Here is a 71919-nt window from a genome sequence, read left to right as displayed (position 1 = left end):
CCTAAGACGTCCTGTTACCTACTGCTGTGCCGCAGCTGATGTGTCTCCAGGAAGGGGCCGCTGGCCCCGCCACACCGTGCGTCGCTTAGCCGGGTTATCGGCCGCGGTGTAGTGGGCAGCGACGCGACAGCGGCCCCTGGGGAAAAGGTGAGTGTCCCAAGGCTTGTCCTGTGGAGTTAAAGGGGCAGGAGAGACATTGGCCTGCCGATGCTGCCAAGTCCTTTTGGGGGAGGAAACTTCTGATTAAGTGTCCTCTGAGTGGCGGCTGATGGGGGGCTCGCTAGTAACAGCCCCAAACCCGCCAGCACATCACGTCCCACCGGCGGACAGGACTAGAGGGTGAAGCAACAGGCTGAAGCCGTCCTGTCCTTCTTCATCCTCCCATTTTAAAACTCGTGAACTGCGGCAGGATGATGGGCGGCACCTGCACCTTGCAGATCCTCAGAGGTGGGGTCGGTGGCCAAGGGGTGGGAAAAAACCGAAATAAGCGCTCCTGTACCAGGGAGGCCCCCAAATGGCTTTCCCTTGACCCCGAGTGTGAGCGAGGCCTCTCGGTTCTTATAACTTGGGTCCAGCCTGCAGTGTGCGAGCCTTTTGGCATGACCTGGGGAGCGGCACTAGGCAAGAAACAGAGACGTGCGACAGGCTTTCCTGACCCCGTGGCAAGAACGCCATGAGCTAACATGCAAAAATTTCTTGCAAAAATTGCCAGAAAGAGAAACAGGCAGAACTTGAAGAGTGGACGCACCATTGGGCAAATTGAGAACGAGGCCTGCGCGGTGGGAGGAAGAGGCCCCAAAATCCCAAAGAATGGCTTGTGGCCCGTTTCAGGGTTAACGCCCATCGGCAGGTGGCCCAGAGGCCCAGGCCCGCTCCACAGAGGGACGGTCGGGACAGGAGGAGGAATTCGAGAGAGAGGTGTTGGGACCTCCCGGGACGATAGCTGGAATTGGGGGGTGTTCGGTAAGACTCCCTGTGGGCAGAAAGTGGCCGTGGGGAGAGCCACCCCCATTATTTGTGGGGCCAGGGCCGGCCCCGGCATCCGTTTTCCTGAGGGTTGCCATGGAGTTTCTTTGCTAAAAGGCATTTTAAATTTGCATTTACTGGCCCAGTGATTACCTGGTAGGCAGCAAGGACGCAGACGCAGGGGCTGGTGCAAGTTAGAGGGGCCCAGGGACCAAGAGCCGCGCGCTGCTGCAGCGTCTACATTATTGGGACGCTCTCGCCAAAAATGACCAGGGTGATGACACTGAAAACAAACAGGCGCAGAAGAGGGCGCAGAGGCTGTTTTGAAATCTGCGGCCGCGAGAGCTGAGGGGCCAGTGTCTGCGCACAGCCGGGTACAATCCGTTACACTGGCTATTCTTCTATGTGGCCAGATAGTGTTGTAGAATTTGAGAGAGGTTCAATTATTTGCGTATAGAAAGGCCAGGAGTCAGGAATGATTTTGAGAAGGAAAAATGGTTTATTGACGGCCGGCCAGACTCGGGAGCTTTCTGTTTCAATCCCGAGCCCCGAACAAGATTTTTGAGTCCCTTTTATACAGAGAGGAAAGGCCAAATGGTCCTTTTGTTTCAGTGCTCAATAGGCTTGAATTAGCATATATCTTCCACATCCTAGATAAGCTTTTAGCATGGACTTCATACACTCTAGATAAGCTCTTAGCACATTTGGTTTGCATTTCCCCTGAATATTTAAAGTTTATAGACTTTGCATTGTTAAAGTGTTTCCTGGGACTGGAGTCGTTGCCATGGTCACCAAAGGCAGGACTGCAGGCTCTTACCGTCCCACACCCACAAGTCAGGACAGAGAGCTTAGGTTAAGGTTATCTCTGAAGAGACGAAGAGCCTCCCACCCATAGCCCACATCAGTAGCTTCTTCACAGGCGGCATCGGCATTTTCCAACGCCAGCTGCTTTACAAGCATATTTCCAGCCTTGGGGTCAGCGACCAGCCTGCCCACAACTTTAAATAGACAAGCAACGACATCTGCAGAGGGCTCCTCTGGACCCCGTATAACGTTTGGTAATTCCAAAGTTTTTTCTCCTTGAGAGAGGAGCTGCCTCCACGCGTGTAGAGCGCAAATACTAATTTGCTGGTAGGCTTGTGGGCCGTACAGAATTTGCTGGTGAGTAGGGTCATAAGCTCCAGGGCCAGTGGCATGTCCACGGTAAGAGCAATATTATGAGTACGATTTCACTCCGCTTGGGCACTGTTCACTTCAAACCAGTCACTCTTCATAACAAATAGTGGCCCCCCGTCAAGCAAGCTTTAGCCAAAACCATCCAATCTTTGGGACAAAGAGGATCTTGACCTACTGATTCTACTAAAGATAAGGTGAACGGGGCAGTGGGCCCATCTGCGCTACAAGCAGATTTCAATTCTTTTAACAATTTAAAAGGAATGGGTTCGTGCAGACGTACATATTGGCCAGGATTATTGGGATCAGGGCATTCTATGACAGGAAAAAGAGTAAATTTAGGAACATCTTAGCCCTGCATTCGGGCACCTGGAGACTGGCCTGTAAAGGAGACAGAACCGGAGGGGCACAGCTACGGGAGACGCTGGCGGAGGCGAACCCGCGACGGGGAGGCTCTGTTGACCACGGCGGCTTTCTGCAACACTGGTTGATCCTCCAAAGACAATGTGACCGCTGCCAAGGGACGGCGGCAGGGGAGACTCACCGTTGTCTTCCTCGCCCTTCTTATTGCTGCCTGGGTCTCCCGGAGGAGCAGAAGGCTGTTTTAACAGAGTTTCATCACCATGCGTCGTGGGGGCCAGAGGAGCCCAAGCAGGAACAGCAGCGCCTCTTTCACTTTCAGGTACCGGATCTAGTGAAAGGCAGATTAAGGCCCACAGAGTAAAAGGATCTCCTGGAATAGTCCTCGGGCCTTCAGGGGTCTAGCGGTCTCTCATCTCTGACCCACCACTTGCCAAGTATCCTCATCTACAGAACCTTCCTCCAGAAACCAAGGACAAAATCTAAAAGCTGTTCTAGCTGTTGGGGGCTACCTAGAAGCTCGGTCAGACGACGATGCCTTCAACATCTGGACACACAAATCTCGGGGAGAAGCAGTGCGATCCCCACGTTCTACGCCTGATGGACGGCCCCGTGCTTACCTCTAGCTCACGCCATGGCCGGTGCATCCATCCCCCTTACCTCCAGCACACGCCGTGGCCGCCCCATCGATCCCCCTTACCTCCAGCACACGCAGTGGCCGGTGCATCCATCCCCCTTACCTCCAGCACACACCGTGGCCGGTGCATCCATCCCCCTTACCTCCAGCACACGCCGTGGCCGCCGCACCGAACCCCCTTACCTCCAGCACACGCCGTGGCCGCCTCATTGATCCCCCTTACCTCCAGCACACGCCGTGGCCGCCGCACCGATCCCCCTTACCTCCAGCACACGCCGTGGCCGCCTCATTGATCCCCCTTACCTCCAGCACACGCCGTGGCCGCCGCATCCATCCTCCTTACCTCCGGCACACGCCGTGGCCACCGCACCGATCCCCCTTACCAGTTGCGCTGCAGTCGGGATAGGACCTCAACACCTGTTGCATCCGGACTCCTTGAAATTCGCCCGTGCCTTGGGTCCCTGTTAGGGCACCACCTGCACCACCGGCGCGGTGCAGACGTAGCCAAGCAGGGTCTGCGCAGTCCCGAGGACGGGGAGGTGAGAGGGTGAAGAAATGAAAGACACAAAATAGCGGGACCAGGTGGGCTGGGAGGAGACTGCAGGCCGATGCAGCTGCCTCAGGCACCAGCTTGACCAGGACGTATTTTATACCTTAAGTGACATCAGCGCCTTCAGCAGTTCTCACGGAAGCTGTTTCTAGGCCACTACAAATACAGTAGTTACTCGTCCTTTCAAAGCCCTCTGAGAACTGTTCTCCTGGAATTCTCACCCACACTCAGAGTATTCTGTTCAGCACCTCGCCTTGTCCAGGGGTGCCTCCTCCTTTATCTATATTCTTCCTGTGAACTTTGGAGCCTGCTTTGCAGGGTTCCTCACATCAATCAGTGGTTACTTAATATATGTTCATATGGGCATGATAAAATTTTTAAAGTAATTTGCCCTTTAAAAAAATTAGAGTCAAGTGGTTTAAGTGGCATGTTTTCTATTTAATTGCTTTCCTAGTTAAGAACTGGGAATATAATATGTTGTTTTCTTCTTAAGTGGTTGATATGGGTTGAAATTTCATGTGATTTCAAAAGTAGTTATAAAATTTAAAGTGCAGGGAAACGGACTTTGGCCCAGTGGTTAGGGCGTCCGTCTACCACATGGGAGGTCCGCGGTTCAAGCCCCGGGCCTCCTTGACCCGTGTGGAGCTGGCCATGCGCAGTGCTCATGCGCGCAAGGAGAGCTATGCCGCGCAGGGGTGTCCCCCGCGTGAGGGAGCCCCACGCGCAAGGAGTGCGCCCGTGAGGAAAGCCGCCCAGCGTGAAAAGAAAGAGCAGCCTGCCCAGGAATGGCGCCGCCCACACTTCCCGCCGCTGACGACAACAGAAGCGGACAAAGAAACAAGACGCAGCAAATAGACACCGAGAACAGACAACCATGGGAGGGGGGGGAATTAAATAAATAAATAAATCTTTAAAAAAAAAAAAAATTTAAAGTGCAAACCATAGCCTATTGATGATTGTCCGGCTAGCAATATCAAAATTCAGAGCATTGACAGATTATGATAAATTCTAAAATAGATGCAGCGGTGAATTAATTGAACAAATATTCTTTGCTAGCTGCTAGCAGAGACTTTTAAGTTGAAGATTTTTCCCATGCTGCCATCTTTTGGCTGAGCAATAGCAGATCTTAAGAAGAAGGAAAGGAAACACTTAATCAATACATATCTCATGCCAGGCAATGGCTCAGGGGATTTCGTATGTATTATTTTATTTACTACGAAAAAATGTAATTTCATAACATCCCTCCATATCATCTTCCTCTGTTTTATAAGGGAGAACACTGAAAGTAAAAGGCACTGTTGGTGCCTTTCCAAAACCAGACTTTGTTCATCATCTAGACAAATCTTTCGGTGAGGCTGGCCCCTCCCCAGATGGACCAGGCGGCAAGCTTAGCTGGCCTGAGCAATCTCCCTTCCTGGAGGCCAGTCTGAGCAGGAGCATGTGGGGAAATTCTAGCCAATGAAGTCTGCTGGGGAATTTGGGGGAAGTTTATTCCTTGCCCTTAAAAAGAGAGCCAAGCAGAGACAGAGCCCTTTCCTTGCCTCTGAACATTGTCATCCGTTCGTGACCAAGAAACTGTGGGCCCCGAAGCCGACAGGGCAATGTGCTGAGAACCGCACAGCCAGACAACAGAAAGAACCTAGTTCCTTTGTTGTAGAAGTTGAGAGAGGTTTAATTATTTGTGTATAGAAAAGTCAGGACTCAGGAATAATTTTGGGAAGGAAAAAGGATTTATTCACAACCGGCTGGGCTTGGAGCTTCTCATTTAAAACCTGAGCCCCAAACAAGATTTTTGAGTTCTTTTTATATAAAAGAAGGGCCAAATGGTTCTTTGATTCAGTGCTCAATAAACTTGAATTAGCATATATCTTCCACATCCTAGGTAAGCTTTTAGCAAGGACTTCATACATTCTAGGTAAGCTTTTAGCACATTTGGTTTGCATTTCCCCTGAATATTTAAAGTTTATAGAGTTTGCATTGCTAAACTGTTTCTCCGGGACTGGATTGTTGTCATGGTCACCAAGGCAAGGCTGCAGTTCTCACTGTCCCACACGCACCGCTCAGGGCACATGCCGCTCAGGTTATCTCCGAAGAGATGAACAGCCCCCACCCACAGCCTCCATCACCTTGATGATGTCACTGGGCATCGGCTGTAAGCCCAGGCTTCTTTTTAAGTGAGATCTTAAGTGTCATAATTACTCAGTTCATTTTTATTTAGGTTTTCTGTTACTTGTAACCAAAAGCATCTTAACAGATTCACTGAGGCTTAGAGAAATTAAGTAATTTGCAAGCCTAAGGATTTGAATTTAGTGCATCAGCTCACGACCAGCCTATTTCTTTCTTACATACAGAAAAGAAGCAGAAACTTTGAGTGAAAAAAGTTTAAAAAGTAAGCTCTTACCTGGCCAATGGCTGGTTTAAATTCCTAAGGAAAGAAATGTGTAATTCTTTTTTTATTTTACTTATTTATTTATTGGAATGTATAATTCTTGATTGAATCTTAAAGCAAAAAGAAAAGGAGAAAATCTGTCCAGGACGTTGTTGGGCTGTTGGGGAGGTTGGATGACGGCATCTGTTAGGTAATAGGGCAGCTACCGCGTAGCTACTGTGAGACACAGAGCGTCTCCCACCTGGCTGAGGATACACCTCACGCTGCCCTCCTCCTCACACATCCCTTCCCACAACACCCTGGACACTTGCCGAGCTTGGGCTGCTCTAACTTTAAGCACAGCCTGCCCTGAGCAATCTTGTTTTGAGAAAAGAGCACATACCAAGATGTTTTTCCAATGTGTGTGTGCCAGCCCCTGGCTCGTAGCCACTTTTATTCCTTGACCACACGCTATGCTTTTGAACCGATCCCCTGCCATTTAGTGCCTCTCTCTCCAGATTCTCAACTGGCTCCATTGCAGGGAAGTTTGGGACAGACCCCGCTGGGTTCTCCCCCACGTCTTCTTTTAGGGCAAGTCCTGCGCTGGTTCAGGGGACACCGCTCTTACTGTGCAAATTCTGTTTTCTGACTGAGATCATTTTATTCGGGTGTGTAGGGGCATGCCTTTGCCCTTGGCAGCCAAAGTAAAAAGTCTAGTTTTTTAAAAAAGGTTAGAGAAAGGATCTACAACCATAAGTTTCTCACAGAGTTGCTCTAAGAGGGGAGGAAGAAAAGATCTTTATTCTTCTTGGAAATTGGGAAAATTCATTTTTAACTGATCCTTACAACAGACGGATGGGTAAATAGATAAGTAGGTAGGAAGGTATGTGTGTGGGTTGGTGACTAGATTAGACAATTGGTTGACACAAACATGGCAAGAAAGTTAATGACTAAATCAATGGCAGGGGGATGTGCTTTGTACTATTCTTGCAACTTTTCTAAAGGTTTGAAATTTTTCAAAATAAAAAGTTGAGAAATATCAAAATATAACTTTCAAATACTTAAAAACGTAACTCTCACATAAATATAATGTGAGAAAGTGTCAAAGGTGAATCTAGATCAAAGGTTTATTTGACTCATTTTAAAGGGGGACCAGCTGGATGGAAAGACTGGTTCAAAGGAGGATTTGAGAGACCTGGTATAGTAGTCAGCCAAAGGGGTGCTGAAGCAAAATACCAGAAATGGGTTGGTTTTTATAAAGGGTATTTATTTGGGGTAGGAGCTTGCGGATATCAGGCCATAAAGCATAAGTTCCTTCCCTCACCAAAGTCTATTTGGGGCAAGATGGCTGCCGACGTCTGCGACGGCTCAGGCTTCCTGGGTTTCTCTCTTCCAGGGTCTTGCTTCTCTCTGGGTTCAGGGTTCCTCTCTCCCTGGGGCTTGCTTCTCTTTCCTCTGTGAGCTTACTTCCCGGGGCTCCAGCTTAAGGCTTCAGCATCAAACTCCAACATCAAAACTCCAATATCAAAAACCCCCAACTCTGCCGTGCCTTTTATCAATGCCCTAACAACGTGGCCCAATCAAAGCCCTAATTATAACTTAGGCACACCCAGGTACAGACCAGATTACAAACACAATCCAATATCTATTTTTGGAATTCATAACCATATCAAACTGCTACACCTGGTATATGTATTTACTGTTAAATAGAAAAAATGCTGTACTATGACTGCTAAATTACATACAAAACTGGCTCAATTAAAGCTAAAACTGTAATTTTTGGTAATATCTCTTTTACTGGACAGAAATAAATTACATTTATCATGGCAAGTATCACTGATAAACTACCGACCTTTCACGCGTTAACGTCTGACTTCACGGAGGCTGCTCCACTGTGCACTGCGGGGGGTGCAGTCGGAGGCCCCTGGGACTCGCCAGGGCCCCTTCGAGGGCTCTGCAAGGTCAAAATTATTTTTTTTTTAAAGATTTATTTATTTATTTAATTCCCCCCCGCCCCCGGGTTGTCTGTTCTCTTTGTCTATTTGCTGCGTCTTGTTTCTTTGTCCGCTCCTGTTGTCGTCAGCGGCACGGGAAGTGTGGGCGGCACCATTCCTGGGCAGGCTGCACTTTCTTTCGCGCTGGGCGGCTCTCCTTATGGGGTGCACTCCTTGCGCATGGGGCTCCCCTACGCGGGGACACCCCTGCATGGCACAGCACTCCTTGCACACATCAGCACTGCGTGTAGGCCAGCTCCACATGGGTCAAGGAGGCCCGGGGGGGGGGAGGGGGGGAATTAAATAAATAAATAAAATCTTAAAAAAAAAAAAAAAAAAAGGAGGCCCGGGGTTTGAACCAGGGACCTCTCATGTGGTAGACAGACGCCCTAACCACTGGGCCAAGTCCGTTTCCCCAAAATTATTTTTATAATAACACTGAGACAGCATCTTCCCTTTTCATTCTCATTCTCTCGTGAGTGCCCAGGGGAGTTTTCCAGAGCGCCAGGTGATACTGCAGTAGACAAGTAAAGAAGCAGATGCGAGAATTCCGCCGTCTTCTGTTGAGCCAGGCATAAAAGAGATGTGAGAAAATGTAAAACAATGTAGAATGCTGCTCACTAATTTTTTTTGAAAATAGATCATTTTCAGAAAAAGATAGTACTTATGTTAACATGAAATGAGTTTTTTTTGTCATTTTTACTGAGCTAATAAATAAACATTTTACATTTTCTTTTCTTGAGTATTTTCTAATATATTAAATGTTGATTCTATAACCTACCTAAACAAAAACCTTTGAGGTCCTCAAAAATTTTTTGAATGTACAAAAATCTCAAGACCAAAAAGTTTGAGAAGCATTGCCATAAAAAATGAGATAATCCTTGGCAGAGCTTCTTCCGGTATGACTTTGATTCTTCTGCATTATTTCAAAGTTGTAGATAGTTTTTCTTAAGTGAGAGAAATTGTTAAGTAAAACAGAATACATTTAATTTATTTCCACTGTTAAAAATAATAAAATATCTGATTGAATTCTGTATATCACATGTGGCTTTCTCTGACTTATGCTCATAAAGTAGGAGGTCAGTCTACGGTAAAGCCCCTGGAACTCCCGCAGTTCTCAGATTCCAGAATAACCACTAATGGTGCTTTTGCTTATCTCCTTGCAGTCTTACTTCTGTGCACATCACATGTACAGTTTTGTTGCTGTTGGCACATTCTTCAATGTCGGTGGGCTGATCTGCTCTTTAGTGGCTATAATGAAATCCAGTTTTATGGATGTGCCATACGTTTGTTTGCTTTTTCATTTAAATCTATAGGCTTGTCTGCTTTTTCTTTTTTAAATCCTCTCTCGTTCAGGGACAGGCAGCCTCTACTTTTTCTGCATTACGACAAGGACATGATGAACACGTGTGTGTGGAGAGAGCACACGTGCCCACGTATGCACACCACACGGGCACCCACACACAGATTCGGTGGGCCGGGCTGACCTGTGCCCCCGAAACGACACGTTGACCTCTCACTCCCCAGCACCTCAGTTCGGGGCCTTATTTGAAAGGGGGTGTCTCCATGGAGTTAGGCACATTCTAACGCGGTCGTGGTGGAGGCAGGCAGCCTTCACCCCGCAGGACTGGTGACCGTGGAGCAGAGATGTGGGCACAGAGGGACGGGAGGAGAACGCGACGAGACACGGAGCAGAGAAGGCCCAGGACGGCACCCGCAGGGGCCGGGGGCGCGGGGTGTGCGCCTCGGGTGGGCCCGCCAGCCGCTGCCCAGCCACCTGCTCGCGGTGCCATCCCAGACGTCCCGGGCTTTTGGCTCCAGCTTTAAATGCCAGGAAATTTGAAGACGAAAACTCAGAGTGCACGAGAAGGTGCCGGGTGCTTCCCAGCCCTTTTCTCTGGAAAGCCCCTGCACCCGTGCCTTCCGGGGGCCAGCAAGCGACAACCTCCTCCTCCCTGCGCAGCCAGGAGCCCTGTCTCCCCCGGCAGCAGCGGGGGCTCCGGGGGCGGCGCTGCCTCCGAGAGGACTTTGGAAACTGGGGGTCTCTGAGCTGTCCAGCGTGGAGAACTGGACTGGGCACCACCGTCAGGGCAGGGTGCTGGGTGCTGACCACGCACCGCCTCGCCCCCAGCCCACGCCACACCCGTCCCTCCACCTGCTCTAGCCACCTGAGCCTAAACTCCGCCTTGTCTGACACACACAAAACAGGCTTGCATAGTTTTACTAGACGCTGAACTTCCCAGGAATGCAGCCCCTGTGCAAGCCTAGGAAAGCTAACCAGCCTCCGCCCAGGATTTTCCTGTTCCTCACTGGTTTGGGAAAGCATCTCTCTGAAGGCAACTCTAGTCACGTGTTAAGTCGGTGCTGCCACTAGCTGCTCCTGCCTGCAGAGCACCTGCCACCGTCTCACGCCTCTCCACGGAGCAGAGGCGCAAGCGCCTCACCTTCAGCCTTCCGCACGCCCAAGCACTTACCACGAAATAGGTACAATTTGGTCACAAATTATTTGTACTCTTGTCTTGCATTTATGTGAGAATTGTATTGATTTTTTTAATTGTGAATTTTTAAATCAGATGTTTATTTTGGCCTGTAAATCTTGACATTATTTTTAAAAGTTGATGATGGTACTGTCTGTCTTCCCAAGTCATCACCTGCATTTTAGTACGTGAAAAATCTCAATGCTGTATTGATGTGTTTGAATTAGTCTGACTGAGCTAGAAAATGATAACTAGAAAGAAAAGGGTCAGATCACTTGCTTTTTCCAATTGTATTTATTTCTCAGATAAACTATTGTTTAGTAAAAAAGATGGAAGAAATACTGCAAAATGTAACTGGCCTTGGTTTCATTGGTTCAAACTAAAAGCATTACTAAACCATCTTAAGTGCAAACTAATCTTTGTAAATTATATTTTAGCATGGTCTGCCTCAAGTAGTAAAGTACTTTTCTGCATTTACGTGGATATATTTAGAGTCACTTTTTTTCTGGTTATATCACAGACAGAAGAGGCACATCCTGATTTGTAGAGGTATTTGACAAAGCACTCTGATGTAATTTCCTGGACTACTGCCTTCATATTTCATTGTGAATTGAAACTTCTGAGGTTGCAGTATATATGAATTGCATTCTCAAAAGGAGATGAAAAAGAAACTATATTTAATGAGTAAACTTTTTTGTTTTTTTGTTGTTGTTTTGTGTTTTTTTGTCTTTATTTATTTTTTAAAGTTACATTAAAAAAATATGAGGTTCCCATATACCCCCCCCTCACCCCACTCCTCCCATGACAACAACCTCCTCCATCATCATGGGACCTCACTGCACTGGGTGAACACATCTCTGAGCACCGCTGCACCACATGGTCAATGTCCACATTACAGTTTACACTCTCCCCCAGTCCACCCTGAGTAAACTGTTAAGATGTCTGCTACATTTTTTCAATTGTAATATACTTTACATCTCTAAAAATAAGCACGGCATCCTCTGTCTACCAATAGGTTGATTTTCAGCTTGCCATGATAAAGTCTGATCTAATCAGTTACTGCTACTGAAGCTTCATTTTCTTTCTTTTCTAGGAATTTAGAACCTTTTGTTCTAACAGTTTCATGTCCATAGCCATTTTTAGGAAGGAAGGAATAATTTGTTCTAATAGAAAACAAGCTTTAAGTTTCAAAACCTATCTCTGATGATATTTTTCTTTAATTTGCTGCTTATTCAACCACAGAGCTTTATGTTACAATGTCATTTGTGTGTTGTTAAATTATATCGCACTATGTGATAACTTTAAAATGATCTTTCAAAGAACTATGTATGTATCATATACTAGTTCCTACCCTAGAGTTTGTGTTTTTTAAATTATCCAGAAACAGCATTCATTTAAAATAAATCATATGAAGTTTTTTAAAAAGCAGGTATACAGTAAAAATGGTGTTACAAAATTTTTATTACTAAAAGGAGGCATGTGAGAAGACGTTTTACAATCCTGAGCTAAGCAGCAAAGCTTCCACTGCCTCTTGCAGAACCAAAAGGGCCAGTGAAGTGGTTTCCCTAAAACCAAAGAGATCCCAGAGCCAATTCAAATTTCCCCAACTACTAACACCCCTCATTTCCCCTCTCCCAGCCCCCCAGCTATCAAACGTCCCAGGACAGCCTTCTCAGGGCGCGGCCGGGAGCAAACCCCTTCATGTCACACAGCTGACTTCCTCCCTGAGAGCCACAGGCCCAGGGCGTCCACCACCATGTCTGGCACAAAGTATGTGCTCAATAAACGCTGCGGTAAATAGAATGTGAGCCAAGGGGCCGAACTAAAAATAGTGGTAATGAAAAAAAATAAACAAATAAAAATAAATAAATAAATAAATAGTGGGATGGGTACACTATGCATTAAGGGCTCTCAGTTATCTCTCAGAAAAATTCACCAAAAGTTGGAACTGAGGCAAAAAAGGGGAGTAGCACATCCTGCAGGGGCCAAGACCCCTGGAAGGTGGCTGGCAGCAGGGCCACACGTCCTCTGGCAGAGCAGAGTCATATTTTTAGGCTTCTGGCCTATAGGGCCTGCTGCCTGCTCAGCTCCGCCAGTGTGGGCAAAAGAAGACACAGGCAGAGAGTGGACGGGCGCACATGGCGGCGGGGCACCCTGAAACCCGACCCAGGAAAACGGGAGCTGGCCACAGGAATGTGAAGCTTATACCATTGTTTACTGCTGATTAAAAGTCCCATAAGCACAGAAGATTTATGTCTGGATCAGAAACAAATAACTTTGTCAGTGGAAGAAATAACTCCAAAGATTTGTGTCTAGTTGAGCATTATAACAGATTTACATCTAACCCTGTGGTCTTATCCAAAACTATCACTGCTTCTCAGATGCTCTTTGAATTAGAATATAAAATCTTACTGCTGGGAAGTGGACTTGGCCCAATGGATAGGGCATCCGTCTACCACATGGGAGGTCCCCAGTTCAAACCCCGGGCCTCCTTGACCCATGTGGAGCTGGCCCATGCACAGTGCTGATGCGCACAAGGAGTGCCATGCCATGCAGGGTGTCCCCCGCGTAGGGGAGTCCCACGTGCAAGGAGTGCGCCCCATAAGGACAGCCGCCCAGCGTGAAAGAAAGTACAGCCTGCCCAGGAATGGCACCGCACACAAAGAGAGTTGACTCAACAAGATGACGCAACAAAAGAAACACAGATAAAATCTTATGCTTCCCTCATTAACCAGTGGGTTAACTGCAATCTTTGACACATGTTCTTTTTATGTTTACCTGAGAATCATAGTTTTACCTTTTTGAAAAGTATACTTTAACGTAACTCATGAGTATACAAATATAAACTCTAGTCAGTGTGATATATAAAAGAATAATGATTCTAAATGCTACATTTCAGTATTTTTTAAAAGGCTGATTTAACACGATGAGATAGTGATTTAAAGAATTGGTTCTTGGGAAGAGGACGTGGCTCAACTGATAGAGCGTCCACCTACCATCTGGAGGGCCCAGGGTTCGATCCCCAGGGCCTCCTGACCCGTGTGGAGCTGGCCCACGCGCAGTGCTGATGCGCGCAATGAGTACCGTGCCATGCAGGGGCGTCCCCGCGTAGGGGTGTCGCACGCACATGGAGTGCGCCCCGCAAGGAGGCTTCCCTGCGTGAAAAAAGCACAGTCTGCTCAGGAGTGGCACCGTACACATGGAGAGCTGACACAGCAAGATGACGCAACAAAAAAGAGACGCAGTTTCCCGGTGCCACCAGATAATGCAAGTGGACACGGAAGAACACACAGCGAATTAACAAAGAGAGCAGACAACATTGGGGAAGGGGAGAGAAATAAATTTTAAAAAAATAAATCTTTAAAAAAAAATAATTGGTTCTAAATTCAGTTTATTTCAAATCAAGGTGTAAGTGGCTATAATAACCAAACAGATACCTCACAGAGCTTCTTTAAACTCAATAATTAGGTAATATAATGGTGAGGCTTGTATTAAATGAAGTAAATCTAAATGTCTAACAGTGTTGGCAATTTTGAATGTTTTACTTCTTGTAAAATATGTTTAGATTTTTATTGTTTTTCCTTGTCAAATGTTAAGTAAAATAAAATGGCTGCTTGCATTGGACATTGCAGGAAGGGACTCCTTTCCAAGAATGGATTTTCCAGAAGGCAAAAACAATGGACCTGCAGAGGTTTTCTGAGAAAATGAAAAGTGGAATGCACCCTGTGGAACTGCAGCAGGACAAACCAGGTTCAGTTCAGCAGAGGCGCATTTCAGAGTGGACGAGCAGCCTGTCCTAAGCAACGTCTACTGCTCCCCACTTTGTAAGACCCCCGATGTAAAATGGAAGCTTAACACCGGCCAGCAGAGACGCGCCTCGCTGGCTCAGTGTTCACGCGAGTGGGACTCGGCCCTATTCAGGATCACTCACGAAGACCTTGAGATCCTAAACGCAACGCTGTTGCAAAGTTTTGTTTTAACAAGTAACTGACAAGAAGTTTGTACTTCAATAAGAATATTTATCAGGGCTGCCAAATCTTACTATTTGCTTGTATATATACTATTAAAGTTGTCTTTAAAATGAGCTGTTTCTCTGTAAGCTTTTATAAGCCATTTGTCCATTGTGTAAGCATCGGTTTAGTTAAAATTAGATAATATGTAACACTTAACCAGTCACTCTTAAGCTACAATATGTTGCCATGCTCTGAAGGGGTTCAGAAGGGAAAGTACCCACTATGTGCAGTGCCTACTCTTCCCTGAGGAGGTGACACATGATAGTGACATACATTCAGAGAAAGGAATCTCATGCAAATGGATAGATTAAATATCAGTAAGGCTTAAATATTTCCTTACTTTCAATAAAAATAAATTCATCATGGATGTGGATGTAGCTTAAGTGATTGGGCTCCCATCTTCCATATAGGAAGTCGAGGGTTCAATTCCTGGGGCCTCCTGGTGAAGGCAAACTGGCCTGCATGGAGAGCTGACACAGCAAGATGATGCAACAAAAAGAGACGCAGCAGACCAGGGAGCTGAGGTGGCACAAGAGATTGAGCGCCTCTCTCCCACTCTGGAAGGTCCCAGGATTAGTTCCCAGTGCTACCTAAAGAGAGGACAAGCAGACACAGAAGAACACATAGCAAATGGACGCAGAGAGCAGACAACAAGCATGAAACAACAAAAGGGTGGGGGGAGAAATAAATAAATCTTTAATAAAAATAAATAATTTGATCAACATAAGAAAATCAATTAATGTAATCTATCGCAGTAACAGAATGAAGAGAAAAAATATCACATGATCATCTTTATTAATGCAGAAAAAACATTTGACAAAATCCAGGACCCCTTCTTGAATAAAAATACTTGGAAAATTAAGGAGAGAAGGAAACTTCCCCAATACGATAAAGGGCTTATACAAATACCCACAGCTAACATCATACTCAATGGTGAAAGACTGAAAGCTTTCCTCTAAAATCTGGAACAAGACAAGGATGCCCACTGTCACCATTGTCAGTCAACATTGTACAAAAGTTCTAGTCAAAGCAAGTAGGCAAGAAAAGGAATAAAAGGCACCTAAATTCAAAAGGAAGAAGTAAAACTTTCACTATTTGCAGTTGACATGATCCTATATACAGAAAATCCTGAAAAATCCGCAAAAAACTCCTAGAACTAATAAATGAATTCAGCAAAGAGGCAGGTACAAGGTCAACACCAAAAACCCATAGTGCTTCTGCATACTCGCAAGGAACAATTGGAAGAAAAAAAAATTCCATTTACAAGAATCAAACATCTAGGAATAAATCTAGCAGAGGAGGTAAGGAGCTAGACATGCAAACTGGGGTGTCTACAAGCCTAATGTAGAGGTTTAAATGAAACTATGAAGATCAGCGTTTTGCTTAAAGATATTTCCAACAAAGGGACAAGACTAACCTGTCACGGTCCAAGCAATCTTCCAGGGACCTAGCACTGCAGGTAATCGTGGAGGAAACTGGGGTGCCCTGTTGGTGGAAGGGGTCTGTATCAGTCAGCCAAAGGGGTGCTGATGCAAAATACCAGAAATCTGCTGGCCGTTATAAAGGGTATTTATTTGGGATAGGAGCTTACAGATACCAGGCAATAAAGCGTAAGTTACTTCCCTCACCAAAGTCTATTTTCACATGTTGGAGCAAGACGGCTGCTAATGTCTGCCAGGGTTCAGGCTTCCTGGGTTCCTCCCTTCCCAGGGCTTGCTTCTTTCTGGGCTCAGGGTTCCTCTCTTCCTGGGGCTTGCTTCTCTTTCCTCTGTGAGCTTACTTCCCAGGGCTCCAGCTTAAGGCTTCAGCATCAAACTCCAACATCAAAACTCCAACATTAAGAACCCTCAGCTCTGTCCTTTGCCCTGACTTTTGCCACGCCCCTTGGTGGGTGGGGACTCAATGCCCTAATGACGTGGCCCAATCAAAGCCGTAATCATAACTTAATCACACCCAGGTACAGACGATTTACAAACATAATCCACTATCTATTTTTGGAATTCATAACCATATCAAACTCCTTGAACTACTGTGATGGTGGGTGACGAGGTCCCCCAGAGTCCCACATGGCCAGTCTCTGAAGAGCTCTGGGACCTGTGAGCCAGCCGGTCCTCAGGGCTCGGCCTCTCTGAGCAATGCCTCCCGGCTCCTCGGAACACTTGTTGAACACGATGCTTAACGACCGCTTGGAAGGGAACCCAATTCCAGCACGCAGTGCTCCTGACTCCAGCCCTGCTATTAGCACTGAGGGGGTTTCACAATATTTTCAAAATGTTTTTCTCTCCCCTTGGCATCGCTAGTAATTTCTTCCAGTTATAACTCAATGGTGGAAGGAAAGGAGCTGAGTTTCAGAAGTATTCTTTTTAAATGAAAAAGGACCTGGGAAGAAGGGCAGATGGCAATGACAGATTCAGTGAGCCTGTATAGGCTTTAAAATGCTTCAGAGGAAAGCGGATTTGGCCCAGTGGTTAGGGCGTCTGTCCACCACATGGGAGGTCCGCGGTTCAAACCCCGGGCCTCCTTGACCCGTGTGGAGCTGGGCCATGCACAGTGCTGATGCACGCAAGGAGTACCCTGCCACGCAGGGGTGTCCCCGCGTAGGGGAGCCCCATGTGCAAGGAGTGCACCCCGTAAGGAGAGCCGCCCAGCACGAAAGAAAGTGCAGCCTGCCCAGGAATGGTGCCGCCCAAACGGAGAGCTGACACAACAAGATGACGCAACAAAAAGATACACAGATTCCCGTGTCGCTGATAAGGATAGAATCGGTCACAGAAGAACACGCAGCGAATGGACACAGAGAGCAGACAACTGGGGGGAGGGGAGGAGAGAAATAAATTTAAAAATAAGTAAATCTTTAGAAAAAATGCTTCAGAAATATTTAGACACAAAATACCTTGATAGCCAGTTAATTTTGTTGGACAATGACCAAACCTCCCCTTTATCTTTGGTTGTATGAAATATAGAAAAAACAAAAATACTTGGGAGTAAGGGCCTCTCAAATTCCTTGAGCATTTTCTGCGTGTCAGGAGCAAGACGGAGAGGAGCCGTCTCCCTGCTGAGTCCTCCTCCCTCGGGCCGGGCGGCTCCTCTCTGACGGCTCCAGCAGCTGTAGCAGGCGCTGGGAAAGGAGGTGAAACCTCCCTGGGGAGTCAGGAACGCTTCCCCCACGAGGCGGGTTCTGTGAAGGAGCAGGCTCCTCCGTCAGTGGAACAAGGAAGGCTCCCCGCCTAGAGGACCCTGGCGTGGGCAGAGCAGGCCGCTCCTGCGCGGGGGCTGATGAGTTTATTTGGGGAAAGTGAGGCGGTTCAGGTGGTGGCACCAAGAAGACAAGGAGCAGGGGTGAGACCGAAAGCCCGCGCAGCCAGCACCGCGGAGCTGCTTGAAGGAGGGTCGAGTGGGCAGGGGCATGTCGCGGACAGTTTACACAGTGAAACTTCACACACCGGAGCCGGTCCTGGGTCTAGAAGAGCCTCACCCTCCTGACCCAGGGCTAGCCTCGAGCCGGTTCTTCCCTGTCCCGTCTGCATCGGGACCGCAAAGGCCATCACCAGGTGACCAAGCGCTTGGCAGTGTTGGAAACAAAGGCATGATGATCTCATACGGAGCACTTGCCGTTTCCCTGGTAACGCTGGCGACGCAAGGTCGGCAGCTGGCGTGTTGGGCAAGAGCACTCAGGCAGGACGGAGCCGTCGTGGGCTACACGAGCGATGGACACATGTGCCTGGTAGCTACACAGAACATCTAGACTTTGTCCTCCGAGGTAAGACCTTTTGGTTTCTTAGGATGGATGGGTAACTCGAGACAATAGTCGATTGAATTCCGTAGGTTATAGGTAATATTAATGTTTAACACATGTAGCTGCTTGCTCACACATATGCTGGGGTATGTATAGAAGCCCCTCTGAGGCAATAAATTGGTCTGATGATCCCATCTCTCTGTTTCATTCCCGACACCCTTCAGGCTTGGTCTCCGACATGGCAGATCCTGTGCGGCAGCTGGAATGCCAACCCTTTCTCTAGACCAGCTCTGCCCCAAGGCTATAATGCAAGCCAGACATGGGTACCACACAGGTAATTCTGAATCTTCTAGAAGCAACATTGAAAAGGTTAAAAAGACATAGGTGAAATTAATTTTAATTATATATTTTCTTTAACCCAATATATCCAAAATAGTATCATTTCAACAGGCAATCAGTATAAAAACTAAGCTCCTCTCCCCTAACTCCACATCTGATCCATTCCTGAGCTCTTTGAGATGCATCTCAAGTCCATCGTGGCCCCTGGTCAACTCGTGCCGCTTCTGTGTGCCCCCTCCTTCCCGCCGGAGCTGCTGGGCTGGTTCGCAGCTGCCCCCAGGTGAATTCAGAACCCTTCGGGACAGCGACGGCAGGCGGGTCTCTAAGAGCCCCTCCCTCGCTCTCCATGGGGTGCTCCGAGGAGCCCTGTCCCCACTGAGCCCCGGGCCCCGCGAGCTCTGTCCCTTTCCTTCCTGCCTTTCCCGCGCCCTCGTCGTGCCGCTGGGGCTCACCTGCCAGACCAGCCACCGGCTCCCAAACCCTCTCCTCAGGGTCAGCGACTGGGCGGACCCAAGTTCATACCCTGCACGAAGCAAAAACAACCCAAATCATCTTTATCCAGTACCGAGCAACTATAGAGGAAAGGAGACCAAATTCCTCACTCCCAAAGGTTTCCACTGACATATATGCTTGGGAAAAATAAAGAAAAGAGTAAAAAGGGGGAAATGGGTAATTCCATTTACAATTTAAGTAATAACAGGCATCTGAACAAACATTATTTTCCAGAAGTCAGTCAGTTTTATTATGCTATGCAATTATCTAAGGCTTTTGGATTAACACTATGTATTAGTTATATAGGTATTTGCTATATTCCCTATATGTTTCTATTATTTTTTCAAATTAAGAAGAAAAAGATATATTCATAGTCAACTTCTCCAAAATGTTGTCTATTTTCCTGTATTTTCTAAGAGTAAGCTTTACCTTTGTTCAATACTGGAGACTTTTACCCCATGGCCTTATTTTATCAAAGGGGTTTTTACATTTAAATGTCTGATAAACTGTTTGCATTGAGATTTAGTATTAAATGGACTTCTTAAAAATAAGATATTTTAAAAGAAAAGTTATAAATCTAAAAGAGTACAAGGGAATTCACAGAGGATTGCTTTTTTCACCCCTGTAATGTGTTTTAAAATGTGTAGTGTGATGAAATATTTAAAAAACAATACCTGGACAAAAAGTAGATTAGAAGTTACCAGAACAGGACTGAGGGAGGGGAAAGGGGAGTGATTGCTTAATGGATGATATAGGGCTTCTATTTTGAGTGATGAAATAATTTTAAGATGGTACCAAACATTGTAAATGTAATTAATGTAGTTAATGCCAATGAATTTTACACTTAAAATGATTTAGGAAAGAGATGTGGCTCAAGCAGTTGAGCATCTGCCTCCCACACGGGAGGTCCCAGGTTCAGTTCCCAGTGCCTCTTAAAAAAGACAGACAGACAATGAGCAGACAATGAGCAGTCAACAAGCAAAAACAAAATCGAGCCGGAAGTAGATGTGGCTCAAGCAGCTGAGCGTGAACCTCCCGCATAGGAGGTCCTGGGTTCAGTTCCCAGCGCCTCCTAAATAGTGAAAAAAGCAAACCAAAACAGACAACAAGCGGACAATGGGCAAAAACAACAACAAAACAAGGAGCAGACGATGAACTCAAAACAACAAGGAGCAAGCAGACGAGGAAGCATCTGGGAGGGAAATTATTTAAATGACAGCTTTTATGTTATATATGTTGTCACAACTAAAAACAATGCCTGACAAAACATTGCTGGAAGATATTAAGGAAGACCCAAATAAATGGAAAGACATCCCTTGTTGGAAACTGAGGCACAGTGGCCTCACAAGGAGAGACGTGCTGTCTCCATGGCCACGCTTGCAACCTAAGGAGTGCAGTAATTAAGAGTTCCTGGAAAATGGGATGAAACTGTTAAAGACTGAAAGAAAAGATGAGCACATACCTTTTGTAGTAAATAGAACACTTTTAGACTTTGCACCTTGAGATAAGACTTTTTGAGTTCCTTAGTAATGCTAATAGTTAACTGCTTGTTGCTGCTTGTTGTCATGTAGACTGGGGTATATAGAGAGCCCCTTGTAAACAATAAAGTTGTCTGATGAGTCTCTACTCACAGACCCCCTGATCCCAGCTCACTCATTCTTTCTTTATTTTTCTTTCTTTCTCTTTCTTCCACTCTCCTTTTGCTCTTTCTTTCATTCCCAATACCCTTCATGTTCAAATCTCCAACAATCCCTTATTCATAATTAGAAGATTTAATTTTGTTAAGATGCCAGTACTACCCAAAGCATTCTACAGATTCAATGCAATTCTGATCAAAATTCCAGCAGCCTTTTTGCATAAATGGAAAAACCAATTCTCAGATTCATATGGAGTAACAAGGGGCACTGAATAGCCAAAACAATCTTCAAAAAGAAGAAAAAAGTTGGAGGATTAATTCTAACCAATTTCAAAGTTTAGTACAAAGCTACAATTATCAAAATGGTCTGGTACTGGTATAAGGAAAGACACATGACCAATGAAACAGAACTGAGAGTCAGAGATAAGCCTTCACATCTATGGCCAGCTGATTTTTGACAAGGTGCCAGGTCAACTCAGAACAGAACAGTCTTTTCAAAAAATGGTGCTAGAAACACTGGATAGCCACATGTAAAAGAATGCAAGTATTTCCCTAACTCATTCCATATACCACAATTAACTCAAAATTCATCAACAACCTAAATAGAATATATAACCAGGGGAGCAGACGTGGCTCCGGCCGTCGAGCATCTCCCATGAGGGAGGTCCGGGGTTTGGTTCCCGGTGCCTTGTGGAGAAGGCAAGTGGAAAATGGGCAGACAGATGAAATAACTATCTGGGGGAAGGGTGGGGGATAAATTTTTAAAATAAATAATTGGACAACCAGCAAGATGGCAGCAGAGTAAGGTGCTCCTAGAGTCAGCTACTGCTACAGGGAAGTTAGAAACACCCAGAGCTCTCTGGAGCTAGAGTTTGGGGGCTCTAGAAGACCAGAAGAGCATCCTGCAACATCCCTGAAGGAATGGAAGGAGGAGACTGCCCATCTGCAGAGAAGACTTGTAAGTAGAGCACTCCACACCCAGGAGGCCGGTGCCCATCCTCCACTAAAGACACAAACCACCTGGGGAGCTGTTCTGCAGCTGGAATTAGAAGCTCCACCTCTCAAAAACAGGGGAGGAAGAGATGATTGGGCACCTACTTTAGCTACTAAAAAGCAAATTTGGCAGGCTAAAGTATAATCCTGAGAACAGCTAACGTTTGAACCTGTCCAAGTCAGAAAGAGGTCGGGAGCTGCCATCTGTACTCCACACCTGGCGTGAGGGGAAGTGGGGCTGACTGAAACTCAGTGCTGGTGGAGACTGGCTTCTTTCCATCCAGATCAGATTGCAGCTGTAGCCTAGGCCCCAGCCCCACCACCAGCACGGAGGAAGCTGCGGGGACCTGCGCCAGCCTCTCCAGGAGATTATCAGTCAAGCCACAGAGGCCAGTAGTCATCCTACTCTGGCAGTGCAACTTGTCCCAGGAGCTATTCTGTGGCTGGAATTGGAAACTCCATTTCCCAAAAAGAGGGGAAGAAGAGATGGTTGGTCATCAATTTCAGCTACTGATTAGTAAATTCGGCTGGCTGAAGTATACCCTAAGAACAGCTAAAGTTTGAACCTGTCCAGGTTGGAAATGTGGGAAACAAAGGCATGTTGTTTCCATGGAAGCAAGTTACTGCCTTGACCACTGAGTCAAGCTGTCCCTTATGATTATCGGTGCGGATCACAATCATGGCTGGGAAAGTACACCTACAGGCGGAACAATAACATATAAAACGGAACGACCTGAGTAACAAGATTCATGAGTATAGTTACTGATTTTTATAATAATAGTTCCAGTAAAGTTTGTTGGTGTTCATCAATCACTAGTTAATATAGAATGAGGTAAGGGTAATAGGTAACTTGATTTTGTGCTGAATGTCATGTATGTTAGGGGTATATATACTAGCCCCTTGACTCAATAAAGTTGTCTGATGAGTTTGAGAAATCAATGCTCTCAGATCCCCTGAACCCAATCTTCCTTTGTCTTTCATTCCCGATACCCTCAGGTCACCGACTCCGACAGGTGGCGCCCAAACGTGGGGCCCGAGGCAGAGGATTCATCAAGACACGGCAGCAAAGAATCTTCTACCTCTGGATCGGGAACGCGGAAAGCTGGAAAGTCTTTTTTAAGGTAAGGAGCGTCAAAATTAGTTATCCCGGGTAGATTGCTGCTTCATATTACTAAGTTTTGCTTTCTGCTAGCATCAGGGTATGGGTGATCAGCCAGGACGCTGGGAAGAATATTAACAAGTTTTAAAAATGCTTTTACATACAGTTGGTGTCACAATAAAAACAGCAGATTTACTTGAGCTTTTTGCCTTAATTCAGAAACATTGTTACTGGTTTCAGCCTCAGGGGCATAATGTTTTACATTTGAAACAGCGGAAATGTGTAACGAAAGCTTTAGGAAGAGTATATCAAAGAGGGGAATCCATTCTTTCATCTGTGTGGGCTTTGTGCCAGCAAATTGCTGCTGCCTTAGATCCTTTGCTGTCTGAGGAAGGAGAGAAAGATGAAATTACTATATTTTCTAAGCCCACAAGTAAATTTGAAATGAAAGAAAGTAAATTGGAACAAAAACAGGAGGTTGAGGCAAATGGGGAACCATCACGTTTATCCTGATATTAACCCTTTCCTCAATAAAAGCTCAGTGAAGTGTCCTAATGAAATATCTTCTGTGTATCCAGTACAACCCTCTGCACCTACTGAATTGCCTTCTGTTACTAAGCCTAAATTAGAAATGTTTTCAGGTGTTGCAGATGCTTTGCCTTAAGTTAAACAATTATTATCTACTTTCCCTGTAACATTACATGCAATACCATCAGATACAAAGAATCTGCAAGGGGGTGTCAAGTTTCATCCTGAGCCAAAACCTTTTAAACTATTGAAAGATTTAAAATGGGCAAAGATACTAAATAATGTCCTTGTTAGTGAAATCAGGCTTGTAAGAAAACTCTCTGTTAAAGTGTTAACTAAGATAAGGAAACTATTCTGGCAGCAACTCTGCAAACCCCCTGCTGTCCACATGACAATGTAGCTGTGGGCTGGTGGAGGTTAATAGAGTTAAGCCACTGAAAAAAGAGAGAAACATGGCAACATTGGTGTTCTGTTTTATTTCCATGCTAATTCTAATTGGGCTTATTTAACCAAGATAATAAAATCAGTACAAAATTTTTATCAAAGTTTAAAAAGGAATTTTCAGTTTTAAATCAATAGTTTACTCCTAAACATCAAGTCTCAGTGTAGTCTTACAGAGTAATAATCCAAAAATGTGTGTTAATGGTCTGTCTAAACTGCTAAATTAGAGTTTTAACTACATTTGTGCTGCTCAAGTTATCTTAACTGATTGCTGATAACTAATAAAAATGTTTCCAAGAACAAGCTTGCATGTTACAGGCAACATGGATTCCGGAAGAAATCTTAAGAAGTGATATTTAAAATGTGATAGAATGGAGAGCTTAAAAGCAGCTATACCAAGAAAGTAAGAATTAGGAGTTAATTGTAAACTGTATATTTCTGTTACTGTGTTGTGATTGTTCTGTGTTTGTTCGTTCAATGTCAGTGTATATTTTGATACCTCCGGATGGTAATATAAATTAATAAAAATTTATAAAAGAGCTCTATTCAAATGGCCAAAAATTAAATAAGTGCTTATATTAATACATAAGTTTAAATGTTAATAAGATCTCTACAGGGAAACGGACTTTGGCCCAGTGGTTAGGGTGTCTGTCTACCACATGGGAGGTCCACAGTTCAAGCCCTGGGCCTCCTTGACCTGTGTGGAGCTGGCCCATGCGCAGTGCTGATGCACGCAAGGAGTGCCGTGCCACACAAGGGTGTCCCCCGCGTGAGGGAGCCCCACGCGCAAGGAGTGCGCGCATGAGGAAAGCTGCCCAGCGTGAAAAGAAAGAGCAGCCTGCCCAGGAATGGCACCGCCCACACTTCCCGTGCCGCTGACGACAACAGAAGCGGACAAAGAAACAAGACGCAGCAAATAGACACAGAGAACAGACAACCAGGGGAGGGGGGGGGGAATTAAATAAATAAATAAATAAATAAATAAATCTTTAAAAAAAAAAAGATCTCTACAATGATAAAAATTGTGAGTCTTGATTAACAAAATTACTATAAGTCTTTTTATAAAAAGTTGTTCTTGCCTAGATTGAAATGAATAGCTTATTTTTCTTCACAGGATAATATGAAGGATATAAAACTTAAATGAATATTAAAAAGGTTAAAAGTTTGTGAGAATGCTAACTGAAATTTAATAAGTTTTTGCAAAAAAGTGTGTTTTGCCCTAAAGTAGGATGGCTAATTTTCATAAACTCTTGGAACTTAAATGCATGTGACAAGTTACAGAAAGTATTGTGGTAACTTTAAGTAAAAAAAAGAAAAATGTGTTCTGTAAAAGTAAAATCTGTCTTAAAATAATATAATTATAGTCTATATGGTTATAAATAATTATAAAAAGTCTTATGAAGCATTGTTTAAGTGTTTAAGTGGCTAATTCCAAAAGGTCATTATTAAACAAACCTGAATCAATAATAATAATAATAAAAGGTAATTTTATAACAGAAAAGCTTGGCTGCAGCCAGCCTCCTCTGACAACTTGCTTCTAGGAAACTGTTTCCAAGAAGGAAAAGTTTTATACCTTTTAAAGGAACATAATGTTCAAAACTGCTTTCTCAAAATCAAACTCTGAAAAGTAGCCTTTTATTCCAAACTAATTATAAAAGATTTGTTTTTTACCTTGAAAGAAAAATTATAAATGAATAAAAGGTGTTTTAAAGTGTTATAAAATTAACAAGTTTTTTCTTTCCTTTAACCGTCTGTTAATTAAAGTTGTATGAGTAAAAGGTTTCTATAAATGCTTAAAAGTGTATAAAGTTACCAATATTTCAGCATAATATTAAAAAGAAAAGTACAATGTGGTTAATTATGGTTTTAATTATTATAAGAGTGTGTGTCACAGAAACAACCTCATCATAAATTAAAGTAACAACACTGTAGTATGCAGCAATCCCAAACACTGCTAGTTTGTTGCAAGAAGTTAAAGTCCAGCTGTGTTGCTATCACTTTGTTTTAAAACTTGCTAAGACTTTCTTTAGTGTCTTCTTAGACAAATCAAGCCAGCTGCATTCCTCTATCCGTAAAAAACCCAACAATAAACTTTTGCAGTGCTTTTCAGGGCTATGTGCATAGCCCAACTATCTTGTACAGTATTTACCGATAGTAATAGTAATAAAAAAGCAGCATACGTTACTTCTCAAAAAGAACAGGCTTGGCAGACTCCATTCATGTCTGCTCAGCGTACTAAACTTGCTGCCATCATTAAGGTGTTAACAATATTTAAGAAACCTTTGAATATTGTTTCTGATTCTGAATATGTATGCCTTACTGTTAAGCATATTGAAACGGCTCATATCTTTATTGATGAATTATCTCAACCTTTTGCTGATTTGCAACATCTCATTAGATTAAGACAGCATCCTATTTACATTACACATATACGTTCTCATACATCTTTGCCTGGTCCTATAACAGCAAGTAATGCTCGAGCTGATTTATTAGTGGGGTGTTCACAAAGTGCTCGTGATTACCATGCTTTAACTCACATTAATGCTAAAGGCCTGTAAAATAAATATCAAAAGTTAACTACAAGCGCAGGAAATTATTTGTACTTGTCCTACCTGTGGACCACTAACAGCAGTGCCTTTTCAGGCTGGAACTAATCCCAGAGGCCTGACTCCTAATCAATTATGGCAGATGGACGTTACTCACATTCCATCCTTTGGTAAACTACAATATGTTCATGTTTGTATTGACACTTATTCTCATTTCATGTGGGCTACTGCTCAAAGTAGGGAACGGTTTCATCATGTTTGCTCACATCTCTGGTCTGCTTTTGCTGTGATGGGATGCCCTCTAAAAATTAAAACTGATAATGGACCCTCTTACATTAGTAAATCCTTTGCTTCCTTTTGTAGGAAATATGCTATTGAACATGTTACCGGCATTCCCCATAATCCTACAGGTCAAGCTATTGTTGAAAGATGCCATCATACTCTCAAGACTATGCTTTTAAAACAAAAAGGGGGAGAGGATGGTATGATATCACCTAAAGATCAATTGGCTAAAGCTTTATTTACCTTAAATTTTCTTAACATTTATGATTCTATGACACCGGTTGAATGTCATTTTGGACTTCTCAAACATCCACAGAAATTGCAGAATCTGAGAATCAACCAGTATTTTGGAAAGATGTTTTAAGTAATGAATGGAAAAAAGGCAGGGTTAAAGTTTGGGGGCGAGGTTATGCTCTTATCATTTCAGAAAACGGAGAAAAAATCTGGCTTCCGGCAAAAAAAAAAAAAACAAAAAAAACAAAACCTAAAACTGAAAAAGTGGAGTCTTCTACACATATAAATCCTACTAATAGTACATAAAACCAGCAATGGTAATACACATATTAGGCTTATATCCCTAATCCCCCATTACTTCAAGTGTTAACCTAGAAAAATCCTTCTTTTCCTGTTTATTTAAATAAAACTCATATATTTCCTAAACCCGTGGATAATAAACTACCACTTAAGTCACAAAAAGAAGGACAAAGGATTTATAATCTCCTTCTTCCATTTAATTTCCAACCTCTTTGCAATGGCAATCGCCCACCATGTATAACTGTAAAAAATAGAACTATGATCAATTTTAGCCATAATAATACTAAATCTTTGGCAACTTTATTCCCATCCTATCAATACCAAGAATATAAGTATCCAAGTTATAGTTGTCCTAAGAAGAATGCTGGCGATATGCAAAGATGGTATGAATGCCATATGGGAAGAGGATCTGTCGTTATATAGTTTGGGAAAGTGCCCCTATGGGGAATCCCAACAAATATAAGGGTAGATTTATTTGGTATGGTTTAAATAGCAAAGGACAACAAGTTAGTAATGTATAATATTACCCATGAATCTTTGTTTCTTAATGAAAAAATAATTTTTACTAAAAATAATAGTAATTGAAAAAATATAGGAAAATGGGTTCCTTTTCCAGGTGCAATAGCACTAGAGTCCATGATCAAAAACAAATATGGAAAGTCTTCTTAGGAGTGGCATCTACTTCTGAATGGAAAGGTAATAAAAGTATGGATGGACAATATTTACATTTGGATCAAATTCATCATTTTCAATCATGTGTCAGAGATCCTTATGTGTTTGTGGTAGGGAAGGCTACCATAACTGAAAATGCTTTGTCCTATAAGGATGGCGCTTTGTATACTTGCTTGTCTGAGAATATTTTACAGAATAGAGATATTATCACCATGGCTTGCCGAAAATGAGGAGTGTGGATCCCGGTGAAAATGCATCAGATGTGGCAGTCATCTCCTGAGAGTCATCTTCTTTTCCATCTGGCTAAAAGACTGTTGAAATGATCTAAGAGATTTTTGAAACTTCTCATAGCTGGCATTCTTGGCCTCATTGGTGTCATCACTGCTGCTGCCGCTGCTGCTGTTGCATTGCATGAGACGGTGCAGACACAGCAATACGTGCATGACTGGCACAAGAATGCAAGTGACTTATGGCATAGTCAGGAGCACATTGATGAAGGACTTAATGACAGAGGTAGTGATTTGGAATCTGCTGTTTTACACTTAGGAGATCAAGTGTATAATTTGAATTTGTTAAAAGGATTGAAATGTGATTGGAATGAAAGTAATGTTTGTATTACTTCTTTGGATTATAACATTTCTATGTTTCAATGGAATAAGATCAGAAATCATCTGTTAGGACACAAAGGAAATATGTCATTAGAAATTAAAGAATTGCAGAAAAAGATTTTTAAAATGTCTCATAATCAGATATACGTAGATAATGATAAGGACATCTTTAGTGATTTGATTTCACATTTAAATAAGTTTAATCCTGTTGATTGGTGGAAGTCTCAGCCTTTCTTATCTGCCTTAGGGATAGGGATATGTGTATTAATCCTGTTGCTCATGGTTGTCGCTTGCCTGGGGAAAGGGGTTTGCCAGAGACTGCACCGTGTGGACACAATGGGACAGGCTAATAACTTAGTACTTGCTAAAACACTACAATAGTACCCCATAGTCAGTAAGCTTGGCTGGTAGTCAATGATGGGTAAGACCCCCTGGGGGGCAACCTAAGACAGGCACAGTCACCCTGACTAAAACAAAAAGGGGGAAATGCGGGAAACAAAGGCATGTTGTTTCCATGGAAACAAGTTACTTCCTTGACCACTGAGTCAAGCTGTCCCTTATGATTATCGGTGCGGATCACAATCATGGCTGGGAAAGCACACCTACAGGCAGAACAATAACATATAGAACGGAACGACCTGAGTAACAAGATTCATGAGTATAGTTACTGATTTTTATAATAATAGTTCCAGTAAAGTTTGTTGGTATTCACCAATCACTAGTTAATATAGAATGAGGTAAGGGTAATAGGTAACTTGATTTTATGCTGAATGTCACATATGTTAGGGGTATATATACTAGCCCCTCGACTCAATAAAGTTGTCTGATGAGCTTGAGAAGTCAATGCTCTCAGATCCCCTGAACCCAATATTTCTTTGTCTTTCATTCCCGATACCCTCAGGTCACCAACTCCATCAGGACAGAGGCCAGTAGCCAAAATTTTGACTCTGCAACCAGCATGAGGGGAAGCGGGGCTGACTGAAAATCATAGTGATAGTAGGAACTGGCTTTTTTCACCCAGATAGACCTGCAGCCCCAGCCGAGGCAAGCCCCACCTCTAGCAGGGAGGAGGCTGGTGGGCCCTGCACCAGCCTATCCAGGTAACTGCAGGTACCATTGGCTGGCACAGACTGAATAATCAGAAGTCTACCGGGGCAACTGCAGTCATCTTGGATCCACACTACATAGATTGCTGCCCACACCTGCAGCTCCATCCCCACCCCAGGCAGGGGAGAAAAGGGTGTGAAGCCTCATCAGTCTCTCTTGGCAACTACAGTCTAGGCCTGCATAACTTGGATTATTCCACACAGCTGTGACTCTGTCCTGCCCCTGGCAAAGGAGAAAGTTGGAAGAAGCTTCATTGGTCCCTGGGGCAAGGAGGGAAGCTTGAGCCTCCACAGCTTACAGCACCAACTGCATGCTTGACTCCTACTGCACAACCAGCAAGGAAGAAAGCACAGGAAGCCCTAAACTAAAGAGAAAACCTGCACCCAGAATAAATACTCTAGTAAGCCAGATGCCAAGACACCAACAAAAATTTACAATCCACACCAAGAAACAGGAAGATACAGCCTGTTGGAGGAACAAGATAGGCCTCCAGGTGACATAAAGCAGCAGAGACAACTAATCATAGATTGTAGCTGAGCGGGGAGGTCTCAGTCTCGCTCAGGCCCAAGAGTCGGGGGGGGTCAGCTCCTACCAAACCGCCGGCGGGGGGTGCTCCAGGGATAGAGCACCGGGGCTCTCCAGGCGTGGGGGACGCATGGTTAGGAAAGAACCACGGAGACCGCCTGAGCGCAGGAACAGGTCTGCTTTATTGCGGAAGTACACTTGGTTATATAGGGTTGGGTAGAGGGAGGGGTTGGAGCTAGGGCGGGCTAGCTACGGGGTGGTAGTGAATAGGTGGGAGTGGGCGGGACTGGCGGAAAGGACAGCAACGGCTGGAGGGGGAAGATAACAACGGCTGCGAGGAGGGGTGGAGGGAGGCAGTAACAATTGCTCTCCTTTTGTTTTTAAGAAGGAAATAATGAGGGGAAAGGGGAATAGGCGGGGGAAGGCGAGGGGTAAGGGGGCAAAGCCGGCTGGCTATGGGCGAATGACATAGCATCTGGCCAGGATGCATGCATTAGCCCTCAGGGTCGGTGCGTGCCGGCGCTAGACGCACACCGAGCCTTGCCAGCGGAGCGGCCTTGCGATGCCTTAGAACCCCCATAGAAGGGAAGGAAATGACAGGGAGCGGCTAGAGTAGGTCTCTCGGGCGGAGAGGACAAAGAGGACGGTGGGGAGGGGGCTCTTCGGTGGCGAGGCGTTGGTAATGAACTTGCACGAAGGAGCTGAACACAGCATTGGATACAGCTTTGGCTTGATCTTTGGCAAGACTGACTACCCTCTTGATGCCCCAGGGGCCCACAGTGAGAATCAAAATGACGACAATGAGCGGGCCTAGAAATGGAAGGAGGTAAGAGAGGAGGGCATGAAAAAGATTGGAAGAATAGTTTGCGTTTTCTCGCTCTTTGCGGCGCTTTTCTAGTCCCTCTTGGACTTTTCTCAGATTGTCCTCGACTAGGCCGGTGGAATTGGCGTATATACAGCATTCTTCTCCAAGAGCGGCACAAAGACCTCCTTCTTTGAGAAGGAGGAGGTCGAGGCCGCGACGGTTTTGCAGGACTACTTTGGAGAGAGAGTTAAGAGAGTCTTTTAGATATTTGACAGCTTCGCGAAGATAGGTGATGTCTTCATCAACGGCCTGTCTGAGAGAGGAGAGGGCAGAAGACTGCGTGGTGAGGGCAGCGATGCCGGTGCCTGCCCCCGCGAGACCCAGAAGGGAAGCAACAGTTAGGGTTGCAGTGATTGGTTCCCTTTTTTGTAGGTGGAGAGAGGTTTGTTTGCGTAGCAAACGGCGGAAAATGTCAGTGTCAGAGTGGTAGAGGACTCGAGGGGCGAGAAGGATAAGCACACAAATTTCATTACTAGCACTGAGGGTGGCGACGTTGAGGCAAGGGGTTAGTCCAGTGGAGGTACACAGCCATTGAGAGGTGTTATGAGGGATTAAGAATCTGGCAGTGGTGCTGGGAGAGGAGTAAGCAGAGCAAACACTAAGGGAGGGGTGAGGGCCTCGACGAGAATGAACACAGTGTCCTGTGGAGGAAACAGACTGAAAGGTTAGGGGGACAGAGGAGGCGTTCCAATTGCATTCGGTGGGATTCTGTTTAGAGGATTCGCTGAAGGAGAGATTGGTGGCGACAGGTTCATAGGAAGAGAGGGGGAGAGGCAGAGCCAACAGTTCCGAGTGAGGTTGGGGTAAGATGTGTTTAAAGAGGTGTATGAGGCATTGATTAGTTTGAAGAGAGGACTGGAGTACTGAGCAGGGGGTAAGTGAGGCTTAAGAGCATGGGAGCTGAGGGAGGCTGTGGCAGGGGGGGTACCAGGTGGGGGAGGAGAAGGAGGTTGTGCCTTAGGGGGGTTGAGAACTCGATTTGGGCCGACAGCAGGGGGGGGGGGGGGTGAAGCAGACGGCTGTTTCTTTACAATAGTGAAGATAGAGCCATAATCATAGCTTTCCATGTATAGACGGAACCCCCATGTGCGACCTTGAAACCAGATGTTTGAGTTGGGGTCTTTGACTGTGAGCGTGATGTTATTGTGTAAAGCATTGCCCTTTTTTAGAGTGAGATAGGGGTCTTTGTTTGGGGCTTTTGACCAGCCATGGGCTATATATAGTTTCACAGCCCCAGGAAGGGCAGAAAAAATGTGTCGGGTCATGGCAGCCTCTTGCAGAGGCAGGGCAGATATAGTAGCCATGGACTCCATAATCCCAGGGGCCGTTGAGGCCTGTAAGTGAGCTGTACCAGCATCGATGAGTTTTGTGTGTAACGTCTACGAGAGAACTGACGACAGGAAGGTTAGCAAGATTACATATGTGCACTGAGAAAGAGGGAGCACTCGCAGTTACATTGAAGGCAAGGACTTTGTCAAATCAAGAGAGAGTCCAGTTGAAAGGTCGATGATTCTGATTGGCAGCGGCTGAGAGGGCGAAGAAGGCCAGGGCGCAGGAAATGGTCACGAAGCTGTAGAGAGGCATCATTTGACGAGGCAGCATCTGTGGAGATAAAAGAGAGAAAGTTCCTCGCTCTTCACGCGTGGAGAGCGGGTGGCATGAGGGGAAGAGAGGGGGTTTTTGGGTGATGGCTGGTGTTGGATTTGGGCGAACGGGGCGCAGTTTGGGCCACCATAGATAATGTTGTCTCTCACTGAGGGCATAGGGTGTTGATCGTTTGCTGGGACTAATGGGTCAGTGGCAGGCCGAATGCAGCGCCCAGGGATCCAGAGAGGCTGCGGCTCAGAATCTGGAAAGACACAAGCAAAGCCTCTCCCTTGTGCTAGGAGGGGAGCAGGATCTTGCCAACGATTGGTGGCAGGGTATTTCCAATGGACTAGGGGGACTTGCGAAGGCTGCCACATTGGCCCCCAGTGCTTGTGGGTGGGAGAAAGTCCTTGATTGTCAAAGGTTAGAAGATTGTGGTGAATGAGGCAGGCAGTCACAACGTCCGTTGGGGCCTTGTGGAGGGAGGAGGCTCTCTCCTTCTGAATGAGCAGTTTGAGCTGTTGATGAGTACGTTCGACGATCCCTTGTCCTTGTGGATTATACGGAATGCCGAAGTGATGTGTGATGTGATACATTTGCACGAAGCTGGCAAAGGCAGCACTATGATATGCTGGCCCGTTATCTGTTTTGAGATCCCATGGGACCCCCATGAACAGAATAGCTTGGCGGAGCGCTTTGACGCAATGTTTGGCGCTTTCCCCTGCAAGGGGGACTGCATAGCACAGATGCGAAAAGGTGTCAATTGCCACATGAAGATATTTGAGGCGGCCGAAGGCGTTGACATGAATGACGTCTAATTGCCACCTTGAGTTTGGGCGGAGGCTGCGGGGGTTAACACCCTGAGGCTGCAAAGGCCCAAGTGGCAACAATGGCGCGCAAGTCCTGCACGCGCGCACAAGGTGTTTGCAAGTTTCAATGGGTAGGTCGGGGAAGAGCTTCCGGATGGACTGTGCAGAGAAGTGGAATTGGGAATGCAGGAGCTTGGCTTGATTAACAAAGTCTCCAAGCCGCGGCCCGTCGGCAGGGCTTTCATGGAGGAGGACTGGGTTTACCTGGCAGCTGGACACAGATGCATCAGCGAGGTCATTCCCTTGAGCCAGCGGTCCTGGTAGGCCAGAGTGGCTTCTGATATGAGCAATGAACCAAGGCTGCTGCCTCGCCTCAAGCAGTCGCTGTACGAAAACGAGCGCTCGATCAATGTTTGAGTCACTCGGTAAGAAAGTGGCAAGCGGGAGGCTGCGGCACACTTGAAGGGTGTATAGGCTGTCAGTGAAGATGTTGAGAGACTGGTTTGGGTGGAGGTTAAGGACTGCAGCGACAGCTAGAAGCTCACCTACTTGAACAGAAAAGTCATTTGCGAACAGCAGTTGCCGTGGCTCAGGATTCCCAGGAGTGTATATAATGGCTGCAAATGCCGTTTTTGAGGCATCTGTGAAGGCAGTGATGGCTGAGGGGATTGGGTTCCGCGCGGGCAATGGATGGAACGGGTTGGAAAACACCAATTGAGACATTCCCTGCAGCAATCGGTGATGAGGATAGTGGTTGTCAAAGGAGCCGCGAAAGAGCTCTACCAGGCTCTGCATTTGGGCATTGTTCATGATGAGGGAGGTAACTTCCTTGGCATCTAAAGGCCAGACAATGGTGTGTGGCGGGATGCCATACGTTTGTATGGAGAGAAGTACTAAGTCAGTGGCCAACGCGATCCAGGCCCTTGTAAAAGGGCAGATTTTCAGGAGTTTGCTCTTTGACGTATGCAGAAAAAGGAGAGGGCCATCTTGCCACAAGAGACCTGTGGGAGTGATTGGCGTTGGCAGAACTAAAGCCAAAATTGGAAGGTTAGGGGAGAACCGCTCCAGGCGGCACTGCTGCAGAGCGGCGCTAACTTGCTGGACAACTTCTCGAGCAGCAGGAGTGATGGTGATGCTGTGGGTGGCTGCAGTTGGTGGGCTGTCTTTGGTCTGCAAGAGCTCGAAGAGGGGTTGCATCTGCGCTGTTGTGATGGGCAGTGCCGAGCGAAGCCAATTGATTTGTCCGCAAAGTTGTTGGAGTTCAGTCAGCGTCATCTTGTGAGAGACATGAATTTGTGGGCTTGTGGGCTGAATGAAGTGATGAAAATGAAAGCCCAGGAATTGAAAAGGAGGTTGGAGGTTTATTTTGTCTGATTGCACGGTTAAGTCCGAGGCTTGAAAGGTTTGTCATCACTGCAGAGAGCAGGTCATTGAGGAGCGCGCTGGAGCTCGCTGCTAAGAGAAGGTCATCCATATAGTGGAGAATGTATGTTTGCTCTGGATGAAACCTTGAGCGCAGCGGCTCGATGGCATGGTTGACATAGAGCTGACATATGGTTGGGCTGTTCCGCATGCCTTGCGGTAGCACTCGCCATTGGAATCGAAGCGCTGCGCCCTGGTTGTTGGTGCGTGGGACTGTAAACGCAAATCGTGGACAGTCTCGCGGGTGAAGAGGAATAGAGAAAAAACAGTCCTTGATGTCGATGGTCGCCGCGTGAAAATGCTGGGGGACTGCGGTGGGATGCGGGCATCCTGGCTGAGGTGACCCCATTGGTTTGATATGTTTGTTGATCTCACGGAGGTCGTGGAGAAGGCGGTATTTGCCAGTGCTCTTTTTGCTGATGACAAAGACTGGTGAATTGTAGGGACTAGTGGATGACTCTATGTGCCCTGCCTGTAGCTGCTCTTGGACGAGGGCGGAGAGAGCTTGCAGCTTGTGAGCTGGCAAGGGCCGCTGCTCGACCCAGATGGGCTCCTCTGTGTCCCATTCCAGAGGGATAGGGTCAGGTTTTGAGATGGGAGCAGTGGCCCCTAGAAGGGGGGGGCAGCGCAGCTGAGAAGGCTTCTGTGGTGATTCGGGCCTTTAGCTGGCTGAGGACATCTCTCCCCCATAAGATGTTCTGGACTGACGAAAGGACGAGTGGGCGAATTTGGCCTTCGTGGCCTTCTCGGTCGCTCCAATGCAGAGGCTGGGATGTTTTCCAGGAGGCAGCGGCTCCTGTGGCGCCGATGACTTGAGGGCCGGTTTTGAGGGGCCAGTGATTGAATGCGGCGATTTCGAAGGGAACACAGGAGACTTCAGCGCCAGAATCCAGAAGCCCATCAAGCCATTGCCCATTAATCTTAAGCTCTAATGAGGGTTTCTGGCGGTGTGTGATGGGCATTGTCCACATTATGGCTTGGGAATTCTCCTGGGGGCCTCTTGAGGGTGGGGCTGAGGCCTGCCCCCCTGGGAATTTAAAGGCTGCTGGGAACCTTGGGCGGCACAGCAGTCGCGGGCCCAGTGATATCCTTTCCCACAACGCGGACATGGCGTAGGAGGGCCCCTTGGCCGTCGCAATGGCGGGTCTGAGCGAGGCGCTGGGCCTGGCTGGGAGCACTCGCGGACGAAGTGGCCGGGCTGGCCGCACCGAAAGCAGACAGAAGTGGAGCCGGATGAAACAGCCATGGCAGAGGCAAGGGCAGTAGTGAGTGTTTTGACTTGTGGGTCGACGTCACGGCAAGCAAGGACCCATTCGTGCAGAGCCTTGTCGCGTATGGGAAGGACTACGGCCCGGAACGGCGCAAGGCACCCGTCAATGACTAACTCTTTGGCTAACGCAAATTGGGCATCCTCGCTGGAAATTTTCCGTTGACAAGCTTCCAGGACGCGGGCGACAAATGCTGGGAAGGTCTCATTGGAGTCCTGAAGCAGCTGCGCGAGCTTGGTGGGCTGCTTGGTGGAAACTAGAGAGAATGACCGCTGGACGAGGACTTTTACCCGGTGCCAAAACCCTGGGTCAATTTGGAGGTAAGAACGAGGGTCTGCATGATTGTTGGTCCCCGTGTATGCATCGGAGGGATCGAGGACGCCAGCTTGGGCATTCTCCATGATTTGCCGGTCAACAGCCACTTGGTAATGGGCGCGCCATTCAATAAATTGACCCGGCATTAAGATGGCACGGGCTAGTGCAATCCAGTCATATGGGAGAACGAGTTGGGTCCCTAACTCCTCAAGTAGTTGCTGCGCATAAGGGCTGCCAATCCCGTCTTCCTTTACAGCTTTGCGGAGGGTTCTGACCTCTTCCGCTGTAAAGGGTAGCCAAGTTTGGGGTCGCTGCGGCGTGGGCTGCGGATTTAGCGGATACAGCTGAGGGGTTTGAGGAGGCGTGGCACCGGGGGCCGATGGAGCAGCCAAGGCAGGTGAAGGGCTATTGCCGTACGGCGGCGGCAAGGGATAAGCGGAACACGGGTGAGAAAATGGCGGCTTAGCGGCTTCCGGGCGACAACAAAATGGTGGCAGGACCCTTCCGGGCGCCGGCCAAGATGGCGGAGCAGCTACATCCGGCGGCGGACAAAATGGCACGGGGGGCGCTTCCGGTTTAGCGGAAGATGGCGACCGTGCAGTTTCCGGGCCCGAACCGGATGCTGACTGGGCAGGAAGAGGCGGGTAGAGGCGGGAGGAGGAGGATACTGGCGGAGAAGAAGCCGGATGCGCGCCATCTTGGGCAGAAGTGGGGGAAGAAGGCGGAAGTCCGCCATCTTGGGGAGCGGCAGGGGTGGTTTCTGTCTGCTGCGGGGAGCTCGGGCGGGGAGGTTCACGCTCGAGAGCAGCAAGTTGGTCAGACAGAGAGTCAGTGTCGGCGGGCTCACTGGGATCACAGTCTAGAGGCCGTTTGGGAGAAGCTTCATAAACGGCTTCGGTTGGAGCGCCAAGGAGACAGGCATGAATGGCAACGAGAACGGGTAAGAGGCCTGCTGGGAAGGTGCGTTTCTCGTGCTCCATGGCAGAGGTGACTCGATCTATGAGTCGCGAATAGGTATCCGGGCTCCAGAGTTGGCAGGTGGCGAGCCACGGATTAAAGGGGAGCAAGAGATCCCAGTACTTTTGGAGCTGCCGCAAGGAGACGCGGACTCCATTGGCATCGAGCAGGGCAGCGAGGGCCCTGACTTGTGGCGCCTGACGCAATGAAGAAGAGGCGCCCATGACGGGATAGGGACGGGACGATGGCGAGGGGTCCCTTGGGGCTCGTCTGGGCGAGGGGTCCCTACCTGGAGAGGAGGACGATCACAGCAGCAGCAGCAGCAGAGAGGGGCCGGGGGAAGAGCCGCCACGTTGGGCGCCAGTTGTAGCTGAGCGGGGAGGTCTCAGTCTCGCTCAAGCCCAAGAGTCGGGGGGGGGTCAGCTCCTACCGAACCGCCGGCGGGGGGTGCTCCAGGGATAGAGCACCGGGGCTCTCCAGGCGTGGGGGACGCGCGGTTAGGAAAGAACCACGGAGATCGCCTGAGCGCAGGAACAGGTCTGCTTTATTGCGGAAGTACACTTGGTTATATAGGGTTGGGTAGAGGGAGGGGTTGGAGCTAGGGCGGGCTAGCTACGGGGTGGTAGTGAATAGGTGGGAGTGGGCGGGACTGGCGGAAAGGACAGCAACGGCTGGAGGGGGAAGATAACAACGGCTGGGAGGAGGGGTGGAGGGAGGCAGTAACAATAGATGTTCAAACAAATCTCCTTAATAAATTCAATGAGATGGCTAAAGAAGAGGAAGGCTATTAAGAAGACTCTGGATGAGCACAAAGAAGAATTTGAAAGCACACATAGAAAAATAGCAGATCTAATGGGAATGAAAGGCACAATAAAAGAAATTTAAAAAACACTGGAATTATATAATAGCAGATTTGAGGAAGCAGAAGAAAGGATCGGTGAGCTTAAAGAAATGGCCTCTGAAAGTGTACATACAAAAGAACGGATGAAAAAAACAATGGAAAAAATTGAACAGGGTCTCAGGGAAATACATGGCAGCAAAAGACATATAAGCATACATTGTCATGTGTGTCCCAGAAGGAGAAGAGAAGGAAAAAGGGGCAGAAGGAATATTTAAAGAAATAATGGTAGAAAATTTCCCAACCCTATTGATATCCATGTCCAACAAGCACAATCGTACTCCCATCAAAAGAAATCTAAATAGATCAACTCCAAGACACACACACACACATACTCATCAGAATGTCAAATGCCAAAGACAAAGAGAGATTTCTAAGAGCAGCAAGAAAAAAGCAATGCATAAGATATGAGGGATATCCAATAAGATTAAGTGCTTATTTCTCACCAGAAACCATGGAGACAAGAAGACAGTGGTGTGATATATTTAAGATACTACAAGAAAAAAACATCTAGCCAGGAATCTTATATCTGGCAAGATTATCTTTCAGAAATGAGGGCAAGTTTAGACTATTCCCAGATAAACAGAAGCTGAGACAATTTCTAAGCAAGAGACCAGATTTTCAGGAAATACCAAAGGGTGTTCTAGAGTCTAAAAAGAAAAGACAGGAGAGAGAGACCTGGAAGAGAGTCTAGAAATGAAGATTATACCAATAAAAGTAACTAAAAGTGTCAAAAGAATGGTGAAAATAAAATATGACAGATAAAACTCAGATAATCAGGAATAAACTTAACCAGCAATGTAAAAAACACATGTATTCTGAAAACTGCAGTTCAATGTTAAAAGAAATCAACAAAGGTCTAAATAACTGGAAGAACATTCCATACACATAGATTGGAAGACTAAATATCATTAAGATATATTCTATTCAAATTGATATACAGAGTCAATGCAGTCTCAATAAAAATTCCACCAGCATTTTTTAAAAACTGAAAACACAATTATCAAACTTATTTGGGAGGGTAAGGGGTCCTGAATAACCAGAAACATCTTAAAAATGAAAAACTAACCCTCATCTCTGGGCTTTAAATCATACTACCAAGCTATAGTGGTAAAAACAGCATGGTACTGGCATAAAGACAGACATAATAGACCAATGGAACCAAAGTGATGGTTCAGAAACAGACCCTCACATGTATGGTCAAGTGAGATTTGACTACCTTGTCATACCCACACAGCTCAGGCAGAACAGTCCATTCAACAAATGATGCTGAAAGAACTGGATATCCATAGCCAAACAAAGGAAAGAGGACCTATCACACCTTATCGAAAAATTAACCCAAAATGGATCAAAAACCTAAAAATAAAAGCAAAACCCAAAAAGTTTCTAGAAGAAATTGTGCGAAAATATCTTCAAGACCTGGTGGTAGGTGGTGGATTCTTAAAGGAGATAAGAGGAGGACTGAGATGGACTACTGATGTTTAGTGTATGTAGAAGTTTTAATTAGCTTTACTGTGAAAGTGTGGAAATATATAGAGTGGATGGTAAAACACAGTAACAACTAGTTTATAAATGGGGATGTGGCTGAAAATGGTAGTCTAAGGATGCAAATGCCTTGACAGAATGTTAGAGAAAAATCTAGGAACTGAATAACACAGTAAACCAAGACGTGGATGAGAACTGTGGTTGATGGTACAGATACAAGAGTGTCCTTTGTTAGCTACAGTAAATTTATGCTTTTGTAGGGTGGTGGGAATGTGGAGAAGAATGGGAAAAACACAACTGGAGTGACCTATGGACTGGGGTTAACAATAATAATGTAATATTCTTGCATCTATGCCAAAGATGTACCGTGTTGATAATGGGGGAGTATGGAGAATGTGTGTCAAATGTACACTATGGATGTGGTAACAACCCAATTATATTATCTGTAACAAATGTTCCACCATGGTGTGGTGTGTTGATAGAGAGGTGTTGTTTGGGTATTCTGCACATGTGAATGATTGCTTTATAAGTTTACAACTTCTGTCATAAAAAATATATTTTAAAAAATAGGACGGGTTGGGGGAAAATACACCAAATGTAAGATAAAGAGTATAATTAGGAGTAAGATTTTGACAATATTCTTTCATAATTTGTAACAAACATCTCACAATAAGGCAGTGTTGGTGGTGGTGGGGGTTGGTGGACGGGACCCCTGTATGATGTTACGCATGTTTGCTTTGTAAGTTCAAAACTTTTATTATACACTTATTTATTTATGTTCATATATAAATGATATAAAGATAATAATAATAATAGGTGAGTTAGGGGAAAATTCTTTGGCTAGTAGTAACATTTTGACAGTGCTTTTAATCATTAGTTAAAAATTTTTAACAACAATGCAAGGTAATGTTGGTAGGGTGAGGTATGAGAGCCCTGTATGATGTTATGTGTGTTTATTTTGTAAGCTCACAACTATTACTATACACTTATTATTTATGTACGAGTTACATACTTCAATAAATTTTTTAAAATAAAGAAACAATTTTTTGAAAAGAAACCATAACCATGAAACTCTTAGAAGAGAATGGGGAAATCCCCAGGTCTTTGGATTTGACAATGAATTCTTATTTGGGACGTCAAATGCATGAACTACAAAAGAAAGACAGATCCAGTGGACTTCATCAATATTAAAAACTTCCATGCCTCAAAGGACATTATGAAGAAAATGAAAAGACAACCTTTAGATTGGTGTATATTTACAAATCAAATGTCTGACAAAGATTTAATAACAACCCCCCTTAAGAAGGGTCAGCCTCTCAGGCTCTGGCCGAGCCGAGCTAGGACGGAGGCTGGGCTGATCTCTGCCCGCTGACCTCGCAGTCTCTGGGCTGCTGCACATCTTCAGCCCAGACCAAAAACGTGGGATCCTCAGTGCCCAGAGGCCCGTGGGAGAAGGAACAAGCCGGAGGCCCCGCTGGGGCTTCCTGCTGGGAAGCGGCGGTGCCGCCGAAGCTCCTGGCATGACTGCTGGAAGTGGGCACGGCACAGCTGGGTCGTCCTCTGGCCTCTTCCCACCTCTGAGGCTCAGCTGAGCACCTTGGCTGGAGCCACTGTCCGCCAAGAGGCTCCTGGGGCCTCTCCACTGCCTGAAGGGGATCTTGGAAGCAGAAGGCTCGTTCCTTGTATAGAGGCCTGGGGCCCAGTTATAGGCCTTGCTGCTTACTCAAAACGCAAGGAAAAGCTGAACCGTGTATTTGATCCTGACGCTACCCAGGCACACGTGATTTCAGCTGCAGTGGCAGAACCCCAGGGTAGCAGTTTGATATTACTGATGAATTCCAAAAAGAAATATTGGATTATGTTTGTAAACTAATCTTTTCCTCTGGGTATATTAGATTATATTCGATTCATAGGTTTACTTGATTAAGCAATAATGTAAACCTCTTGTGCCAGTAGGGCATTGTGTCCCCAACCCTTTTGTGGATGGGGACTCACAGATAAAAGGCCTGGCAAAGGACAGAGTTGAGGGCTTTTGATGTTGGAGTTTGATGCTGAAGCCTTAAGCTGGAGCCCAGGAAGTAAGCTCACAGAAGAGAGAGATGCCAGTCCCAGGGAGAGAGGAACCCTGAGTCCAGGAAGAAGCAAGCCCCGGGAAGGTACGAACCTTGAACACAGAGAAGCAAGACCCTGGAATGAAGGAACCCAGGAAGTGTGACCCCTGACACCTATTGGCAACCATCTTGCTCCAATATGTGAAAATAGACTTTGGTGAGGGAAGTAACTTATGCATATGGCCTGGTATCTGTAAGCTCCTACCTTAAATGAATACCCTTTATAAAAACAACAAATTTTTGGTGTTTTGCATCAGCACCTCTTTGGCTGTCTAGTACAGAATTTGGTACCGAGAGTGGTGTAGTTTTTGCAATTACCGAAATGCTGGAATGGTTCCATAAATGGGTAAGGGGTATTTTTTGGAGGAATTGTGAGATGCTTGATGGAAAAGGCCTAGATTGCTTTGAAGAGACTATTGATAGCAATGTGGATGCTAAAGAGGCTTTTTTTATGCCTTAGAAGTAAATGATGAAACTATTATTGGAAACTGGAGGGAAGGTGATCAATGTTTTAAAGTTGCAGAGAAGATTAACTCCTGGTGTTTTATGGAAGGAAGAATTTGCAAATGGCAAGCCTGGGCATTCAGCTGAAGAAATTTCCAAAGGAAACTGAGAGAATATGGCTTGGCTTCTCCTTGTGGCTTATAGCAAAATACTAGACGAGAGAGAGATGCTGAGGACTGACCTGTTGGGCACAAAGAAAACAGAAACTTACTCCAGAAATTCCAAGCCTCTGGAAATCAACCTCCCAGATGATAATGCCCATTTGGGAACTTAACTAAACTTGGAACTTGTACATCAAGACTGAAGAAGCAGTTATCTAGGAAAGACTTGTGGAAAGTCTTACTGTCTGATGGCTTGGACCTCTGCTTCTTGCATGCAAAACCAACAAGGTTTTTGAGAGCTGTATGAAGAAAACCACTGTCAGCCTGGAATAAAAGGGACATGGAAAGGAGAGATTGAAGGAGAAATGACTTCAAAAAGAAAACCATGGCAGCTGAGATCTGGAATTTGGACATCACCTTGGGCCAAGAGAGGAACCCCACTAGTGTATGCAGAGAGGGTGAGTTTGTCCCAGCAGTTGAAGAGGGTGGATGTTCCTGTCCGATGTTCTGGGAGAGATTTGCTGCCCCAGGGTACAGAGAGGGTGGAGCACATTCCCCAAGGATTAAGGAGGTTAAAGTCAACATCCCACATGTCTGAGAGGGGTGGACCTGTTCCCCAAAGGTTAGGGAAGGCCAGGTGGTCAGCTCGTTGCTCTGAAAGGGTTGAGCCCATATGCCAGTGGTCAGGGGGAATGTTGTCTTCACGTCACTGTATGAGGGGGGTTAAGACTCTAACCCAAAGGTTGGGTGAGGTGTGGCAATCACCCCAACATTCTTGGAGGGAGAGGTCTGGCGCTTGGTCAACACCGAGATGCCCGATGAGGGTTGAACCAAGAAATGGCCATTGGGCAAGCCTGTGGAGAGGGTGGGTTTCCACAAGGCCCCAAGGAGGAGAAAAAACATCTTCTAACGAATGACTCTTAGACTTGGAAATCGAACACAGGATGCCCTGCTGGTCTACTGAACTGTAGAGAAACCATGACTCATGTTTCCCTCCCAATTTCTCCTTATTGCAGTGAAAATGTTTATCCTTGTCTGTCCATTCATATATTGGAAGCAGATGAATTGTTTTGTAAGTTTCAGAGGTCTATAGCAGATGGCTTTGCCCCAAGACAAACTATTTCTTTAAATTGATTATGATATGATTTAGTACTTGCATTGTAACTGGTTTAAGGTTCTTTTTGAATATTGTAATTCTTTTTGGAATTCAGAGGGTGTAGTGTAGCAGTTTGATATTATTGATGAACTCCAAAATGAAATATTGGATTATGTTTGTAAACTGATCTTTTCCTCTGGGCATATTAGGTTATTCTGGATTCATAGGTATATTAGTCAGCCAAAGGGATGCTGATGCAAAATACCAGAAAATGGTTGATATTGTAAAGGGTATTTATTTCAGGTAGGAGCTTAGAGATACTAGGCCATAAGGCATAACTTACTTCCCTCACCAAAGTCTATTTTCACGTGTTGGAGCAAGATGGCTGCCGACGGCTGTGAGGGTTCAGGCTTCCTGGGTTCCTTCCAGGGTCTTGCTTCTCTCTGGGTTCAAGGTTCCTTCCTTCCCAGGGCTTGTTTCTTCCTGGGCTCAGGGTTCTTCTCTTCCTGGGGCTGGCTTCTCTTTCCCCTGTGAGCTTACTTCCCAGGGCTCCAGCTTAAGGCTTCAGCATCAAACTCCAAAATCAAAAACCCTTGCATCAAAAGCTCCAACTCTGTCCTTTGCCATGCCTTTTATCTGTGAGTCCCCACTCACCAAGGGGTGGGGACTCAAAGCCCTAATGACGTGGCCCAGTCAAAGCCCTAATCATAACTCAATCATGCCCAGTACAGACCAGATTACAGACATAATCCAATATCTATTTTTGGAATTCATAACCATATCAAACTGCTACAAAAGGTTTACTTAATTAAGTAATTATGTAAACCTCCTGTGCCAATAGGGAAAGATGTTGGCTGCTGCCACCTCAAAAACTTGTGCCACAACTATAGTATATACACATGAATTTGTAAGAGCAAGACTACAATGGGAAGCGGACGTGGCTCAAGCAGTTTGGGGCCTCCCGACCACATGGGAGGTTCTGGGTTCAGTTCCCAGTGCCTCCTAAAAAAGACGAGCACGACAGCGAGCTGACACAATGGGGCGGCACAGTGAGCGGATGCAAAAAGATGACACAGTGAACAGACACAAGAAGGAAACACAGTGAGAGACGCAACAAGCGGGCACAGGCGGCTCACGCCATTGGGTGCCTCCCTCCCACATGGGAGGTCCTGGGTTTGGTTCCCGGCGGCTCCCAAAAAGAAGACAAGCACATAATGAGCAGACACAGAGGACAGACAGCAAGTGCATATAACAAGGGGGGAGAGAAATAAATTAATTTAAATATTTTAAAAAATAATGAGGGGAAGAGAAATAAAATCTAAAAAAAAAAAAGACTACAAAAAGAAGGAACAAAATGTAGATCTCTTTTCAGATCTTTGGCTGTTGAGGAAGAAGGCTGTGGTCTCTTCATGGTGGGCAAACAACCCGCCTGGGGGGCAGGTCCCAGGCCCAGGCTTCACGGCCGCCGCTTGTGAACTGGCGCTCTCCAGGCAGCGGAGGGCAGCGCCTGGCTGCTGTCCAGAGGGGAGACCGAGAGCTTACAGCGGACCGCGGCCCAGCAGAGCCAGCAGGTGGACAGCAGGAAACAACTGGGAACATGAGCTATGCTAAGTGGAAGTTTGCTGTAGGAATTGATATGATTGTCCACATTACACGTTCTTTTTCGGAAATTTGAAAAACTGTGGCTGCCTCCAAGGAAATGCCTTTAAAAGCACTCCTTTCTCAAAACTGCCATTTTCTCTGCCATGTCCCCTGACACACGAGTTTTGTTTTACGAGAGTCAGAGCACAGTGTAGTTTACTCCGTGAGCCTTTCCCGGCCTCTGTAGTCACAGTACAGTACGCAGTCAGAGCACCCTACAACACGCACTGGGACCAAGCCAGGACTGACAGCCATCGGTTTCCAGCTTCTGTTCAGTCCTGTAAAATTACAAAATAATAATAGTAAGGTTCCCCACCAGAACCTGGCGTAATTTTATTTGGCATTAGTATTACTGTTTTTGACAACCAATGAATTAGTGTCTAAGTATCTTGTAAGTTTTTAATGCTAAATTGTTTTGGTTTCCACTTCTAACAGGTGCTTGATGTTTAGTATAATGTGGACATTTAAATTTTTCATTAAAACACCAAACTCAAATGGTAATCGTTTGGGATAGAATAAACCAGAAAATGTTGATTCTTGGCCATTTCGGTGACTTAAGCATATTCTCATATCTTTTCTAACTTTATGATACATGAGTGAATTCAGCTGACAGATGTACTGTCTTTTCCTTGATTTATTAACTGTGAACCTGAATTAGCATCTGTTTATCATACCTAGGCATCATTTACTTAAAGGGGAAAAATTAATCACTTCTGAATTTTTCTCTGCTTACTTCTGTTTATTTGTTTATTTATTTTATTTTATTTTACTTTTTAGGAGGTACTAGAGATTTGAACCCAGGACCCCCTACATGGGAAGCAGGTGCTCAATCACTGAGGTACATCTGCTCCCCTCTGCTTACTTTTGCATTAAGAATTTAAATATTTGAGTTATTTCTAGAAGCACTATATAAATTACATTTATTTCATAGAGAAAATTATCGTTTTTAGCTTTCCCCTTATAAGTTTCCTTTTTAAAGTATGACCCTATATTAATATCTGGGACAGTGTAAACATCACAGAAGACGGCGCTTGCTGTCTGATTCAACAGGTAGTCATTGTAATTGACTTACAGTTTTGTAAATGATCAAACTGCTTTTGACCAGAAGTTCATGCTGTCCTAATTGTCTGAATGGTAAACCACAAGTTCAAGTTAATTCAGGTTAAAAGGGCCAACAGGATATAGCTTCTACATTTGCTGTTGAGGTCACCTGCACCTTGTAACACTTTAAATACATGCCACGTCCGCCCTTTCTAAGGTGGTCCCTGAATTCTTTAGAGATTTTGCCCTAAGAGTCGCTGGACGGGTGCGTGGACCTCGTGCAGCCCACGCACGGGCGCCCGCTCGGGAGCAGGTGAGCGGTACACTGGAGCAGCGGCTTGATGTGGGGAAGGAGCCTGGGTGGTCTGCACTTCGTGGCCTTTTGTGGGGGGCGAGAGAGGAGGAGAGCTTTCCCCCCGTATTCTGTGTACGCCGTAGTGCCCTCAGCATGACTGAAAACAACGGAGACGCGCGGGTCCCTCAGACCCCACCTTCCCAACTTCCTTGAGGAGCTTTGATTGGAATTAAATATTCCAGTCTCTGGAGGCAAATCCAGTTTCCTGACCTCTGGGATTACTGATACCATTTATGGTGAATTTCAGCTTTGACATTTCTCGTGAAGAACATACCGTAAAACTAGAGTTTCTAGCCAAAGCTGTGGCGTCTCCCTCTCTAGGGTCGCCTGTTGGGAGGCGCCTCGGCGGCCTGAGCGGTGCCGCCGCCTTGGGGAGGCCCGTGGGGTGTGTGGAGCGGAGCACCCAGCCCACCTCACCCCCAGAGCCCACGGGCGACCAGCGGCTCGCGTGCAAGCGACCCTGCGTGAACTCAGGCACTGAAATTTACGTTGACCTGTACGGCATTGTATTTGCTTTTAAAAGTGAGTTTTATGTACGTCCTGGAAGGAAAAGAGATTCTTAGAGACTTAGACTTTGTTCCTTTTTGCAACAGCTGGGAAGGAGAAAGGAAGTTTGGTTTGTTTCTCCAGAAGACAATCTGCAATAGTTTACTTTTTGTGTCAACAGACGTAGTTTTTTTAAAACACATAAAATTTGTCTCTAATATAAGAGTAGTGGAAATGTGTATAGTAATCTAGGGAAGAAGTTTATACATCTAAAAGCTGGAAAAGTGTAAAAAATTATCTCTAAAATATTTCTTTGAGGTTTTAAAAAAATTGATTCAAATTGATGGAGGCTGTGGGTGGGGGCCGTTCATCTCTTCGTAGATGAGCTGCATGTGCCCTGAGCGGTGCCTGTGGGACAGTGAGAACTGCAGCCCTGCCCTTGGTAACCATGATAACAATCCAGTCCCGGAGAAACAGTTTAGCAATGCAAACTCTATAAACTTCAAATATTCAGGGAAAATGCAAACCAAATGTGCTAAAAGCTTACCTAGAATGTATGAAGTCCATGCTAAAAGCTTACCTAGGATGTGGAAGATATATGCTAATTCAAGCTTACTGAGCACTGAAACAAAGACCCATTTGGCCCTTCCTCTGCATAAAAAGAACACAAAAGTCTTGTTTGAGGTTCAGGTTTTGAACAGAAAGCTCCCAAGTCCAGCCTGCCATAAATAAATTCCTTTTTTCCTTCCCAAATTTATTATGAGTCCTGGCCTTTCCATACGCAAATAATTGAACCTCTCTCCATGTCTACAACAAAATGTTTAAAAAAAGGGAAGTGGACTTGGCCCAGTAGTTAGGGCGTCTGCCTACCACATGGGAGGTTCGTGGTTCAAACCCCGGGCCTCCTTGACCCGTGTGGAGCTGGCCCATGCGCAGTGCTGATGCACGCAAGGAGTGTCCTGCCACGCAGGGGTGTCCCCCATGTAGGGGAGCCCCACGTGCAAAGAGTGCACCCTGTAAGGAGAGCTGCCCAGCGCAAAAGAAAGTGCAGCCTGCCCAAGAATGGCGCCGCACACACACGGAGAGCTGACACAACAAGATGACACAACAAAAAGAGACACAGATTCCTGTGCAGCTGACAACAACAGAAGCGGACAAAGAAGATGCAGCAAATAGACACAGAGAACAGACAACTGGGGCAGGGGGCGGGAAGGGGAGAGAAATTTTTTTTTAAATAAAATAAAACAAAATTTAAAAAAAGTTTAAAAAAGGAAAACACATTCAATTCAAGGTTTTGGACTTTTCTGTTGAAAATTATTTTTCATTTGTTTTCTATCAGATAACTTTAATTTTGGTGTAGAGGAGTCAGCACACTGCACATTATTTTCTGCTTCTACAACAGACTACTCTCAGAAAATGGAATTGCATTTATTCAGAGTCATACTCTAGATTCTGCAAGAACAGCATGTGCTGTTCCAACAGAGCAGCAGGTAGGACTCTGGTGCCTGTTGCTTGTGAAAATGGTTTCCTGAGTCTCAAAGTCCAAATCTGAGAATTATCGGCTGTGATTCTGGGACCATACAGTGCCTTTAAATCCATGAAAAACCATTTCACCAAAGCTTTGTCTTAATTCTCACGTGTGTACTTTGTGGAACTAGCCTTACTAACGGGGCCTACAGCTTGAGATTTGTGACTGCACACCATGATCAAACATGGTGAGACATTTAATTCTGCCTTCTGTCTCCAACAAAACCTGATGCACGTTGTGAAACAATATTATTGCACGAGGGCCAGCAGAGCCTGAGCTGCTATAAATAAGCCATGCTCATTCTCCTACTGGAGCGCAAACAGTTCAGCATCTTTAGATCTGTTTGTGTTTTTTTTTTAAGATTTATTTATTTATTTAATTTCCCCCCCTCCCCTGGTTGTCTGTTCTTGGTGTCTATTTGCTGCGTCTCGTTTCTTTGTCCGCTTCTGTTGTCGTCAGCGGCACGGGAAGTGTGGGCGGCGCCATTCCTGGGCAGGCTGCACTTTCTTTTCACGCTGGGCAGCTTCCTCACGGGCGCACTCCTTGCGCGTGGGGCTCCCCCACGCGGGGGACACCCTTGCGTGGCACGGCACTCCTTGCGCGCATCAGCGCTGCGCATGGCCAGCTCCACACGGGTCGAGGAGGCCCGGGGTTTGAACCGCGGACCTCCCATATGGTAGACGGACGCCCTAACCACTGGGCCAAAGTCCGTTTCCCTAGATCTGTTTTTAATTACTAACAGTGTTGACTAGAATTGGAAGGGTTGAAGTGTGGGATGCCGATCGCCCCCCACTCTTTCCGCTGCCCTTGCCCAGGTAGGGTGTTTACGTGATCTTCAGCCCAGACTATTAGGGCTGCAGGGCTGATCAGTAAAATATTAATGGTCCAGCCTTTTCCTCTCCCAGCACTGATCGCGACCTAACATTCCTAAGTTTACAGGTATCCCTCAATGATTTAAATTGGACGGATGGTTATGGTTTAAAGCACTGCACCGAGCGCAATGTACTTTCTGCCCACCCAAGGCTCTACTCCATCCATCGTGCCCTTGTATTTCTTACTAACCTATACACTGGGTTTTATGCTACTCCTTCTAGAAAAGTTCTCGTTTCACTTAGTTTTTGTGTTAATGAACTTTTTAAATAAGTACCTCTGCGTATGTGAACAATTAAATTACGACCTATTGTGATGCTAGGCTATGTGTCAGCTTGGCTTGGTGATGTGCCCAGTTGTTTTGTCCAGCGAGCCCTGGCCCGATGGTTATGTGGGGACCTGCAGGGTCCTAGGCCGTGAGTGAGTTGTCTGCACCTGTGCTGATTACATCTGCAACAAATTGAGGAGATGCCGTCAGGAATGAGTTGAAGCTTAAAAGGGGAAGTGATTCCAGCAGTCCGAAGAGAAACTTCCGCAGTTTCTCCTGGGAAATTCGTCGAAAACCTTCATCAGAGTTGCCAGCCCGCAGCCCACCCTGTGGAATGTGGACTCGTGCACCCCCACCGGTGACTGCGCCAGTTTCATAAAATCTCACACGGTTCACACACATCTCCTGTCAGTTGTTTCCCTGGAGAGGCCTGGGGAACAGCCCGTAAGCCGCTGAGCGTCCACTGTGGAGCCGGTGTCTTCTGCCCAGCCCCCAAGGCCCCCCGTCCTTGCAGCGATGGACATGGGTCTAGACCAGGGGCATTTGCTCTGCACGCACGTTAACCAGCTGACTTATGTGAATTGCTAAAATTCAAAAAATGTAAGTGTCCTTATGAGGGGAAAAATGGGCAAAGACATTTTTCTCCAAGGAAGATGTATGAATGGCCAATGAACACAAGGAAAGAGGCTCCTCATCATTAGCCACCAGGGAAATGCAAATCAAAACCACAGGGAGATACCAGCACACCCGGCAGGCTGGCCACTACTCAACAGACAGAGTGATGAGTGCGGGGAACACGCGGAGAGTGGGAACCCTTGTACACTGTTGTGGGGGTGCAAAACGGTGCAGTGGCTGTGGAAAATCATTTGGCAATTCCTCAGAAAGTTAAACATAGATTTATCATACGGCCCGGAAATCCCACTTCAGGTATATACCCCAAGAACTGAAAGCAGGGCCTCAAAGAGATACCTGTACCCCAGTGTTCACAGCAGCACTATTCATAATAGCCAAAAGGGGGAAAAGCCCTGCGTCCATCAGAAGATGAAGAGTAAACAACATGTGGTTGGACTTCAGATGGAATCTTTTTCAGCCCGAAAAAGTAATGAAGTTCTGAGGTTTGCAACAGCATTGATGAAACATCGTGCTGAGTGTAATGAGCTGGACACAAAAGAACAAATACTGCAGGATTCCACTTATATGAAATGTCCAGAATAAGCAAATTCATGAAGACAGAAAGCAGATGAGAGGTGACCAGTGGCCAGGGCCAGAGAGGGGGAGGACAGAGGAGGTGTGGGGACGGAGAGAGCTGCTCTGGGGAGATGAGAACGCTCTGGTCAGGATGGTGGTGACAATAGCACAACGCTGTATGCGTGATGTTCCCAAACCGTATAGTTACACCTGGTTAAAATGGCAGGTTTTACATTATATTTACATATATGCATGTGTTACCACAATAAAACACACACATACACACATGCACACACAATGCCTGTCTCCCTTACCAGATCTTAAATATTCTAAGACTTATTTATTGCTCCTACCCAGCTCTTAACACGGTGATGGACAGAAGATATCCAATAGTCTTTTAGTTGAATCCATGAGCAAGTACAAATGTGAACTCTTGCAATACTGCAAAACGTGAGCTGACCTGCAAGTTGAAGACCTGGGTGGCTGGCGCTGCAGCAGCAGGCGGCTCTCTGCACGCACCTGCTCTCCTCCCCGGGCTCCAGCAGTGCATACCGCAAGGGCAGCGCCCTCGCCGGCTCCTCGATGCTTCTCCAACTTTCCTTCTTTCCGGGTTTATCAGCTCTGCCCTTCTCTGATACTGCTTATCGCTCCCACTGGTTGTTTCCTCTTTGGGGTATATTTTCCTTTGATGTATTTATTGAATAGAATCATATACCTTTTTTTTTTCATATCTTCAATCCACGTTTATTTTAGTAAATCAGAAATACGCTAGGCTTTGAAATACAATGCATATGATGCTTGACAAGTGAAAATATTGTTCAGATATCTTGTTTTTCACAAGAGCATAATACAGTTAACTCTGGCTGTGCAAAGAATCATATACTTTTCATTTCTAATATAAAAGCAAGTGAGCAAACTAGCACACTAAATCGTGCGAGCATTTGTGTGACCCTCGTCTCCATGGTCGTTGATAAACAGACCTGTGCCCCTTGTGGGCGGCTAGGCAAGCTCTCCCTCACTGTTCAGGGAAATAACAGCAAACGCCTTCTTCCCAGCTCTTTCCCTATATCTTCCCTGTGTTAAAAGTTAAGGATTGGTGGCAGACTTGGCCCAGTGGTTAGGGCGTCCGTCTACCACATGGGAGGTCCGCGGTTCAAACCCCGGGCCTCCTTGACCTGTGTGGAGCTGGCCCATGTGCAGTGCTGATGCGCACAAGGAGTGCCCTGCCACGCAGGGGTGTCCCCCACGTAGGGGAGCCCCACGCACAAGGAGTGCACCCCGTAAGGAGAGCCGCCCAGCATGAAAGAGGGTGCAGCCTGCCCAGGAATGGCGCCGCACACACGGAGAGCTGACACAGCAAGATGACGCAACAAAAAGAAACACAAAAAAGAAACACAGATTCCCATGTCCAGAAGCAGACAAAGAAGACACAGCAAATAGACACAGAGAACAGACAACCAGGGTGGGGGGGAAGGGGCAAGAAAGAGAGAAAGAAAGAAATCCTTAAAAAAAAAAAAGTTAAGGATTTTTTTTCCCCCTGATTTGAGTTGAAGACATAATTATCAGTGATAATACATAGATAAGGTTTATGAAAATAACCTTGTTTCACTCAGGCAAGATTATGGACTAATTTTTCCTAGCCTTAAGCTTAATTTTTTATTTTTATTTTTATTTTTTTTTCCAAATTCTACTCAATTTATTCATTTTTTAAAAAATATTACATTAAAAAAATATGAGGTCCCCATTCACCCAGCCCCGCCCCCGCCCTTAAGCTTAATTTTTTAAGGGTTAATATTTTTATTGGATTACACACTGATCACTGAAAATATAAACTATAAAATTAACAAAAGTATCCATTCTTTTCATTATTTTATATAAAAGAATTATGAGTTTTTCAGAGATAACTAAGGTTTTGCCCTAGAGCCAGGGCGTGGGCTCTAACCCTTGACCCCAGCCAACTTCCAAATCCAATGTTATGTATATTTATTTAGAAACCAGGATTGAAGAAGTTCAAAGAAAACTCAGTAGGTGCCTTCACCGGGAATAACAAAGTTTTATGTTAATTACTGACCCTACAACTTGTCTGTGCGGTGATATTCAGATTAAAAGGTCAACAAGCAACAAAGAGATGCATAGTCCTGGAGAAAAAAGATCACCCTGTCCTCAGGACTTGATTGTCCTCTGATGTATTTGCCCAGGAAGAGAAGAGTATAAACCAATAAATACCTTCATTCCTTGCCTCAGAACTTTCTTGCCAGACAATCTATCTGGGTAATAAGCTTGCTCATCTGGGCAGAGTTCTCCCAAACCACCGGAGGCTCAGGGGGTACTGGCTCTCAGACCACACGTGCTGGCTGACCGCTGCTCCGGGCCCCTTCCCGTGCTGTGGCCCCCAGGCCTCAACTGCTAGGACACAAGCTCTGACAGTCGCGGTCAGGTCACTCCCTAGGAGACTTGCCTTCACCCACTCGAGCGCATCCGCGGCCTCCTCAATCCCGCCGGGGACACGCAGGTGGGGCCCTGCTTCGCTGCCGGAGTCCACAAACAGCTTTCCTGCACCCACAGTTGCCTCAGAGTGCCTATGGGAAGCTGGCAGTCGGCACCAGGCGTGCCATTTCAACTCCTGCTAACTTACTAAATTACGAATAACGTACGTTTTAACACCGAGAGCAATCTGACAATAAAAATAAAGAAATAAAAAGTAATCAAAAGCCATATTCAAATAAGGAACTTTTCCTCAGGAGACCTTTGAAAATGGAGCAAATGGAAACAGAAACTTCTAACCTGTCTTTTCACTTTCCTGCATAAATTGCTGAAGAGAGAGTGGAAACCTAATCGAGCTTAGCAGACTTCCGTCTCTACGCAGAACACGAAAGTCCATGCAATCGCTTTACACGGCAGCGCGGGCTGCGTGAGCCTGGCTGCCCACGCTCAAAGTCTGACTCTGCCACTGCCCGCTCTGTGTCTTTGGGCAAACTGTCATTTAAAAGTGGCCACTGTCACATAGCTTGTTGTAAGAATCGTATTGTATGAGGCAATGTGTCCCCAAACTGGGTGCGACTATAAGGAGCAAGCATTGAATCACAGTGTGAGAAAGTGTCTTTCATTACTCTTCCATTTCATTCCATTAAATCAAGGAAAAGGCTTGGTTTTCCACCAGTGTGGTTCTTCTTGAACACCTGTCTAAAATGTTTCTGCTTAAATTTTAAAAATATAGTGATGTGGGCTATGGGTGGGAGGCTGTTTGTCTCTTCAGAGATAACCTAAGCTGTCTGTCCTGACTTGTGGGTGTGGAACGGTAAGAGGCTACAGTCCTGCCCTTGGTGACCATGGCAACGACTCCAGTCCCAGGAAACAGTTTAACAATGCAAACTCTATAAACTTTAAATATTCAGGGGAAATGCAAACCAAATGTGCTAAAAGCTTATCTAGAATGTATGAAGTCCTTGCTAAAAGCTTACCTAGGATGTAGAAGATAAATGCTAATTCAAGCCTATTGAGAACTGAAACAAAAGGACCATTTGACCTTTCCTCTCTGTATAAAAGGGACTCAAAAGTCTTGTTCGGGGCTTGGGTTTGAAACAGAAAGTTCCCAAGTCCAGCCCGCCGTCAATAAACCATTTTTCCTTCTCAAAATCATTCCTGAGTCTTGGCCTTTCTATACGCAAATAATCGAACCTCTCTCAATTTCTACAACAGTAAATCTAAGATTTGCTAATTTAAGTATACTTATTCTCAACGCCACCTCCAGGTAAACGAGTCCCACCCCACCCTCCAGCTCCACCTCTTTGCTCTGCAGCTTCGCAGCAGCCTCCAAGACGAGAGGATGCGGTTTTCTTTTCTATCTCTGCCTCCCAGAGCAACCTGTCCTTGGCCCCTGGGTGGCCACGGCGAGCCAGCTCTCAGGTAAGCCCGGCTGCCCTCAGGAACTTCCCACGCTGGCTCAGAAGATGGAAAGGGCAGACGGGGGAAGGATGGGACGTAAGCAGCCAGATGTTTTGCGTTTCCTGGAAGCATGAAATCACCCAAAAAGGAGCATCCATCTGGTTGTATGTTTGCCTTTTCACGTCCTTACTGACACTGTGAAGTTAGGAATGAGCTAAGCCGGCCCTGTAGTCCAGGCGATCTGTTCCATGCTGCTCCCTGCGGGGACGACAGGGCTCCCCCCTGCCCAGCCCGGGGCGGCGGCTCCTCCTTCCAGCCTTGCTCCTGGGACCCTGAAGGCGGCCCCTGGCCCGCCAGGGCTAAGGGGCTGGACCCCGGCTCGCGTCCCCACGTGTTTCCATTCTACTTACATTTTTATGTAGATCTGTATTCTGCTCCAACATACACTCCTTGTTTTCATTTTCAGACTTATTTACCTTTAGGAAAACGATTTAAACATTTATTTTCCAGTCTTTCCATCTGATTCATGCACTGCAAAGAGGCTGCCCCCCCCCACCCGTCTGTGGTCCCAGGAGGCAGCACAAGTCGTGGGTATGCGAGAATTTATCACCGGAGAGCAGAGAGGGAGAACTCAGAGCGCAGCGCTATCAGCACCTCGAGATCACACACCAGATCTCAGGAGCTCACTGGGCCAGCTCTGCTGCGCACCTACTGTGCGCCCCCACAACTCTGCAGGCAGAACGTCGCGCAGGAGTGCAGTCTCTGGAGGCCTCTGGCGGCTCCCCAGCGGCGGGCCCGGGGCTCCGGGGGTGACAGCCAGCCCGGGCACCAGCTTGTCACTGACCGCAGCGCGGGCCACGTGGCCACTCCGGGCCAGGGAGCTGCCCATGGCGGGGTGCGCAGCCCCCCAGGGAGCAGCTGCTGCCTCCTCCTGGGGCAGGGTGCTGAGGGGGATAGTGGAGGGCTGACCCCTGGAGAGGCTGCCCACCCAGGCCCGGGAGGCCAGGCCCAGGCCAGGAGCGCAGGCCCTGCTGGAGATGAGGCCCGCTGCCTCCTGGAGGAGCCCCGCAGCAACGCGGGCGGTGGGCCGGCCGATGTCGCCATGGCCTCAGGCTAGGCTTTCTGCCTGGAGCCAGACTCCGCCAGTTCAAATCCCCACTCTGACTTCAACCAGCTGTGTGACCCTGGACCGTATACTTTACCTCTCTGTGCAAAGGGAGGGTAACGACAGTCCCTCTGCGGGATTATGAGGACGAAATGAGTTCCTATTTGTAAAGCATGTCAGATGAACCCAGCACGTAGGAGCAGCAGATCCGTGCTTGTTAAATAAATGAAAATAAGCACGAGAACGCAGCAGCCCCAGTTCCTGTTCTAACTTTAAAGTGAAGCAGAGAGAGAAACAAGGGCCTGCCTTTAGGGCGCTGGTTTCTTCTGCGCAGCGCTGGCCCCCCCCTCCCTTTCCTTGCAGGGTGGGCCGAAGGCGCCCGCACCCCACTGCCAGACAGGGAGGCCGAGGTGCGGGCGCGGTGCAAAGTCGGGGCCCAGGGCCGGCTCCGCGTGGCCACCGGGACGCCAGCTCGCAGTCCGACCCCAGGCTGGCGCCCGCGCCCTTCAGCCACACCCCGCGCCCTGGCGCAGCCGGAGCCCGAAGCGCCCGCCCCGCAGCCCCCGCCCCTGCTCGTGGGTGGGCCTGCGAACTGCGGGGCCCGGCGTCTCTGCGCTCGGGGACGCGCTCTACGGTGGAGCGGTGCGGATCACAGCGGAGGGGTGCCGGGCACAGGGGAGGGGTGCCGGGCACAGGGGAGGGGTGCTGATCACAGCGGAGGGGTCCCGGGCACAGGGGTGGGGTCCCGGGCACAGCGGAGGGGTGCCGAGCACAGGGGAGGGGTGCCGAGCACAGGGGAGGGGTGCCGGGCACAGGGGAGGGGTGCTGATCACAGCGGAGGGGTCCCGGGCACAGGGGAGGGGTACCGGGCACAGCGGAGGGGTCCCGGCACAGGGGAGGGGAGGCGTGGCTCAGCGGGGCCGGGGTCTGCCAGGTGGCATTAGAGTGCCTGGGGGGCTGGCCCGCGGGGAGAAAGTGCGGTGCGGAGGGGAGCCTGCGGGGGCCCTGAGCTGTGCGACCCGGGGTTAGGGACGCGCTCATCGGGCGTGGCGAGGACGCAGGCGGGCAGGGGATTCCCAGCGGGGGGCGGGGGGTCTGGAGGTTAGACTCAGCCCCCATCGTGGGGGTCTCTGAAGGGACGTCAGCCGCTCGGGTGCAGCGGGGAACTTCCAGGGCGCCTCAGTAGGCGGGAGGGCGCAGCTCGAGCGGAGGGGGTTAGAGCCCGGTGGAGCCTCTGGGTAAGTGGATTCCTCCCGCCTTGGCGTGGGGTGGGGCTAGGAGGTGGGTGTCCTTGGAATGCGGGCCTGGGAGGGTGGGTCCTTATCTGCTCGTCCCGCTGGGATGAGGCTTGTCCTGGGGGGAAATGCGCGGTTTTTGGCCCTGGGCGTCCTGCTCAATCCACAGGAGCGGAGTCACAGCCTTACAGCCTCTTAATCCTTGCAGACCTCCCAAGGGTGAGGCTGGAGAGCGTCTACACACCCGCGAGTCCAAAATCCCGGCCTTTGGCTCGGAGCTATTTGAAATATCCCCAGGTATTGATAACTGCTCCTCCTCTGGTGGGATTCTGAGCGATGTGTAAATTTCTTTTGAAGTCTCCTGTGGGCCTTATTCCTTTGCGGTTAGGGGACAAAAGGAGCTTAAAATTATGAGTCATCTGTCTCTGTTTCCTGCAGGTGCAGGAGGCACACGTCCCCAGATGCTGCGGAGGTGGCCTGCCGCGTGGCTCGTTGGAGCCTGCAGAGGCCGAGGAGCTCCGGGGCCCTGCGGAGGTGCTGATGGCCACGTACCTGCACTCCCATCGCCAGAGGCACCCCGGAGCTGGAGGACGTTTCCCGGGCAGCCCATCCAAAGACAGGCCCGGAAAGCAAAGCCCTCAGCGCCTCCTTCTTGAAGGGGACTTTGGAGTTAGTTTGTAAATAAACAAATAAATAAAGCCCAGACGAGAGAGTCCTCCAGGTCGCTCCGCCTCCTCCGGGGCTGGTGGAGCCTTCCCGAGACCCACCTTGGACGAGCCTCCAGGGAGAAACAGCCAGGCATGAAGCTCACGCTCCTGTATGGAGGAGACAATAATGAGGAGGAGCCTAGATTAAAAACCGTTTAGGGATGCGTTCCGCGGCTCCGCAGATTCTGTGGGTGCCTCCCACGAGACAGGCCGGGAACAGCAGGCCTCAGAGGTCAGAGCCGCAGGGAAAGGCCACAACGGATCTCCCACAAATAGCCGTCCCTGACAGCCAAGGAGGAAGTGGGGATATCGGGGAATGGGTCCTAGGAAGGTGGTGTAAGCTGAGATCTAAAGGATGAGGCTCGGAGGAGCAGAAAGGAATAGAGAAGGAAGGAGCGGAGACGAGCTCCTCAAAGAAGCCGGGGTGCTCAGGTAAGAGGAGGCCTGGCTGCTGGGGAGCATCGAGGACGCTGAGACGCCTTCAGGCGAGTGGAGGTCTCCAGTGGAGGCGGAGAGGGTCAGAGCTGCGCTTACATTTGAAAAGACACGCCTCTGAGCTGCTACAAGAAGAAACAAAGTGCAAGAAACGCAGCCGTAGTCTGTGTTCTAGAGATTACCACATGGAATTAGAGACTAGGGATTTGTAGGTGCGAAGGGCCAGGTAGAAGGTCTGTCTATTCCTGCATCAGCAAGTCCTGATCTTGATTAAACATGCTGGCTTTGTATATTGAGGGTGCACTAATAATTATGTGGTAATTACTGAGAATGTTAACTGTAAGAAATGGAGATTAGTGTAGTTTTCACATAAAGGAAGAAAATATTAATTGAGGTAACCTGGCAGCCTACTGCCTCAGTCTCCCACTTCCAGGTTAAGCAGAAACAAAGGAAACCAGCTTAAGCCAGTCCTACAGCCAGTAAAAAAGATGCACAAGAAAGAGCTGAGTCAATACCAGTTCAGCACTACATTCCATTCCTTATATGGCAAAAGGAGCAGGTAAAAACTAAAATGGTTGGAATGTGATGGGGGAAGTGGTTAATCACAAATTTACACGTGGGAAAGTTGGATCTTCTCAGATAGGCTGTAACCTCTGACGTGTCCAATCTATGGAGAAACAGAGGAAGGGCTTGCGGGCTAGGCTGAGGGGTATAAATTGTGTCATTTTCCTTTGTTCGGGGTGCCAACCATGTGCGCCCCTTCTTGCAAGATTGAGAATAAATTCTTTTCTTCTCCACAATTGTGTGAGCCTTATTTTCTCCCAGAAGATTTCTTGCTAACAGCTTTGGGGGCTCACTGGGATTCTGAGGCTTCAGGGAGCAGACCCCTGGGGTGGACGACCGGGAGGCGCGCCCCGCTGTTTAAGGGATCTTGGACTCCACCGGCGGGGGCCTCGCCTCTGGCAGCCGGGAGGCCCGAGAACAGATGCTTAGATCTGCTGATTGTGGATGAGGAAAAGGGGGGGAAAATCTGCCTCTCGTTGACCAGGTGACTCCACACATGGACCAAGGTAAGAACAAGGGCTATTAAGTACTACCTCGGTGGTCGGGAATTCTGATGAGTCTGAGGTTCACTGTGCGTGCATGAGACGCGTGACATACGGTGTGAAGTGAGTGTGGAGTCCCAACTCATTTCCCTTCTTCCGCGAGGGAAAGGGCCGGAGATGGACAAAGCAAAAGGTTCAAGAGAAAGAGACCCAGACAAGATTCAGAATGGGAAATAGAGGCAGTCAGTCGACTGGGAAAAAGGGGAAGGGGGTATCTGTAGGTTCCCCAGAGACATTCCTCCAGATAATCCACTAGGGAGGATGTTAAGGCATTGGGCCCATAGTGATTGGGCCAGGGGAAAAGACAAGAAGAAAATGATTAAATGCTGCTGTTGTATCTGGACCAAGGGAAGTATTTTACCACCTGCCGTATTCTGGCCAAAATATGAGGATTGGCTTTGTGCTGAGCTTGTACTGTGTGTTAATGGAAAACACCCTTCTCCAAAGAAGAGCCTGACTATGCCATGTGCTGGTGAAAGGGAGCCACTCTCTATCCTATGAAAGCTGAAAATCTGTACTTTGAGGCTAAGCTTGCAGAAACTAAGGCTGCAGAAACAAAAGCTGTAGAAACTAAACCCTGGGACCCCCTGTCTAATCTCCCTCCTTCTTAGTTCTCCCTCCCCTCCCAGAAGAAGGGCCGTTAGACTTGGAGGGCCCAATAGAACCCATTGTAAGCCCTGGGGAACCAGAGAATCAAGCTGGGCCAACAGCCCCACTGGTTACAACCCACCAAGAGCTGGGGAAAGAATTGGAACAGTGTAAGAAAGATATACAGAGTTTTCCATTCCCTAGAGCACCTGAAGAGAAGAGAGTGAAAGAGCAAAACTCCACTGAGCCTTTGTATCCACTGAGGGAAGTACCAATGGGACCAGGGGAGATTGGCTATGTAAATGCCCCACTGGTGAGTACTGAGGTAAGGAACTTCAAAAAGAAGATGAAATCTCTAACGGAAGATCCAGCGGGGCTGGCTGTACAAGTAGATCAATTCCTAGATCCTAGTTTATACACCTGGCCTGGACTTATGTCCATCCTGAATATCCTCTTTATGGGAGAAGAAAGGAATGGTGCAGAGGGCAGCTGTGAAGGAGAGGGGAAGGCAGCATCCACCTGGACAGGGGGTAATGGCAGCAGAACAGAAGTTCCCAAACACAAACCCTAATTGGGATAATAATGACCGGGGAGACAGAGCACAAATGAACGATCTTAGAGACCTCATTATACAGGGGATCAAACTGGCTGTACCCAAATCTCAAAACTTGAGTAAGGGCTTTGAAGTAGCCCAGGAGAAGGATGAAACTCCCTCTGCTTACCTGCAATGATTGAGGGACCAAGTGAGGAAATATTCAGGGATGGGCCCTCATGATCCTGTGAGTCAGGGAATGTAAAAAGTCAGCTATGTGAAAGGGTCTTGGCCTGACATTCAGAAGATTCAGAAAATAGAACGATGGATGGATAAGCCATTGGACGAGTTATTGAGAGAGTCCCAGAAAATGTTTGTAAGGAAAGAGGAGGAGAAGTAGAAACAGAAAGCAAAGGTTATGATAAGCACAGTCAACCAAATGGTTAGGAAAAGATTGGAGAGGGGTCAGGGAGGAAACATGCAGAGGCAAAATAAAGATGCAAAAGGAGCTGATTTAGATAAGGGGGCAAGGAGAATGCAAGGCTCTGCCAGGTGCTATCACTGTGGGAGGCCTGGTCATTTCAAAAGGGAATGCCCCAAGTTTAAAGAAAGGGAGTGGAGTAATCCCCCTCATGAATTCAAAAGCTCACCAGGAGCCTTTAGTAAACCTAAGAGTGGGCCCATATCAGGAAGAAATTGCATTTCTAGTGGACACCAGGGCAGCCCGATCCTCTGTGACTTCTCTTCCCAGAGGAACCAAACTCTCCGGCAGTTCCCTTACAGTCTTGGAGGTAAAAGGAGGAGGATTTGAGGTCTCCATTCTTTCTCCCACTAATATTTGTTGGGAGGACAATCAAGTTGTAGGCCCTTTGTTGTACATCCCAGAAGCTGAGAATCTGTGGAGGGACTTAATATTCATGGGTTTGGATTTGGAAGGAAGGGATGGGCAGATAGAAGTGGTCTTAGCCGTGCTCACTGAAGAAGATGAAAAAGATATCAGAGAGGAAGTGTGGGTGAGAGAAGGGAATAGAGGGGGTTTGCAGGTACGCCCTATTAAAATAAATTGAAAAAGGAAGGGGAAATTATTTGTCAAAAACAATATCCCATTCCCCTTAAGGGGAGGCAGGGACTTCAACCCATCATCGAAGTCCTCCTTGGGGATGGGGTCCTGGAGCCCTGCATGTCCCGCTTCAGTTCTCCTCTCTTGCCTGTTCAGAAATCAGATGGTAGTTGGAGGCTGGTACAGGATCTGAGGGCCATTAATCAAATCATTCGGGTTCGACATTCAGTAGTCCCAAACCCATACACTCTCCTTAGTAAGATCCCTGCCATCATAAATGGTTTAGTGTAGTAGATCTAAAGGATGCCTTTTGGGCCTGTCCCCTTGATCCAGAGAGTAGAGACTTGTTTGCCTTTGAGTGGGAGGATCCCTCTACAGGAAGAAAACAGCAGGGTAGGTGGACGGTTTTACCCCAAGGCTCCACAGAATCCCCCAACCGCTTTGGGCAGGAACTGAAAAAGTATTGGAGAAATTACAGTCCCATCTGAAATTTCCCTTTTACACTATGTAGATGATATGCCATTATCAGGTGAAGAAAGGCAGAGAGTGGTCGGAACTACAAAGAGCTTATTGAATTTCCTGGGGGATCAAGGGCTAAGAGTGTCAAAAGGTAAGCTACAATTTGTAGAAAAGGAAGTCAAATACCTGGGTTATCTCATTAGTGAGGGAAGGAGGAAGATAAATCCAGAAAGAAATCAGGCCATCACTGAATTACCTCTTCCCCAGACAAAAAGAGAACTAAGAAGATTGTTGGGGTTGGTGGGATATTGTAGATTATGGGTAGATTCTTAGGCATCCCACACCAAAGGGTTATACCAAAAACTGTTGGAGGAGGAGCCTGGCAGGTTAGAGTGGAAGGAGGAGGAAGTGAAGGCCTTAGAGGGGCTCAGGCAGGCACTGGCACCAGCCCCCGTTCTAGCCCTCCCCTCCCCGAGAAGCCTTTCCATCTGTGTGTGACAGTGAACAAGGGGACAGCCTTGGGAGTCCTAACCCAGATCTAGGGAGGCCAAAGGAAGCCCGTGGCCTCCTTTCTAGAATCCTGGACCCTGTCTCAGGGGACGGCCAGGCTGTGCTCAGCCGTGGCAGCAGCTGCTCCCTTAGTAGAAGAAGGCAGGACACTGGCCTTTGGAGGGGTCTTAATTATTAGCACCCCTCATCAGGTCAGGACTATTTTGTCTCAAAAAGCAGGAAGATGGTTAATGGATTCCCGAATTCTGAAAGATGAGGTGATTCTAGTGGAAAAAGGCGATTTAATACTGACAGTTGATCATAGTCTGAACCCAGCTTCTTTCCTTTGGAAAGGATCCAGCCAGGTAGAAACTCCTGAACCTGATTGCTTAGACTTAATTGAATACCAAACCCAAGTCCAGCCTGACCTGGGGCCTTCCCTTACATTTGGGGGGAAATTGTTCATAGATGGGTCTTCTAGGGTCCTGGAAGGAGAAAGGCACAATGGCTATGCTGTTGTTGATGGGCTAGCTTGTGAGGTGAAAGAAGCTGGCCGACTGCCCAATGATTGGTCAGCTCAGACTTGTGAGCTGTATGCATTAAATCGAGCTCTTAAATTGTTAGAGGGAAAAGATGGTACAGTCTACACAGATCCTAAATATGCCTTTGGCGTGGTCCACATCTTTGGAAAAAATTGGGAAGAAAGGGGATTGATCACTAGCAGAGGGAAGGAATGAGTCCATGTGGAACTGTTGAAACAAGTGTTAGCCAGTCTGCTCTTACCAAGGGAAATATCCATGGTACATGTAAATGGGCATCAGAAGTGTCACACTTTTGAAGCAAAAGGCAACCGATTGGCTGATGAGAAGGCCAAGGAGACTTCCCTCTGTTCCCCTCTGGAACTGACGGTCCTGATACTCTCCATCCCCAAAGAAATTGGAATCCCTGTATTCTCTGAAAAGGAAGTAAAAGAACTAGAACAATTGGGGGAGACCTTAGATAGCCAAGGGAAGTGTCTCCTCCCAGATGGCCGGCAGATGTTAAATAAGCAAATAACGAGGGAAGCACTAGCAGTTTTGAACCAAGGGAGTCACTGGGGAGTACAGGTATGTGGGCCTTTATACTATAGCCAAGCAAATAAGTGAACGGTACATAATCTGTCAGAGAGTTAATAAGAAAGTTTTAAGAAAACAAGTGCCAGAGGGAAGGGAGCCCGACCTCAGACCATTCCAGAGCATTCAGGCTGATTATACTGAAATGCCCCCTGTAGGTCGACTAAAGTATGTTCTGGTTATTGTGGATCACCTGACAGGGTGGTAGAAGCATGCCCTCTAGCTTCAACTACAGCATCAGGGACTTCAGAAATTATCCTTGAACAAATCATTCCCCAGTATGGGTCAGTAGAAAATATAGATTCAGACAATGGTACTCACTTTACATCCAGAGTATTGCAAAATATTATGCAGGGTCTGGGTGTCACATGGACCTTCCATATACTCTGGTACCCACCATCCTCCGGGAAAGTGGAAAGAATGAACCAAACCTTAAAAAAACATCTCTCTAGGGAAGCAGACTTGGCCCAATGGATAGGGTGTCCGCCTACCACATGGGAGGTCTGCAGTTCAAACCCCGGGCCTCCTTGACCCGCGTGGTAAACTGGCCCATGCACAACGCTGAAGCGTGCAAGGAGTGTCCTGCCATGCAGGGGTGTCCTCCACGTAGGGGAGCCCCATGAGCAAGGATTGTGTCCTGTAAGGAGAGCCGCCCAGTACCAAAGAAAGTGCAGCCTGCCCAGGAATGGCACCGCACACACGGAAAGCTGACACAACAAGATGACGCAACAAAAAGAGACACAGATTCTTGGTGCTGCTGATAAGGATAGAAGCAGTCACAGAAGAACACACAGTGAATGGACACAGAGAGCAGACAACTGAGGGGGGTGGTGAGAAATAAATTTTTTTTAAAAAAGCAAAACCATCTAAGTTGGTCTTAGAAACCAAATTACCATGGGTTAAATGTTTACCTCTAGCTCTGTTAAGAATCCGAACTGCCCCTAGGAGGGAACTGGGAATTTCTCCTTCCGAAATGCTCTTTGGTCTGCCCTTCCCTGGGAAGCCTGGAGAACCCCCTCCTTTGAGTCGAAGGATCTTTCTTCAGAATTATGTAGTAGCCTTGTCCTCTACTTTGTCACCCCTCAGACATCGTGGTTTGCTGGCTCAGACTCCGCCTCTTGAATCTGCAGTCCACCAACACTGACCTGGCAGCTGGGTCCTTATCAAGTTGTGGAAAGAGTCCAAACTCCAACCGACCCGGGAAGGACCTTATCAAGTCTTGCTGACAACTGACATAGCAGTCCAGACAGCAGAAAAAAACTGCACTCGCTACACTTGAGTAAAAGGATCAGTACCTGAACCAGATGATAAGTACCCAACAACTTTGTCTGAGTCTTGGAAAATATTTCAGCCCCAGATCCCTTAAAGATCACACTGAAAAGATAATAATTGGGAGGGGGGGGTGGGGGTGGGGGGACTTGAGCTGTATATCATCCTAGTCAACAATGGCCCTAGTCCTATCGGAATACCAAAGGAGGAATGCAGACCTTAAGTTACAGGTGAAAATAATCTTACTAGCCCTGATGTTTCAGACCTGAGAAGCAACCAAATCAAATTCGTTACCAACGTGACTGAAGCCCCATCAAATTAGTTACAAACATGACTGAAGTTCTGGAGTCCCAGATAGTGCAGTTTGATGCTTGCCAAGTAATAGACTGTGGGAATTTAGAGCAGCAGCGATGGCTGAGTGGGGAAAATAAACACCTATGCCCAGAGCCAGTGGGGAATGGTTACAGTCGAGCCCCCCCTTGCCCCTCCTGGGATGATGTATGGTGGACTACCCAGTATAAGGGATGGACCGTGATTATGGGATGGGTCTCACCAAGTTCAAAGCCATTAAAGGGTAAGATAACCTTTTATAAAGGTAATACTCCACCAGACTGCAAAAGTCTTCAGTGCAATCCAGTAGTAATAACTAGTAAGAAGGCAGACAAATTAGAAACTTGGAGCAGCACCAGGGACCAAGTAGTTGATAGAGTGTATGGGATGGGAGCAGATGTTTCAGGTAAAGACCCTCTGGGAAGGTTCTGTATCTGAGTCCTTCCTCCCCCTGTAGATATGACATCGACAACGCCCTCTCCAGCTAACCCTTCAGAAATACTACAAAAAAAAAAACAACCAAAAGCCAGTTCCCCAATTCAAAATGATCCCAAAGCAGTTAGGATACTTAAGGCAGAAGATTTAAAACAAACCATAGAAATAGAGACAGGATATGGGGACACAAATGCCCGGGTAGAATGGATCAAATATACAGCCCAGAGTCTAAACAAAAGCAACTGTTATGCTTGTGCAACAGGCTGGCCCACAGCTCATATTGTACCCTTTTTCTGCTCGGTATGGAAAAGCATGAAAAGAAGTTTAAGTGCATGATACTCCTCTTTCAAAATGCTACTCCTGGTGAAAATTGTAGTGCGTTGTCCTCTCTCTTTCCACTGGTCAAAAACGGAAACATCGAGGCCATACCTGCCTCGCGTCTGGGCCCAGGGAATCACTCTGCTTGTCTCTCTAGACAGGGGAAGGATTCTAGGACCTTGGAACCATGGCCTCGTGTACACAAGTGTGGAATGTAAGCAGTGATCGTACTGACAATTTCTCCAGTTTGGTCAGACCTCGAGCAGACCTGTGGTGGTCCTGTGGAAAGGGTGTTCTCCGGTCAATACTGCCTGAGAGGTGGGGCAGGACCTGTGCTCTGGTCCAAGTGGCTATCCCATTCACGTTGGCATTTGAAAAAGAAGCGAGAATATCATTCCAGAGAGGGAGAGAGAAGTTTACTTGGTTCTACTGATGAGCGGATCTTTCCAAACAATAGAGGAGTTCCCCAAGGAGTCCCAGATGAGTTTAAGGCTAGAAATCGGGTAGCAGCTGGGTTTGAGTCATTCTTGTTCTGGTGGGTCACCATTAATAAAAATGTAGACTGGATTAATTATATTTATTATAATCAACAGGGATTTATTAATTACACCAGGAATGCAGTTAAGGGAATTGCAGAACAATTAGATGCTCCTAGCAGAACGGCATGGGAAAATAGAATGGCCTTAGATGTGATGCTAGCTGAGAAAGGGGGAGTCTGTGTTATGATTGGAGGTAGTTGCTGTACATTCACCCCCAATAACACTGCCCCTGACGGAACTAGCACTAAAGCTGTACAAGGCCTAGCAGCCCTAGCTGAGGAATTAGCAGAGAATTCTGGCATTAGCAATTCACTCACAGGATGGCTTGAAAATTGGTTTGGAAAATGGAAAGGGGTTGCACTGTCCATCTTAACTTCCCTCGTTATCTCAGCTGGGGTGCTACCACAGTCGGACATTGTATCATTCCATGTGCCCAAGGGCTAGTTCAAAGACTCATTGAAACTGCCCTAATCAAACAAATGCCCATGCAGTATAGGCAAAACAATCTGTACCCTCTTAAAGAGGAGATCCCTATGATGAAGAGGGTGAGATACCTCTTAGAAATTTTGAAGAATGGAAATGTGAAAACTGAAAAGAGTTTAAAAGAAAGAGGGGTGATTGTACAGAATGGGGATTAGTTTAGTTTTCACATAAAGGAAGAAAATATTCATTGCTGTAACCTGGCAGCCTACTGCCTCACTCTCCCACTCCCAAGTTAAGCAGGAACAAAGGAAACCAGCTTAAGCCCGTCCTATTGTTGAGAAATAAAAAGCATAACCTTACAAAAATGCCTAACAAGTCTCTCCTGTCCCTGCTTCTGTAAATCAGCCTGTGAAAACATGGTGGAGCAGGAAGATGTCTAACAAGTAATTCCTGCCCCCACATCTGTAAATCAGCCAGCTAAAGCACAGCCTTGCAGCTGCCTTCTGCTTCTGTAGCTTGCAAAATTTCGCCCAGCAACGCGTTAGTCAATGAGCAAAAGTTATGCTGATCCCACCTAAAATCCTATATAAACCTATGAAAACTGAATTTGGAGACCGACTCTCCTCTGGGCCCGTGCATAAAACTGTTCCTCCGTTTCTCTGGAGTGCTGGTTGTGGGTTTCTTCTATGGTTCAGTACTCCTGGCTTTGCTTCGACACTAAAGCCAGTAAAAAGGATGCACGAGAAAGAGCTAAGCCAATACCAATTCAGCACTAAATTCCATTCCTTATTTGGCAAAAGGAGCAGGTAAAAACTAAAAAGGTTGGAATGTGATGGGGGAAGCAGTTAATAAAAAACTTTTGTGCAGAAAGTTAGACCTTCTTGGATGGGCTGTAACCTCTGAAGTATCCAATCTATGTAGAAACAGAGGAAGGGCTTGCGTGCTGGGCTTAGGGGTGTAAATTGTGTCATTTTTCTTTGTTTGGGGCACCAGTCACGTTTTCTGGTTGTGCACCCCTTCTTGCAAGATTGAGAATAAATTATTTTCTGTTCCACAATTGGGTAGTCTTATTTTCTTCCAGAAGAAGATTTCTTTCTTACATTAACAAACACCTTTTATTTTTGGTTGCCTCAAAATATGAAATAATCTGATTTTTTTCAAATATATTTTTATTTATTTTTAAAAGATACATAGATTACATAAAATGTTACATTAAAAAAATACAGGATTCCCATATGCCCCATTCCCTACCCCTTCCACTTTTCCCCACACTTTTAGTGAGTGTGGTACATTCATTGCAATTGAACACGTTTTGGAGCGTTGTCACCGAGTATGGGTGATAGTTTACCTTGTAGTTTACACTCTTTCCCACTCAATTCTGTAGGTTATGGCAGGATATATAATGGCCTGTATCTGTCGTTGCATTGTCATTCAGGACAACTCCAAGTCCCAAAAATGCCCCCATATTACACCTCTTTTTCCCTCTCCCTGCCTTCAGCACCTCCAGTGACCACTGTCTCCACATCAATGATATAATTTCTTCCTTTGCTAGAGTCACAATAAGTCTACATAGAATACTAGTAAGTCCACTCTAGCCCATGTTTTTTTCCCCAGTCCTGAGCACTCTGCGATGGTGACACCCACTCCACCTCTAATTGAGAGGGGGCCTCGATCCCATGTGGCTTTAATCTGATTTAGAAAAGCAAGCAGTAGGGAAAATATGAAGGAAGGTTATAAAAAATTAGATCGTACATTCTGTATTTGATAGAGAATTTCATTTGCCAAAAAGTTGTGACAAAATACCATTTTGCTTTCAAAATTTTATCGACTTCCCCATAAGATCACTAGTATAATCTGCAACTCAATCAAAATTCAGATTATTCAATTTACTGCAGCAGGGAGCATTCAGCCCTGGCAAAGGGGCACCTGTGCCTCAGGAGGGGGCTGGCGAGCCTAAGGAAGGATTAGGAGGAAAGCGCGAGGGCCCGCCAGTTCAAGGAAGGTCTTTCAAGTCAGGGATCTGGCTGGAAATGGGCAAACTTTAGGACATACAGTTTAGGATTCGTGGACACAGCAAAAAGAAGAATTTTAAGTAAATTTTGAGAAGCAAACTGTTGTCAGACATGCAAGTTCTTTGTTGAGATGTTGTTATCTTAATAGGATAGCTGTTTATCCAGATGATCTACACAGATAAACTGATTTTCAAGAATATCCTAAAGTAAACAATGAAGTTCTTTATTCTTTAGACTTACTGCACAAAAACTTCCTGGAACAAAGAATTTAGATGAATGTCTCAATTCCCACTTTCAAAAATTCTCCTTTTAAAATCCACAAATACAAGAGATCAAGGAAATGAATTTCAGAAAAATAACTGCAGCAAATATGACAAAGGATTACTATCCTTAAAACACAAAGAAAAATATTAACATCAGTTTATACAAGATAGAAGGAACATAAAATTTAAATGGGAAAAATATAAATGATGAATAAACATAAAAATATTCAACCTTAATGGAAATTCAATCTTACTGAATTGAGACATTTTCAACTATAAAATTTACCAAATTTAAAACAAACAAATGGTAACACCAAGTGTTGATGTGGGTTCCTAGAAATGAGATTCAAATGAGATCAAGGGTCACTGGCAAACTGTACTGAAATTTAAATTGTTTACAACTTTGACAAGAACTACACTTGTAGGCATTTAGCCCAAGGATTTTTAAACAAAATGTTAATGTGCTCTGCTTATAACAGCAAAAAGTTGGAAAGAAGCATAATATCCCCAAATAAAGGAATAAATAAATTAGGCACAACTTTTGATAGAACATGTCACTCATTAGAATCACAATTTTTAAAGAACTTTTAACGAAGTCAGGAAATGCCTATAATGAAATTAAAGCATTAGTTAAAACCCTGAAGGTTTCAATTTTATAAATGCGCTAATATGCAAAAAACCAAAAAGATGAACTTCAACAGGTTGTTGAGAGTGGCTACTTCTGGGTGGTAAGATTAAGTGATTTTTATTTTCTTTCTTTTTTTTAATTAAAAAAAATTTTTTTTTAAATATCTATTTATTTCTCTCCCCTCCCCCACCCCAGTTGTCTATTCTCTGTGTCTATTTGCTGCATCTTCTTTGTCCACTTCTGTTGTTGTCAGCAGCACGGGAATCTGTGTTTCTTTTTGTTGCATCATCTTGCTGTGTCAGCTCTCTGTGTGTGCGGCACCATTCCTGAGCAGGCTGCACTTTCTTTTGCACTGGGCGGGTCTCCTTACGGGGCGCACTCCTTGTGCGTGGGGCTCCCCTGCGTGGGAGACACCCCTGCGTGGCAGGGCACTCCTTGCGCGCATCAGCACTGCGCATGGGCTAGCTCCACACGGGTCAAGGAGGCCTGGGGCTTGAACCGCGGACCTCCCATGTGGTAGACGGACGCCCTAACCACTGGGCCAAAGTCGGCTGACCTGCTTTTTTTAAATTTTTTTTTTTAATTTTAAAATTTTTTAAAATTTTTTTATATTTCTTTGATCTTCTTCTGAGTTGGGAAGTTTTTAAATGAATTTCTCTGCTGGTTGGCAAGCTCTTTCTGACAGGTAGTAACTGCAGTCCAAGCCTGCACAGCTGTCACACGTTGGGCGGCAGGTGGAAAATGCGACCTCGTCTTAACCTGCCCTCAGGTGTGAGCTCCCAGCCGGCAGGGCCCTCACTGGGGCTCCTGGCTGACTCCCTTCTTGCTTCCTGGAGCCTCATCGGGTGGCTCCCAGGACGCAAAGGAGAACGGCGGCATGTTCCATTCAATGCCTCGACCCTTCTGGAAAGGCCACCCTCGCTGGCCAGTCTCAGACGGGGCGTCAGGTAAGCCCAGTGCAGGGCGGGGGCTCTCCTCCAACTCCTCGAGAACAGCCTGCTCATCGTCACTGAACTGGGGTGGCTGGGTGAATGAGCCCCCAAAACGTACGTCCACCTGGGAACTGGGAACGTGGACTGATCTGGAAAAGCATCTTCGCAGACGTAACTCGGTTAAAATCTTGAGATGAGGTCAGCCTGGATTCCCGGAGTGGCCCTGAGTCAGGGACAAGTGACATCACAGGAGTGGAGAAGACGCCGGCGTGGGAGGAGGACGGCCAGCTGGGAGCTGGGCTGGGGTCAGCCGTCTGCAGCAGAGGCCGCCGGCCAGCCTGGGGCGCCCGGAGGCTGGGACAGCGTGGAACGGACTCTCGGAGCCCTCGGCCCTGCTCGCCGCCCCTGGACTGCGGCCCTGGGCTCCGGAACTGTCAGAGGAAAGATCTCCGCTGTTCCCAGCAGCGACTTCGGGTAACTTGTGACGCAGCCCTAGGAAATTAACGCACCTGGGAGAGGGAGGCGTGTGCCCTTTTCAAGGTAAGCAGGACGGTGCTGACGATGGTGACCACAGGTGGCTGGTGGCAGGAAGCTTTGCCTGTGCTCTTAACGCTGTTTTGAACAGTACGTGCAGTTTAAGGAAAACATTCTTGCCAAGGAAGACATACTCTCAGCAATTTTACTTTTTCCTTGATTTGGTCGTTTAAAATGAATCTCTCCACTCCCTAATATGCTCCCCTACCCTGATGCCCTCTTCCAGCCAGCCGCCTCCGGCTCCCCAGGCCCCCACCTCCAAGGAGGCGGGTCTGAGCACCTGTCGCCGCCCTTGTCCACCTAAAGCCTTCCCTCGCCTCTGTCCTTGTCCACCTAAAGCCTTCCCTCGCCTCTGTCCTTGTCCCACCTAAAGCCTTCCCTCGCCTCTGTCCTTGTCCCACCTAAAGCCTTCCCTCGCCTCTGTCCTTGTCCACCTAAAGCCTTCCCTCGCCTCTGTCCTTGTCCCACCTAAAGCCTTCCCTCGCCTCTGTCCTTGTCCACCTAAAGCCTTCCCTCGCCTCTGTCCTTGTCCCACCTAAAGCCTTCCCTCGCCTCTGTCCTTGTCCCACCTAAAGCCTTCCCTCGCCTCTGTCCTTGTCCACCTAAAGCCTTCCCTCGCCTCTGTCCTTGTCCCACCTAAAGCCTTCCCTCG

General features: G+C 46.7%; 1 long non-coding RNA gene across 2 annotated transcripts; it reads left to right on the top strand.

Moving 5' to 3' along the window:
• Positions 1-18182: 18182 nt before the first annotated feature.
• Positions 18183-46114, top strand: LOC111760177 (uncharacterized). Of its 2 annotated transcripts, XR_009182130.1 has the most exons (4): positions 18183-18298; positions 18499-18608; positions 22731-22855; positions 45913-46114. It is a non-coding gene; the product is annotated as an uncharacterized lncRNA (long non-coding RNA). The 2 variants fall into 2 exon arrangements; XR_002793941.2 differs by lacking the exon at positions 45913-46114 and having other exon boundaries at positions 22731-24411.
• The last annotated feature ends 25805 nt before the right edge of the window (positions 46115-71919 follow it).

This window comes from Dasypus novemcinctus, chromosome 20 (genome assembly GCF_030445035.2).
Source record: "Dasypus novemcinctus isolate mDasNov1 chromosome 20, mDasNov1.1.hap2, whole genome shotgun sequence".
Taxonomy (NCBI): domain Eukaryota; kingdom Metazoa; phylum Chordata; class Mammalia; order Cingulata; family Dasypodidae; genus Dasypus; species Dasypus novemcinctus.
This window is presented reverse-complemented; position numbering and strand designations above follow the sequence as displayed.